Source organism: Triturus cristatus, chromosome 5_2 (assembly GCF_964204655.1).
Source record: "Triturus cristatus chromosome 5_2, aTriCri1.1, whole genome shotgun sequence".
Taxonomy (NCBI): domain Eukaryota; kingdom Metazoa; phylum Chordata; class Amphibia; order Caudata; family Salamandridae; genus Triturus; species Triturus cristatus.
This window is the reverse complement of record NC_140588.1, coordinates 1,049,694,421-1,049,766,509: the sequence shown is the minus strand read 5'-3', so window position 1 is coordinate 1,049,766,509 and position 72,089 is coordinate 1,049,694,421.

Here is a 72,089-nt window from a genome sequence, read left to right as displayed (position 1 = left end):
AAGAAATGTGAAGACAATAATACTGTGGGTCATAATGTCGTCGGTAAATATATGTATTTATTTACTTTGTTAAAAATATTAAAACATGTCATGTTGTTTAATGTAATATTGTTGCATATAATACCCTTTTCTGTTCTTTTGTAATTTTGCATGATACATCGCATTATTAATTTAATGTTATTTATTTGCTTATTTTTACTGAAGGTTTTTTGTGTATTTTGTTAACAGCTGAGGCATTTTTTATTTATTTTTTAGTTATTTTGGGGCTGGTGAAGATGGCGGCTCTTTGAGCTCTGAATACAGTGGCGGAGGAGCATCACCCCACTGCTTTTTGCAGTAAAAGACAGAGAACATAAAATGATAATAACTCGCGTTATTGTCATTCTATTTTCTCCTACTCCTGCCCACAGCTCTGCGTGAGGGGTGGGGGAAGGGAAGGAGTGGTAGCGACCTCCTAACGTGCGCAATGACTGCTTGGACGGCCCTTCGAGCCGCCCAAAACAGTCTTGCGCACTTCACATGTGCTCTGTGCAGGCTGCCCTGCACGGAGAACATGCCTAAGCCTCCAGTCAGCATCTGAGTGCTGAAAAACGGCGCTCAGACCAATCAGAACGCTGCTAAGGCAGCGCTGTGATTTGCTGACTGGGAGCCTGGGTGTGCTTCCTGTGGCCGAGCGAGGGAGGACCACAGAGGAGAGACTGGCGAGGAAGCGGTGAAAAGGTAAGTTTTTAATTTCTAATTCATTTTTTTCACAGCCACTTCCCCCCTCCTGCCTCACTCCCCCTCCCTCTGATCAGTGCCAGCCGTACCTGTCTGAATCAACTCTCTCCACCAAGGCTGTTTGCTGGCTTAATATGGTTGGGGTTCCCGAGGGACTCACAGATGCAAGATAAGATAAGATAAGCAGGGCCGGACTGGGAACCACAACCGGCCCTGGCAAAGTGCTCGGTCGCCCTCCCTCCCGCCCCGGGGGGACGGGGGGGGTGTTGCCGAGCTCTTTGCCAGGGACGGTTTTCAGCCGGTTTTAGCTGCTGCAAAAACGGCCCTATAACAAAAACGACCCCCAGGAGCCAAAAACCGGCCCCCACCCGTGCGGCGCGCCGGGGGATTGCCCAGTGCCCGCTACAGCCAGTCCGGCCCTGAAGATAAGTTGCCTAAATTAAGAGGCTCCCTATACAGTATCCGCACGATATCTTGGCCAAACCCGCACGATACCTTGGCCAAACACGAGACCCTGATTTCTTTATTGGTATTTTCTGTTTTTTTAACATGACTGTCAACGTTATCATGTATAGCATTTCCAAGTATTCACATACACAAAGATGTTTTTTTACACACGTTACTGCATTTTGTTATTGTTACTGAGGTTGTATTCCCTGGTGGAATGGTTTACATCTCATGTGAGTGTGCGCTCTGGGGTCCCTGCGTGCCATTGCTCACATTATTACAACAGCAAGGTTCAGAAATTATAATCATTTCTAATCACATCTGCCTTATGACACACTTAGCCAGAATTGCAATAACAGGATCTTATGTATATACGTCATGAACACATAAAAGCTGTCCTTCAGAACCAATCATCACATCATTACAGGAGGGAAGAAAGGATGTTGTGGCAGAATAGAGGGATGGAATAACTGAAGGTTACCAATAAGACTTATTTTCTAAAACTATACAAACCAAACTGAAACTTATATTATGAAAAGAAAATTTGCCATCTGCGGAATATAAACAAAATCGTTGTGGTATCGGCGCGCAGCGCAGTGAGTAGTGTGTCCCAGCCCTGTGCAATAGGCTATTTACAGAGCCCTGCTGTCTCCTCTCTATGCAGTGCCGTACCTTCCACTTGAGCCCATATTAAAATTGAACGTTTCCAGCTAATTATTACTGGAGGATTTGTGCTTTTCCATTTCTTAGCTATGAGACGTTTTGCAGTAATTAGACCTAGATCGCGAAATCTGGAGGCGGCCTTGTTTTTTTTAGATCTGGCGTAGAGCCCTAGAAGGCAGGCTTCCCATGACAATGGCAGCGCTGTGTCTGTGCAGGAATTTAGAGCTGTGACTATCTCTTGCCCTAAATGTTGAAGAGATGCGCACGCCCACAACATGTGAAGCAGATCTGCATCTAGATGGTGACTGCGTGGACACGCAGAGGTGACGGTGCAAAAATATCTGTTTATCAAGTCAGGCGAGATATATGCCCTCTCTATGATGTAGGTTTGTATGAGCTTAAACCTAGAGTTTCTTGGTATGTTCTTGCGCTTGCTAATATGACATCCCATTCCTTATCAGTCCAAGGTCGGCCCCTATCCGTCTCCCATCTAACTCAAAGGCGTTGCATCGGCTTCAATGTGTGTGCAAGCAACGCCTCCACTAGCCAGTGCACTACGTGCGATCCCACCCCCATGACATGCAGGTATTGTAATACTAAATGTGTTGGTGGCTCGGTTGTTAGATCCCCCCAGGCAGCTGACAAAGTCTTCAGAAGGGAGGTGTGTAAAAGGAATTGACCAGCTGGTAACTCAGTCTCTTCGACCAATGTCTCAAATATTAGTATTGCACCGTCTCTGTATAAGTCACCCAGAGTGTTTACGTCCGCCGCATGCCAAGTTGTCAAGGCTCTCTCCGATGTGCCCAATCTGCCTCTTGGCGTCCCCAACAGTGGCAAAATCGGGGCATATGGAAGTGTCGTGCGGGTAAGATATAAACACCGTTTGTAACGTTTGTGAGCCAGTCCTAAATGTATTTGCGGTGGCCGTGGGAGTTTAGCAACAGGGTGGAACAAATGGCAGATTTGAGAATGGGTCCAGGGCTGTTGCATAGTTGCTGTATCCTCCAAACACCTACCATCAAGCCATTTCGTCGCCCATTGGAGCTGTGCAGCTAAATAATACAGCTCCATGTTAGGGACGGCTAGTCCACCTTGGCTAGTGGGAGCATACATCTTCCACAAAGCAACTCACAGTCTTCCCTTGTTCCATATTAAGTCTTGAAATAACCGTTCCAGCTCTCGGAAGATCCTAGGTTGGAGATAGAGAGGGAGGTTTGAGAAATAATAGAGCAATTTGGGAAGTACGATCATTTTTAGCAGGGAAATGCGGCTCATGACGTTTAGTGGAAGCGTTTTCCAAAATTGCATCTGAGCTCGTATGGCTGAAATGGCTTTCAACAGATTGTCCTCTAATAAATTGTCTGGCGATCGATACACAAAAATGCCAAGGTATCTGAAGGTGGTGGGATACCACGTGAGGAGCGATCCTTTCAGGAATGTATCCCCCTCTTTTTGTGTCAGTGTTAAATAAATAGATCTCTGATTTGGCCCAGTTGACCCAGAGTCCTGATTTCTCCTCAAATGCTTGGAGTATATCTGCAATGGATGTCGGGATTACTGTAACATCCCGGAGATATAACAATAAATCATCTGCATATAGGGAAATAGCATGTAGCCCATCCCCCAGCTGTATACCCCATTGCTCGCCCGCTCTCCGGAGTAGCATTGCCAGCGACTCCATAGCTAAGGAGAACAGTAATGGAGACAACGGGCAGCCCTGACGTGTCCCGCGCCCCACTCTAATACAGTCCGAGACCAAATTTCCGGTGCGGACCAGGGACAGTGGGTCGCTGATGCAATAGTTGAACCATATTTAAATAATATTCCCCTAATTCATATTTGCCCAACACAGCTGCCAGATAGGGCCATTCCAAAGAGTCGAAGGCCTTTTCTAAATCCAATACCAGGCAGCCTGATCGGGGCCAACTATGCGCTGCATACTGTTGAGCTCTAAAAAACCTCCGTATATTAAGAGAGGTGCACCGTGTGGGAACAAAACTGTTCTGATCGGGGTGTACCAACGTTTTAACTAAGGGCGAAACGAGTCTGGCTAATAGCGATGCAAAGATCTTGTAATCTGTTTTAAGGAGCACAAGCGGCCGATAAGAGCCCAGGAGGTCGGGATTCTTATCAGGTTTAAGGAGGGACACCAGCAGGGCTTCATTCTGTGTGGCGGTGAGAGTGGAGTCAAACACGAGACCCTGATATCAAAGATATCGGCTTACTAATACACTCACCTACATGTGTTTTCAAGAAGCGAGTTCGTGTTGTAAAGGGGACTTCTTTTGGACACCTGAGGTCAGACCAGGACTCTGGAAATCAGAATCATCCCAGGCAAAAATACGCAAACCAGCCCCTCGCCTCTCGCTCCTCGCACAACTCCCTCCTTCCATCTAGTATATCTACCTTGGTAAGGTCTCGCCTTGCGATCTTTACAATTCAGATGGCAGATGACTTGGAACTTATTTTTAATCAGAAAATTACTTGTTTGACTGTCTTAGAGATAAATGAATTAAGTAGTCACCAGACATGTTCTAGAGTGGATGAACTTAAAACTTCCAGGACAATCTCCCAACAGAATAAAAATGCTTTAGGGGAGTTTGCCGATATAGGTGGCAATAGTTCTCATAAAGCTGCTGAGAAGGAAGTATTGTTTCAAGAAGCTAGACCCAAGGTTTTATGACCTTTGGACTTTCAAGCAGCGGAGGCACACACAATGGATGGTCATGCACTCCCAGCTCAAGCAGCCAAACATCCGAAGGGAAGTATCACTCGGAGTGATAAGCCACCTCACAATCGAGATCCTGCCAATAAATTTAATGAGTGGTCCATTCTTCCTAACACTGAGGAAGAGGATGAAGTAACATACCCGGATGACAAACATCACAAGTACGCAATAAGAGCACACTTTTATGATTGATATTTAAAAATACACAAGGATGTAGACAAGGACAATTTGGACATGGGTAAAGAAGTTAATTATATTTATGAGACATTCTTAGATATTGATAAACCATTTGAGGCTTTCTATAATCACCCTGATGAGGTGGAAGGGAAGGTAAATGAATCTATGAGAGCATGCAAGAATCAACATGACGCTTTTATTGGCTATTGCTGGACTTGGCCCTTTCTGCAGAGTCTTCCCCAAACATTTTGCCTTCACTCCTATTTCTGCCGAATTCGTTTTTGTTGGCTTTAGAAATCTGCACACTGTACCATTGCTAACCAGTGCTAAAGTGCTTTTGCTCTCTCCCTAAAATCTGGTAGAATGGGCGTATACCCTTTAAACTAAGGTGTCGAGGTCGGAGCACCTATTCATCAAAAGGGACAGGAAACCTTTATGTGAAACAAAGGATGCAGGGGTTACGTTCTCCTGGGTCCCAAGAGCTGGATACGAGCGGACCTCAGTAGGTATGCAGATGGTTAGGGACCATTGAAGAAAGTGTGACTACAGGGCCAAACTCCGTCCACTCCCCGTGGGGCCTGTAATAGTACCACCCTGTGTACCTCTAATTAGGCAAGTATTTACTGCCTTCTACTCACCTAATAATTGTACAGAGCATGCCTGATTGATTGTTTTAAGAAACACGTTGACTGGGGAGCATTAGAAAAGCAATCCCAACCTGACAAATGGCTTGGACCATGTTCAGCCAGTGGAGTATGCAGAAACGTATTGGCAGCACAATGGTCATAGGACCATTAAATCCCAATTGCCCATTAGCATAGGCTTTTTCAACCTTTGCCATCCACCCAGCATGTCTCCCCAACTATTTCTATACAAAGAGCTCCCTGGAATACGGTCGAGCCCAGCCTGACCTTTAGGAGTCAGGGCGAACCCGATGATGAAGCATGTCACTACTATAGTGAGTGAGTGTTGAAAATAAAAAAAGGATTATTTTTCCTTTTTCCCACTTTCCTTTGAAGTGGTGTATAGTTGTGACACGAACTTCACCATATCTTCTCTCGTGTGGCAGATGCATACTCAATTGGCATATTTAATTTACATATAGTCCCTAGTAGAGTGGCACTACCTGTGCCCAGGGCCTGTAAATTAAATGCTACTAGTAAGGATGCAGCACTGATTGTGCCACCCACTTATGTAGCCCTTTAAACATGTCTCAGGCATGCCATTGCAGTCTGTGTGTGCAGTTTTAAACTACCATGTCGACCTGGCAAAATTAAACTTTTGCCAGACCCAAACTTTACGTTTTAGTTCATGTAAGTCACCCCTAGGGTAGGCCCTGGACAGACCAGGGAAGGGCGCAGTGTGTTTTTTTAATTGGGACATGAACGTTTTAGTTTTACATGTCCTGGAAGGGAAAAACTACTAGCCTTACCACTCCCAAAGGTTAACATACCTTCCTAAATCTAATGAGTGATAATTTACAAATGGGAGTAGGTAGCCAGTTCATGTTTGGTGGCTTTGGAATTGTAATGAAAAGTCCTCTCTCAGTGTAAAGTCAGATTTTAAATTACATTTTTGAAAATGGCACTTTTATAAAGTTGGCATTTTCCTGCCTTAGTCATTTATTGCCTGTAGCCTGTCTCTGGGTCACATGACTGGGTGCAGCTGATAGTTGGACTTTGTGTATTCCTCCTTGACAGCCACACACAATAGAGAGCTTAGGTGTGCCTGTATGGGCCATTAGTGCCAGGATGGGAGGGTAAATCTAAGCACAGTCCTACTTGCACCTGAATAGGCTGTGTCCTGCCTCCACACTAAAGGCTGCATACGCCATGTAGTTAGTCTGGAGCTAGGAAAAGGGAAGGCACAATGCCTAGGGACTTCAAAGTTAGGCCTGGGTGTAGTTTGCAGAGTTTTGCTACGTGGAACTCCGCGAAGTTACAAAAAAACTCTGCGAAGTTCCGCAAGTGGCGGAGTGCAGTGCGAACTGCAGTTTGTGCTGGTATTCCTGCCACTTGGGTAGAAATTCTAACCGAGCGGCAGCTTGCGCTCACGAACTTACCGTTTGCGATCGCGAGCAGGGAAAAAACTCCACTGCACATCGCGAAGCGGAGTTTTCTGCACTCCGCGAGCTCCGCGGAGTGTGGAGGGCAGAACACTCCGCAAACTCCTCGAATGGTGCGAAGTTCATCACCCAGGCCTATTCAAAGTGAACCCTCTAGAAGCTCTTGAGTAATGTTCTGGAATTGTGGATACTCTGCCAAGAAGTAGGACAGTTGTGGTACTGAAAGGAGTGCCACTCTGCTGGACTGTTGCTATGAAGGTCTGCTGCCTGGCCGGGCTGACCTGCTGCCTGCTACCCTCTTGACCGGGGGAAAAGGAATGGACCTGCTTCTGTTGAAACCAGGACCTCAAAGTGAATCCAAGGGCTAGTTGGCTGGCCTCCTGACTAGAGGCTCAGAGACAGATGGCTACAACAACCTCGACCCCAGCACCTGGACTCTGCCACATGTGAGTCTATCCAGCCAAGTGGTGCCACCTCAGTCCTTGATCCTTGGAAGTGAGCCTATGGTGCTCTGCCAGCCCCTGCATATCCTCTATGCTATGTATGTGCGTCACAACCCCAAACAGGACCAATGTATGCCTGCATCTGCATGGATCACGCTTTCGCAAAACCCGCCATCACATCGCAGCCTCATCGGAACTGGAGCTGCACAACGTATCCTCAGCACATGCCCTCGTATCCTTCAATGACAGCAGCCTCTACAATAAGACCAGACTCTGCATTGCAGTCTCTCAGCTCCTCGGAAGCGATGCATCACCCTGCCGGTGCAATGCATCCTCGATGCAGGACTTTGGAACACAAGCCTCGTCACATGCATCCTCGATGCAGGACTTTGGATCACAAGCCTCGTCACATGTCGGAACCAACAAATCACTTCGGCAGCACGACTCATCTTTGACGTGGACCCTTGCAGCGCACGGCAAACCAGGATTTAAGTTTATTTTTTCAGCAGACCTAACTGGGTACCTGTAGCTGGCCCAAGTTCCATCTCAGTTGGCCTGAACGAGTGACTTTGTCCTGGTCCGACATGACCAGCTATCCACTGTTGGCACTGTGTGTTTTTTAGTGCTATTTTCACTAAAACTTTTAAAATTGCTCTCTCCAGTTCTGCTGGTTGTTTTTTTTGTCATTTTGGTCTTGTTTTATTTATCAAAAATCACTCAGTTTTTCTAATCTGATATAAGGTTCTTTTTGTGCTGTGTTTTCATTCACTTTATTACTGTTTGAAGTGTTGCCCAAATACTTTAAACATTGACTCTAATTTAAAATCTGACTGCTCTGTGACAAGTTTCCTGGGGTTAAGCACAGGTAAATTTTGGGTTCACTTGTGCCTCACCCTGACAAGAATTGAGATTGCTGCTTGACCAGGGCTCACACTTCAGTCTACCAACAACCCAATTTCTTACAGCTTTCAATAAATACAGAAGAAAAAATGAAGATTTTAAAAATAGATTCCACTGTAGCCATTTGAAATGTGTTGGCATACCAGAGGGCATTGAGGGTCAACTAATTTATTATAATCCTGAATGAGCTGGTCAATGAGACAGTTGTGGTAAATGAGAGCATGCAGGATTTAACAATAATCACAGCGTACCGGGTTCCCTTTCAGTTAAATCCCCAAAATGCCAAACCTTGCAAAACTTTAGCTTGCTTCTCTGATTATTTAATCAAGGAGATAATACTGAACATAGAAAGGAACAAATGCAGTTTCAGGGCCTTAACTGAATTTACTTTCAGTATAACCCGTACATGTAATTTGAAACTGTGCTGCGTAGTTGAAAAATGAGGGGCTTAATTCCTAAGATCAAGGTTTTGAGTGTTCAGGCCAAGATTGCATAAAAATCATAAAAGAAAATGTTATGGAGGGGAGAGTACTCATTAGCTCAGGAAGTCTAACAAGTGGTGGCACATATTACTAAAATGAGATAAGCTTCCAACCTTAAATAGTTTATTTATCACTGTTAGGTGAAGGGTATCGATACTCAGTAGAACGGCTGATTCCTATGCACACCATCTACCCGGATTTGCCTAATAGCACATCGTTTAAAGTAAGGGAGAGGTATGACAATACCCAAGCTCATTAGATGGAAGTTGTGAATAAAGGGGGAGTGGAACACAGGGGTGGGTGCTGAGTGAAGAGGAAAGGGGAAAGAGAGAGGAGGATGTCACACAAGGACTACAAGGGGGACAATTAGAATGTAGAGAAAACACATGATAATACGGGTAATATGAGAGCAATATGCACAAAGTTGTATGTGTGCATTTTCACATATTTTGTAAATTGTTGCTAAAGGTCTTAAGCTGGAATGTCAGTGGGTTGAACACAACCCAGATGGTGGTTAAGAAAGAGCTGAAAGCTTATCATTGCACTATTATATGTCTCCAAAAGATCAATATATCTTACGTAAAACATGCTTTTTTTAAACAGTTAGACTTGAACATAGTAAGCAACAGCTACACCTGAGACTGTATCCCAACCTGCAGTAATGCTTGGGGTATACACGAGGGATGCTAAAATGGTTAAGAAACTTGAAAACCTTCCGGATAAGTTTGGTAGATGTGCAATTGCACATATATAAATTAGTAGTCAGTCAGTATATGGCACTAATACTGATAATTGATCTCTGTTTACCTTTCTTGCATTAGAGCTTGCTTATTGGCAAGCACCATACATATTCTGCAACGATTTAAGTTGTCCAGTGAAATGAATGTCAGATGCTACCAATTATGCATGGAATGAAAGTCTACCTAAGGTTAGAACAGCCCTGAAGAACTTGATCAGAGTACTTGATCTTTCAGATATGTAGCTTACATGTACAGATTTACATACTACTCACACCCACATCATCAATATGCAATCACTGACTATTTTCTTGGCTCAGGGGAGTTAGTTGCACACAGCAGTATTGATAGGAGGGCCAGAATTAGCTCAGACCATACCCAGTAATCGTTGAATAGTTACTAGACAGGAGAACTAAGATAATAAGTGTACATTCCCCAGAACATGGATGAAGACTTTAGGGACTAATTAACACATACTATACAAGAATCCATTCACTGTAACAGGCATTTTACTACTGCCATTACTGTGTAGGATGCCATAAAGGCTACAATATGTGGTGCCAATACTAGCTATTCAGTCAAGAAAAAACAAGATCACTTTAATGAGTTTAGAGGCTTATCGCAAAAGATGACGCAATCAGAAAATAAACATGCATATGCCGTAAGGAATCATTTGCCTGTAAGCAACCATTCTCTATCTAGATATACTTCAGTCTAAGGTTCAGATTACTACATGGATGCAGAAACAAAATGTCCAGATATATTTACAGCATCACATTTCCACATATGAGTCTAATGAGTCAGCTGGATGGATTTTGGCATATACATTCAAGGAGGGGCAGACATATATGAATATTAAGACTATTATTGAGACAATGGCATGGTTATTGTAGAACTGGACCAGATTCTGGATCAATTTTGCCAGTTTCAATAAAAATCGCATTATTAGTAAAACGATCATATAGAAACTGATGCGTGTTTCCTGCATGGCTTGTTGTCATTTTCCTTATGTTAGCCTAATTGTGCATGAGGTAGGCGCATTTTGTTTTACACACGTTACTATATAAACACGCTCTCTTTTGTGCCACATTATATTTTCACACAGAACCTGCATATGTTTTCATGTTCTGCTCTTTTCCCAGGACTTCGTCTGGACACCATAGACAAAATTTCAAACAACAATGCCCCTTGTTATTCTCTCTGGTCAGGCACCAGCACCTAGACACAACACGAAAGTGCAGCTGCTGTTTATGACAAAACATGTCTTGTCATGTAATTGAGGACAGGAGTTCTAAAACACACACTGAGCGAAGGTCCTGAGGCAAGATCACTGCGTCAGCTGAGATGTAGAACACCCATATGTGTATGCTAAGGTACAGGGTCTGCCACTAATCCCAGAGATCTTTGTTATATAATCATCTAGCTTAAGTAAGAAGGTGGGGAGGCTTGGGTTAATCTGTCTTATAAAATGACAGGGCTTTTCATAGTACATGGTTTATTAACCATGCTAAGAATATTATTGGTATGCTTTTGTTTTCTAATTGTGGATCAAATCCTGCATCTTAGAGCATGATAGTTTAAATAAATATTCTAAACTTCCTTCGTGTCTCCTGTTTCTCTTATTGTGGACGAGTGAGAGAGCAAAAGGGTGTGTCCTGTTACCATGGTGCACTGAATGATTGTACCTATTAATAAACTCGGTTCCTCTCTATTCTTGAGGGAATCTACACTTAGTGTTTTTTAATATTTGTAACACTAGAAACCCCTGGTTAGGGTGGGCCTTAGCGCGCCCATATCGCTGGGTTTCACCACCACACCTTTGGTCCTGATGAAAGCCTGACTAACACTAAAAATAGGCAGAAACATGTTGACCACGCTCCCAGGGATAAAACTGAACTTTTAATTTAGTTCTTTATCCCACACTTTATATATTTTATTCATGTCTGATTGGCAAAACTAATAAAGTATTTTTTGACACAATCTAGACATTTTTAATCTCACAACTCACTTTTCACTGAACACCTATTACCAACTCCGCAGTAAACTGGTGTCACAGAACGCTAGGGTGGCATTCGGCCACTCTTGGTGGGGCCCAATGATGAAGCATGTCACCAACCAGGTTGGTGAGTGAGGGCTTTTCTAGAAACCTAGCGGGTTTTTTCCCCAGTAGATTCTTACTGTGACTGTTTACATGCTTGCTCTTCTCTCTTCGTTTTTGGCACACTGCTTCGTTGATTGTTTGATGCTAAAATATATCCTAAAATGTTAACCAGTCGACTCCCCACTGTAATAAAGAGGTAAGTTTATGGTGAACAGCACAGCTTTGTACCTAGACTAAAAAGCATGACACATACTAGTATGGCTATCACAGCTAATGCATTGTCTGAAATATCCGGTATGATCTTCCCCTATGCAAAAAAAGCATTCAATGATGTATCTTTGGGGTATTTGTGGAGATAATTGTCCCAGATGCAATCTGGGCCCAAATTTGTGGCAATGGTGAGGACGTGTTATCAGAATCCCATTGTAAGAGTTACAGCCAAGGACAAAGTGTCTTCCTGTGTTAAAGTACAAAAGAGCACAGGCCAGGGGTGCCCCCTATCAGCACTATTATTTTCTTTATATTTAAAGCCATATTTACTAAGACTAAAGGCAGTGTCTAATATATTTCTGATATTATTCAACATCAGTTAAAAATAGTAGCATATTCTGATGATGCAGCCATATTTTCAAATAAGGTGCTAAATGTATTTTAATGTCTTATTTATTTTTATCATGTTTATGTTAAATTGTTTGCTAAATTATCATTATCATTTAATATTTTAGCTTTGGTGGCTGATGGGTTTTAGGAAATTATGGGGCACATGTTTTTAAATATATTTTTAATGAATTTAATTGAATTAATTACTTAATAATTTGTAAATATAGTGCAATAATTTTCAATATTATGTAAATGAAGTGTTGAAATAAGTGATATTGATTGTATACACTGTTTATAATTTATATAAGTTGCATTTTAATTAGCATGTACATTTTTATGTGTTGCCTATTTAATTATAGTTTTTAGAAATATTTTAATATACATTTTATGTTACCAGTTTTTAATGCTGCAACTATAATATTTTTTATACATTGGCATTTATTTATTAAAATTTGGTATATATTTAACTTGTTATGTTTTAGTGGTAATAATCTTTTACCTTTCTATTTTAATATTAATTTATTATACATTTGTTTACTTTGATTTTATGTATTTTTTTAAAATTATGTTTGGGAGTAGTAAATGCGATTTTGTTGGATTGGGAATAGTAAATTTGACCTTTTCAAAATCCCCCCTTTTTCTACTGTTGTTTATATTGGAGTGGGAATAGTAAATCTTATCCCTCCAAAGTCCAGCACTTTTCCTACTACTGCTTATGTTGGAGTTGGCATAGTAAATTTAAGCCCTGAAAGTGAAATACTTTGCCTACTGTTGCCCAGGTTGGAGTTTGAAGTAATACATTTTATGTACCCAGCACACACACCACAATAATGTGACCACACTGAGGCATGGCATGAGCAAAGGTATGCAGAACAGGGCTCTGTGGTGGGATGCACCAAGTGTGCCCTTCTTACTACGTGGGACTACTACCCACACTTGTAGACCCTTGGTGGCGGTGGCAGCATATGGTATGTGAATCAGTAGTGCTAGGCAGGACTTTTTGCTCTGCTCCTGGTAACAAGCGAGTAGCCTACTGGCCTGTTACTTTAAAGTTCCACTGAAGCGCTATAACAGGGTCCTCATGGTGATGTCCTGTGTGTGTGGTATGTGATTGCTAGGAGAATAAGGTGATCAGTAACAATAAACTGCGTGGCAGATGAGTGAGCATTATACGACCAGTGGAATCCATTTTGGATTGCCACATGTAAAACCTGGCACCAGAGTGAAGCTGGGCCAGAGCCTCCTAGATAAGCAAAGTTTATTTGTGGTATTCCTGAGGCTGAGGCTCTTGAGGCACACTTAGGGCCAGACTTACTAACATTTTGGTTCATTGTTGCACCACTTTTGTGGAGTATTGAGGTTGCAAACTGGTAGTAGATATTTACAAAGCCACGCAAGGGGCGATTTGCACCGCCTCGCATGGCTTTGTGAAGAAAATGTAACGGAACGCAGTGCAAGCAATTACATTTCATTCTGAGAGGTCAGTGGAACATGGGCGTTCCCACGCATCCACCCATGGATTTCATGCAATCCCAGATTTACAAAGGTTTGTAAACCTGGGATTGCTTGAAATCTCTACTCCTCCCAGAGGATAGCGTAACAAGGAGAGAAAACACCTTTTCTCCTTGTCATTTACCCTTTCTATGTGTGCCTCAATCTACAACAGACATAGAAAGAGGACAATGCCTTGAGAGATTGTTTTTTGCAGGAAGGTATCTGTTCATGTTCAAAACAATTCTCCTTGTCATGCAGGCACCCTTCCACCGTGAGGCAAGGGTGCCTGTGTTGGCGCTAGGCTGCCTAAAGTGCACCAGCGCTTTGAGAGAGCATATCGTAGTAGATAATTTTATCTCTAGCCTTTTACGTTTGGCTAGGGCACATATATATTTACATTTGGCCTTTTGTGCTTGAGTGATGCAATAATACTGATGAGATAAGCTGCACCAAAGATATAGAAAGTGCACCTATGGTGTGTTCTGATAATAATCTTCTATAGGTTTAGATTGTAAGGTGGTGCACTAAAATGCATTTAATGCAGTGCATTCGACAGGGATTAGTGAAAAGGAATCCTTTGTATTTAATGCTGATTTAATAAATTGTGACCAGTTGTCACTTCTGTTTAACAATCCGTGTAAAAGTGTATTGTGCTGCATACAAGAGTACAGTATAATATAGTTGGTACCTTTAATAAAGATTTAATTCATTGGATTATATCTAGGTTGTAGAATTATTATGGGTTTAAATAAAACTGTTAAGTTAGCACAACGGTGGGCCATAAGCTTATGGTCGAGATATTTAATACTAATGTGAACTATGTTTTTCTTCATGTTTTTCTCCTCTGCAGGTGCAGACCAAAGGCATTCATTAGTTAATGAAAAGCACATTGTATTTCAGGGATAGTGAGGTGAGGAAGAACTGGCAAGGTTGAATAATTTTAAAGTAGAACAAAGGTAGTGTTACCAGTTAGTACTATCAGACGAAGGGAGGAAACCAAGGGCGCTTCGGAAAACGAGCCTGGAATATGGGAATAGTGTTCAAGGCGCCAAGGGGCATATTATCAAGGACGACGTTAAAATTTTCGCCGCTTTGGCGGCAGGAAACTGCCGCTAAAAGCGATGATAATGGGCTTGATAATATGCTGCAGAGAATTCCAATAGAAGCCCATGTTCTGGTGTGAACATGGGCTTCTATTGGAATTCTCTGCGGCATATTATCAAGTCGATTTTCGCCGCTTTAGCGGCAGTTTCCTGCCGCTAAAGCGGCAATAATTTTAACGCCGTCCTTGATAATATGCCCCCAAGTTCTTTCTTAGGAACTGTAAAAATACTCTGATATGAATGAGGTCCTATTTCTCTAATGTTCTTTGTGCATTTTAATTAGTGAACCCACCTTGGGTTTAGTCGGATTCCCTTTAGACTTGGAGATGCAAGTTGTTCAAAACACTGCAGCGCGGCTGGCTCTAAACAAACCGGTTCGCATCCCATCACTACCTCTCTTGCAACAGTTGCACTGGCTGCCCATCAGGAAGAGAGCAGTGTTTGAACTCTTGACTATGGTGTTTAAAGTACTGCAAGGGACGGGCCCGGCGTACCTAAGGAAGAAGTTAATTCCTTATGTTCCTGTATGCCAACTTAGATCGAGTAATCGGAAACTTCTCTGTCCCTGTAAAATCAGTAAAATTAAAATGGGTGGGCGTGCATTCTCTCATCTTGCCCCCTTCCACTGGAACAGACTACCAGATGTGATCCGAGCCTTCACAACTCTGGTGCAGTTTAAGAAGCAGCTTAAAACATGGATGTTCTAACCGCCATTTTGTCATGTTACCGGTAGTGTGCCGCCAAGCCACCGAGTGATCCCTTTGGGGATGATTTGTTGCGCAATTTAAGTTCTAATAATAATAATAATAATAATGTGCAGACCTCTCTTGTCATCTCTGATTGTATTGCTTCATGCTATACATGACTTCTTACTTATTGAACATCTATAGAGTTTCTGCTGACAATCCTTGATTCAATAGGGTTTCCCCTATCCTTAGGTTTTAGTACATGCTGCAAATCTTTTCCATGTATAGGGAGAAGGATTGAAACCATTCTTCTAGTCATCAAATCCATTTTCTTACTTTTTGTATCACTGCCACTGCCAATTTCTCCTATATGCTCTTTGCTATTGAGGACAAATATTGTACTCTGCTTTGGTCTTGTTTATTAATTTTTTACCTTTACAGTATGTTCTTGAGATTGATTTATATTAGTCTAGCTATGAGCCTGAAAGAAACCTTTTAACTTCAATTTACTGACTTGGACTTTTATTGTGTGGTCGTAATGATCACAATGCGTTTTACGATTTGAATTGTTGTTAACCCCATTTCCTCTCAGGCTACTATAATGGTCTATTGACCAGAGCTGCTGTGGAAGGAATAGCCCAGAGTGTTCTCAATATGGTGCATTTCTGCTCTCTCCCTTTCACGCAACGCAGCACAGCAAGATGCCTTTCTTGCTACACTGCATTGCATGAAAAGTTAGTAAATCCGGCCCTGGATATTTAGGCTTAGAAGAGTGGAGACAAGGCTGCCTTTAGAAAATAAACAGTGAGCTTTTAGCAGTGATCTGCTTGATTACTGCCTCCTAAGCAATCTTATTAGAGTAGATGGAGTGAGGAGGCAGAGACAGCAGAGACAGAGGGCCCCTGAATATTCAATAATGGGGAGAGGAGGACAGGGGAAATTACCGAACACAAACAACAAACCTCCCCCTATTCAATCATTTATAGGTAATATATCCAAAGATAATTAAAAACATCATTGTCCCACAGAAAATATTTTCATCTTGATTTATTTTATCAAAAATAGTATTAAGAAAAAGTTATATTTATGTATATTCAATTTAAACAATTCCTAGAATTTCTAAACATAAATATCACAAGAGCAACCCCATCAAAACAAAATATACAATAGGCACAAAAATGACAGCCTCAAAATACACACACACAACATGCATACCAACAGTACTTACATAAAAAAAGAAGAAGAAAAAAGAGAAAATGCCTCTAATGTACAATAATGACAATAATCACAATTAAAGTTTTTTCACAAACATGAAACTAAAGATGGCAAATAGGAACCGTCTTTTCAAAATGATCAAACTGTGAATAATTGACACAGGGGACGGTTTGTTGTTTGTGTCCAGAGACAGCAGTCCCCTCCTTTGTAGCGCAGGATGGATTGTTCTGTCAGGACCTATCTTTTGTCTCTCCCACAGGTGCAACTTGAAAAAGATGGATGCAGGTCAGGTGCCACCTCTCCCCTCCTGCATCGCGCTCCTATTTTGGGTGCTGCACATCGACACACATTTCATCACTCCCTTCTGTGGAACCATCACCTGGAAAGAGAGGCTGAGTCTGCTCTGGGGAAGAGGGACACACTCTGAGGAAACCACCTTCAGCTGGTCCCTCAAGAGTGGCCATGGAATCAACATTCTATGTCTGGAGACTGACTGTGAGAAAGGTACTGAAACCTTCCAAAGGTATTTCGGAACTTCTCGGTGACTGAAAAGGTGGCACTCCGCACAGTGTCAGTAAATTATTGTGGCCCATGGTTGGTGTCACTGACTACAGGCTAGGGAGGTCTCTATGCACCACTGGACAAGAGCTGTAGGTCTACCTTCGTGGGAAGTCTGCCTGGTCTGTTGAAAACAGAGAGCAGTGAGCACCCCTACAAGAGGAAGATTGTTTAGATGAAAAGCGCAGCTGTGGCGCCCGGGAGGAGGGACCTGCCCAGGAGTATGGGCTGCCAAGGGGATGAGGCAGGAGCTGTCTGGAATTCTAGTGTAGTCATCAGTGCATCCCTGTCATTGCAGCAGGCACATTGCACCATAGAGCAGCGAGGGAGTTTCTGCCGGGACTCACCTAGACCAGGGAGACATTGACGGAACAAAATTGTGTTTTCTTTCACTTAATATCCCTACTAATCCACATTCCTCTCCCTTTCCACTGCCCCTTAAACTCCTCTCTTGCATCCTGCTCGTCCTATATGTATTTTCTTAATTGTTGGAAAATATGAAGCTCACACCCCCCCTCCCCAACCTTACCGTCCGAGCTACGCCCCTGGGCAGAGCCTCATTACAACACGATTGTTGAGTGCAGACTCTCGCCCCCCACAGCGTCTCCATGGGAAGCCTTGGAGTGCCCACCCTGCTACTCGAGAGTCAAGTGCTGAAAGGGTGGACTGCGTGCTCAGTTTTCAGTGCCCTACTAGGTCAAGTCACTGGACAGCAGTGGTATATGGCCCGACCGCAACTCTTTGTGATCCAGTAGCACCTACGTGCCCTATAATTTGGTACCCACTTCCTTGGAATGTGTGACTTGAAACTGGCATCCTCCTGCACTGGCATGACACTGGTGGGAAAATCAAAGGACCATGAGCATCACTCTTCCCTCCCCCTTCATGACAGCCTAGAACCCTCCACTGGTGAGATGAACCTTTACTCAGCAGCTCACCATCACTCATACACCGCAGGTTCAGCTTGGTGATATTTCTCAGAAGTGGACACCTGGATTGCTTTGGGCTTACAAATGTATTTCCCATCTTCATTGCCACTTGTAGTATTCTTTGTAATAACCCGGACATAAGGAGTAGAATCTTCGTTAATAACCCAGGATCAAGCAGTATTATTTTCTGTAATAAACCAGACAAAAATAGTATTGTCTTCTGAAATAACACAGATATAAGTAATAGTATCTTCTGTAATAACCTCGACTCAAGGAGTATTATCTTCCGTAATAACCGCGACACAAGGAGTATTATCTTCCGTAATAACCGCGACACAGGGAGTGCAGAGAGACAGTGACTCTTCATGACCCCTTTATTTCCATGGCTTGATTTCCATTGTCTACGGCCAGTCAAAAGAGTTCCATTCCTTCTCAATTTCTCTTCCCGGGCCATCCTTTGGGACAGGAAGTCAGATGCATTGTCTCACCTGGAGGAAAAGGAAATCCCTGCACACCAAGGGGCAGATCTATGTCGGAGATGCGCCACTTTTACGCCGCCGTTGCGTCACTTTTGTGACGCAGCGGCGGTGTAAACCCTGCGCCACGTTGCGCCATATTTACATCGTGACGCATCTATGGAGATGCGTCACGATGTAAAGCCCTGCGCCACGTAAAACCTGCGTCAGGTTTCACGTGGGCGTGTCGACATAGGGGGGGGGCGTTCCGTCGCAGGAACGCCCCTGAAAAGTGACTCAGTCAAATCTATAAGATTTGACTGAGTCACTTTCCCAACGCTGATGCGCCAAAACCCTGCGCCTGCTTGAAGCAGGCGTAAGGCTTGACGCACCATGTTAGGGATCGGGTTGGTTGGAACAGTGCTGGAGTTGCGTCGCGCTTGCGACGCAACTGAAGCACTGCGCCAACCTTACGCCATTGGATGCGTCACGCATCTGTTTATTCCTGCGCCATGATGCGCCGCATTATAAATGCGGCGCATCATGTGTGGCGCAAGGGTAAACTTGCGTGACGCATCATTCCTGGCGCATCCTTGCTGATTTGCAGGGATGCGCCAGGCAACATAAATCTGCCCCCAAGGTTTTAAGATCCCTACCCTAGCCATGTCAAGGGCCTACATTTTGAGGAAGGGGTTTTGAGTTGGGACCCCGACTTAGGCCAGTTTAAAATGGCAATTTACACTCTGGTGTAACTTGTAGTTTGAGCATACAGGAGTTATTGACATATCGCTGCAATATGGTACATCTCTTTCTGAAACATTGCAGCACAGTCCTTGCGGTTGGTAAATCCTGAAAAGTTGTAGGAGGTGAGAACTGGCCCCAGATAATGTGTGTATAGACAGACCTGCATTGCCAACTAAAGGCCTTCTGCACAGATAATGTGTGTATAGACAGCCCTGCATTGCCTCTGTGCACAGCTTGTGCTGTGGAGAGGCTTAATATACACTCATGAAGATGGAATCACCCCTTTAACACACAGCGCGCGACCTTGCTATGAAAATAAAATGCACCAATGGAATGCGTGTCATTTTCTCCTCTGGTCACTGGAGGCTGGGGCAGAAAAGGCCTTTGTGATTGTGTGCTTTCAATCCGTATCCCTCGCAATGCATGCCGGGATCGTGCCGTTTTCATTTTCATGATAAGGAGCAAATGTCTACCCTGAGCTGTCATTATTGAATGTACATGCGGGCTCCAGGGTTAAATTAGATCCCAAAATCTGGCCTCAATATAGTCATTTCTATAGTTCACCGAAGCCTCTTGACTTCCTCTGCTTGCAGTGTGCCACTGGGTTGCTTTGAGCCACCACCCACGGACCATTCCAGTGCGGCTGCCTCGGACAGACACAGACTCACTCACTCACTCACCTGTGTCTGAACCTGTTTCAAATTGTGTGATCTTGTGTGAATATTTTGATTTCCCTATGCCTAGATCCCGTAACTGACAAAAATGTAGAGCTTCTTTAAACAATCCACTTTGCAAACTGTGCCATGCATAAAATTGCATTGCAAACCAATCATTTATTCATTATGGATCACAGCAAGAACCGCTAGGAAGCACACCTCTCCTTCGAGTGCTTGAAGGGCCATGTCTCTTAGAAATAACGATTGTTGCTGCAGCATGTTGCAAGGATGTTCTGGAAACTCACGGGGCTGCAGGTGCCTTCAGCTAGAAGTCCAAAGACATATGGACAGATGAAAGGTCCTGCTTTGTGCTGACTAGGATAGAGCTACGGAACCAGACACCGCATAATGTCTCACCAACAGAACCATGTTTGCTGCTGACATCTGCTGGGATCTGCAGGCCATGAGTTTGAAAGGTGACTAGGCCTCTGCATGCTTCTGAGGTCAGCGAATTGAGTATCAATAAATTGGGAAAAAACAACAGTGCCTAGAAATGCCAGATTGTGGTATGAAGCGCTTTTTTATAAAAATGCTATTATGCCGCACTGTGATTGTAGTGGCTGGTGGCGGTGCACTGTTTCGTCGAGTGTCAAAAGTTGTGTCGAAAGAACCCAACAAAAATGTTGAAAAAGTGCCTCACCGCAGCCTTGAAACACCTCTATGTTCACCTTCCACAGCATGAAGCTACTTAAGACGAAGATAGGAGGTTGCTGTTGGCTTCACATTTAGGGAGTATTTGATATGTTACACATGACCTGACAATTTCCAGGCGAGTCTCTGCTCCGAGCACATGCCTGTTGTGTCTTCTGAAACAACAAGATGCAGTTAAACACTCAGAGCTTTGTTTTTGGGCTAATCTTGGAGACAGCTTTTGGTGCTATCTCCCCAGAGTACTCTTCTTACAAATAATTGATACATGATATACATATGTAGAGGGATTTTGGTTGCTAGGCTTCATCCATTGGTATGTTTGACATTCACATTTTGTGCCCACACACCACACACAACATACAGCATGGGACGGTGGGGCAGCCCACTTCACGAGGCGACTCGCTTTGAGTGCTTGTACAAAGTCTATGCATATTGTTCAGTTAATCCTAAACAGAGGTCCTTTCTCTTCTGTGACAAAGCTGATTCAAAGGAAACTTTTATATTATTTTGTAAGAAAACTTTAATTATTAACTATATTGCTTGCACTGCAGGTCCCATATTGTCTGGTGATTTATTCCGCCCCCTCCCCCGATTTAGGTCAAGCCTGCAACAGCGCAGGCACTGCATGCGCTCTCACTTGTGAGACACTATTGTTTACAATGAGGGGCTTGGAGCACGTCCATTGCTTACCATTTACTGACTTCAGTGTCACTATTCTTTGCAGCCTCATAAACGGCCAGCGCAGGCCAAGCTTCACTTCCATTTCTTTCTGTGGAGCACAGACCAAGCACAGATTGATTCAGCTTAATTAGTGCCCATCCGCTGCTCCCAACGGGAATGACGTACTATTGTTCTTCCATCCTCCAACTCTCCCTGCCCCCGTCTGGTTCTCCCTCCCTCCACGTTTTGTTTTCCTTATAGTCCCATCTCCTGCTATCCGTTATTTCTGCACCCTCCCCCCTTGTGTTTCTCCCCCCACATATTTTTTAACAAATAGCACAGCAGTGTGTGTGCTGTGCAGCATGGCTTTAAAAAGCGATATGATGAGGTCAACAATGGACGCATTATAACGCTTTTTTTTCTTGACTTTAAGCCATGTTGCACAGCAGCATGAGCTGCTGTGCAAAATGTCTTATAATCATTGACAAAGCCAATAGATCGTGCATAGGCGAGACCTATTGGCTTTGCCATTGCTTGTTAAAGTTGCCGTTATAAAGTGACATTGTAGCTGCCTGCGATTTGAGTGCTTTGCTGGGTGGTGATTTATTACTGTCTACTTCTCAAATATTAACAAAATGCATGGTGCAACTGAAACGCTTTTTATTTAAACCACTGAATCTGTTTTTACATTTAAAATCTGAATTGCAAGCATATGTAGGCCACATTAAGGTGTTGACCTTTGGGCATATGTTTAAGATTGAAAAAAACCCCAGAGATAATCATATTGGCCAATGGTTCTCTGACGGTGGTGGAGTTAGCCCATTGATCTGAGATGCCACTATGTCTTTGTTTCACAAACCAAATAAGAACCCAAAGCTATGTTCTTTATAGCAGCCCATATTGTTCCTCAATCTAGATGCCAAGATGAAGGTCCAGGATCCAGGCAAATGAGCTGGTTGAGGAGGCTTCTGTTGCCGATACATGTGGATGGAGCTGGTTTTAATCCGGGCTGTAGGTGCAGGGATAATACGAAGAAGGGAGTATATCTCATTGATCTAATGTGAAGGAGCGGGAAGGACACTATATTGTTATCCCTCGATACTATAAAAGTATTTAACCTCTGCAAGTGTTCGGGTTTGGCCCACGCTATACGAGATGGGTGTTCGTCAGTTATTAAGGGACAAAATTATAGTATGTGGGCATCATAAAGAGTATATGGTAAGCCGTAGGGGTACACACTAGGGCTAAAAGCCTCCTTACCTTGCTTTTCACTCACACAATAAAGAGATCTGAGGTCCCACCTGTCCATATGTACCCCTTTCTTTAGCAATGCACACTTTAAACCAGGGCTAGATAGGGGTACATTTAAGATGTGGTAAGAGGGCGGTGTTACAGGCTACAAGTCTTCTTTACTGGCAAAACCATTAAATCATTTGAGGATCTGAGGAGGAACCATGAATCCCAGAATCAGAAAGATTCCACTACTTGCAAAGGCGGCACTGGGTCCTACCTGAGGTCAGAAAAGGACCTATATGGGCGTGGGCATGGTTTGGAATCTCCCCCGTACTCCAACATCTGCAAGACATTTAGTGTCACTTTCTTAATTCACAGACCCAGGGTACAGTGTTCCTTCCAACTGCAGTCGGAGGATGAATTGGGTAGTACTTGGAGGGTAAAGCAATGGGAGGAGATATATATCAGCGCAGATAACTTCGCTAGACAGCCAGGGGAAGGAAAGAAGATGGCACTAAACACACAGCAAACTACACACCATAGACAGCGGGAGGTCTGAGTGGTTCTGTAGGGGTTGCAAGGAAAGGGTGGGATCACACACATGGTGGTGCTGCCCATGACAATCCACATTTCGGGATGGGATCCTAGAGGGCATCAGGCTGGTAAGAGGTAAGAGGCTGGATTGTGCGGTCCTTGGGGAGCTAACGCATCCCACCTGTGAGAAGGAAGAAAACATCTGCACTGTTAGTACCGGCCAGGCCAACAATAGAAGCGTAGTAGGGAAAGACCAGATCCCAAGGTTAGAACTGTGGTTATAGTGGATATGGCGACTCTTGAGTCATGGACCGCCTGTGTACAGCGCCAAAGATGTGGATGTGGAATTCTGTAAAATATGGAGCCTGTTGGTCGAGCTCCTCAACAAGGACCACAGGGTAATAACAAGTCCGAAAACACCAAGGGCAGAGGGTCTTCTGGACAAGGGCGTAGCTCCAGAGATGGATCTGGGGAGGAACCAGTCCTGAGTACTGCACTTTGACGAGAGATGATGCCCGGTCAGTGGGCACGAGTTATGGGATAGAGTCGGAAGACAAGGCTGTGCAATCCTGAAATTATTTTTAAGGTGTCTGTGTTTTTTGCTAACATAGATATTGTTGTAAATCAGATAAAAACTTGATTTGCTGGTATGAACACCATAATCCAATGCTTTCATTTCATGATGCCTTCCGAAATCCTCAGAGCTAGAGAGGAGGAGTTGTTTGAAGCAGCAATGACCCTGGCAGCTCATTATGAAAAAGACTTGTCCCTAGAGTTTCCACAACAACTCCTCGCTTTCAAAGCCGTGTTGAAAGGACAAATACAACTTATCTTAGGTGGCACAATAAAGGATCTGGCTAACCTTTTATTTTTGAGAAACCATGCAATTCTGCCCAGTGTTTTGGATGTTGCAACAGCACTGGAACTTTTTCTTACAATTCCAGTTACTGTAGCCAGTGCAGAAAGGTCATTTTCAAAGTTAAAATTAATCAAGAACTATCTCCGAAGCACAATGACGCAGGAAAGGCTGTCGGGGCTTGCAACTTTAAGCATTGAGAGTTTGCACGAAGAAAGGCAAAGAGGCAAACAATCTTTCAGTCAAGTACATCTCTCCAATTCAGTGAACCAAGCAGTAGTAGCCTTCAGCCACCAGTCTAATTTGCCAGTCACTCTTCCTGGTGTAAGCAGTCTTCAGCCTTGTGTCCACTCTTTAAGTATTGTTTTTCTGCTGTAGCAGCCTTTAAACTCTGCAATTAATTTAATCAGGATCCTGCAAGTACTGTCCCTACTCATAGTCTGTTTTTCTAAATGTATCTGTCCTTTGAATCACAAGAGGAAGCAGTAATTAATATGATATTCTGCCAGTATACCATACTTTAAATATTGTTCGCTTATATATAGGCTACCTCAATATTCTGGACATACGTTTATAGAGGCAAGAAGAAATGTATTCAGTTTAACCTGACTATATGCACCCCCTTGACACTTTATTTTGCACAGACAAATGGGGCATCATTTGAGCAAACAGCTTTGTTTATTTTGCTGCTGAGCTTGTTATTGTTTTGCCGGTCACTTAAATATTTGCGCCTTTATGCACAAACTAAAGGGGCATTCTTTGTCGACTTGTTTGCTGTTCATGCTGTTAAACTTTTTTGTTTTTGTTTTTACCACTCGTGTTGAAATATTTGCACCTTTATGCACAAATAAAAGGGGCATTGTTTGACTGGACCTGTATGATGTTTATGCTGCTAAATTGTTATTACTTTACCAGGCACTTTGAAATATTTATGCCTTCATCCACAAACAAAGGGGGAATTAGTCTGACTAAATAGGTTTGATGTATGTATGCTGGTGCTTGCTGTACTTGTTACTGTTTTGCCAGTCACTTTGAAATATTTGAGCCTTCAAAAAGGGAATTGTTAGTTTAAACTGGTTTGATTATTGTATGGTGCTGCAGTTGTTGTTGTTTACCAGATGCTTTGACATAGATGTGCCTTTATGCACACACCAAACTGGGAGTTGTTTGACTAACCTGGCTTCATTTTTGCATACTGCTGGACTTGTTTTTACCATGCACTTTGAAAGTATTTTCACCTTGATGCAAGAAGAAAGTCGATTGTTTTACAAAACATGCTTGATTTTTGTATTTTTGTATATTGCTGGACTGTTGATTGCTTTATTCTGCACTTTGAAAGTATTTGCACTTTTTCTTTTGCTTTACTAACTACAGTTTGCATAGATTGTCATTAGGTACTTGCTGATATGGTTTGTTTTTATTCTACATGCATTGTTATTTATGGTGTTGCTTGCACTTGTCTGTAATACGTGTGCCTTACATCTTGTATTTAGCATTGTTTACACTACAGGCATGATAAATTCAGACAAACATCTGCATCAATGTTCTGAAGCATTGAAACAGTTTTCATCCTCAGCCTCGTTTGCCTGCCTGTTTTGTAATGCTTACTAATAAAGACATTAGGTAGAAATTGAAATTGCTTCCTCAGTTCACGTTATTATCATGCACAACCCTTGACAGTCGCTAGTGTGTGGCATGCAGATAATTCACCAGTCTATTTCTATTGCCTTTCGCAGGATACTGAGTTATATCTTGTGTACTTCTCATGTATATTGTCAGTCGAGTTTTTATGGAATTGCAGGTTTGGGTTTGTCTTTTAAAGTTTCAAGTTATTGTCCATTAATGTCAATTCTATTTCAGACCCTTCATAGTTGTTCTTTGTTCTTCAGCCATAGGCAGTTCCTGAGCCAATAGGATCACTCCTTGGCATTGTTCTGATTGCTGCCTCAGTTAAATAATCTGGTTTTGACATTGTTACAAATGGCGTAGCTTGTATGCTCATTAGAACTTAGAGAAAGACAATATAGAGGCATTTCATTTAAATGTTGGATGTTTCAAATCAAAATATACTAGATTTCTGGGTGGTAGGGCAAAGTGGTAGGTAGGTGGTGGGCTGAGTCGCTGAGGGGGGCCCCTCCATGTTCTTTGCAGGGGGCCCCCTCAAGTTTCGTTACACCACTGCCTGCCATGCCGGTGAATGTGTGATGAATGTTGTGGCTCTGGAGGCAGGAGTGTCCTCTTGCTCCGGGGGCTGAATGCTATGGGCACAGTCTGCTCAAGGGCTCCAGTCATGTGGAAGGGTCCATTCCCAATGCAACATCGCCATCTGGTCAATACCAGGTTACTGCAGCTGAGCACTGGAGCACCTACCCTATCTCTACCTACGCTGCTGACCAGGAAGAGCTGTGGAACTGCCTAGCAAGGGTAGGTCACACCAGTGGAGACCCTCAGTCTGCCAGTCACTCTACCCCTGCCCTGCACTACGCAAGTTCAGCCTATCCAAGACCATTCTGTACTCCACGGCAGAGAGTGGCCCCGAGAGTGTATCAGAAGTGGCGACAACAGGGGCACCCTGTGTCGGGAGGGACTCCCAGATCACCGAACAGGTCCCTGCACATCGCCCCTGTGAGAAGTTGGCCTGGTATATGATGTTCACTAGTTAAAGTGACCACCTTGTACCATGCCAAGCAACCCTTATGGTGTGGTTGTAAGTCAACCTTTTCGGACTAGCTGCCCTAGTGGTAACGTAGGCTAAGCAGTCTTTGAGGCTAAACTCGTTAAAGCGTGTTAAGCAGGCTGTTTTACCATATGCAACCCCCTTTTATACCAATGAAAGGACACCACACAGATATATATTCAAAATATATATGTATTTATTACTCAAAGTATCCCCTAGACTCTTTATGAGCACAGGAGCACAAATCGTTAAACAAGAAAGTATTACAATATACAGAAGTTGCACTTTATATGGATGGGCCCTGGTGGCCACTCAAACAATATATAATAATATAGTGGTATAAGTACCACGAACAGGAAAGGGAAAAGGCCTAGGGCCTCTAGAATCGCTGGGCCTACAAGGAGCTAACTTCAGTTAGTGAGCAGGAGGTCCACGGGTCGCGTGTGCAGTGAGGAAAGTTACACGCGGGCTCCCATAGGTTTTCAATGGGTGCGTAAAAGTTCAAAAGTTACTGCTAGAAGGGTCTTCTGGATGGACTACGAACTTAAGACTTAAAACACAGACACTAGAGATGTTTCTCTACACTTGGGCACCGGAGTGCCAGCTTTACCTCACCCACAGGAAGCGGGTGCATAGGTCACGAAGTGCGTCGGGTTTCGTTCATCGATTCAATGGAGCCTGATGACAAAGATGCTGCAGGCGGTCGGTCCAGAAGAGATGCGGTGGATCCAAGAGTGGATCGGAGTTGTAGAAGACCTGAAAGCAGAGGGGACAGTGTTCACAGTCACTAGCCAGTGACCGGCGTGGCACCAGGTAGGTACCAGGAGATGTCGGGTGCAAACAGGTGATGAGGTGTAGCTTGTCTCCGCAGCCACGTGGTCCCTGAAGGTCGACGACGTCCAGGAGTCGGTTCACGAGCTGTCCCATGCAGGCTCTCGCGGTCGGCGGTGTCGGCGACTCGAAAGAAGCAAACAAGCCTTGGCAAAGGCAGGAGTCGTGGAAAGTAAAGAAAGCTGATTGTTCTGACCAGCAAGGTCAGAGGGGCTGCTCCTTTGGAGAGCAGCTGGGGCCAGTCTGGAGCAACCAGACCAGCATCATAGATTTCAAGGTTCATCGCCAAAATGGCCACTGGCCAACAGGCCAGGGACCGGGCAGGCGCATCAAGATGCAAAGTGCAGAGGGGCCCCACGCAGATCGTGGAGATGCTGGAGGGCTCACCTTTGGTGCAGATGTTGCTCGGATGTTGGGCTTCTCAGGACCCAAAGCACAACTTGGAGGGAGCCTCTGTTGTCGCGCTTGCAGCTTGTCGTGGGTCTTTCAAGATGGCTGGCTCCACATGTCGCGGTGCCTCCACGGGTTCCTTCTTTTCAGGGACTGTGGATCGGGCGGTGAGAGCTCTGGAGGTCCAGGTCTTGTCGGGCTCTGGGCTCGGGCTCCGGCGGGAGGCGGCGGCAAAGCAGACGTCGAGTAGCTGGTTGGTGCTTGCGTTAGCAAGATGGTCACTCCCTGACCATAGGGGAGATTTCCTTCTGTCCTCTGTGCAGCAGAGCGTCGAAGTTCCCGTCTTCTTCTTGTAGTTAAGTTGATTCCAGGATGTCTGAAGTCTTAGGACACAGCTCCTACCTTTAAGCGGATTCTAGGGGCCGGACTACCTGCTAGGTCCCTCCCTAAGGGTGGGACCAGGAAGGGGGGTGGTTACACCCCCAATCCTTTGTCCAGCTCGCCCCAGGTCCGGGGCTGGTGTGCCCCAGGACCGGTTTGAACTGGCATATGCACCGAGGCTCCTTGTGAGCCTCAGGCATGTCTGATTCCATTCAAGCCCTACCTGACCAATACACAAAATCCTGTTTGGGGTGGTGCACGCACCTCCCCTGGCAGGAAACCCTTTGTCCACGTCTCCGAAGCTGGAAGGACTCCCAGCAGCAGGAGGGCAGACTTGTGTCTGTGGTGGCAGCATCCATTTTGTGGAGCTGAGGCTATGTCTGATTTTACCCGGGTTTCAGGTACTGTACATGTCGTGTCCCTCTAGAAGGGTGGAATGCAAACCCCGTCGCCAGAATTGGCAAGGGGTTAGTATTCCAATTCGTATGACACCTTACTCGACATGTTTTGATAAAGCCAAACCAAAGATAGCATTTAACCGCGAGGTTCATAATGCACTTAAGAGTATATGGTATGACGATATCTGGAAACGGTGGAAGGAAGTTGTTCCGACCACTGCAGACAGGCTCAGCTCATGCCAGAGCACCATCTCACATGGAACCAAGCACTCTGCCTTCAGGATTGTCAAGGCCTGCCATAGGAGTGACTTATAGGTTACCAGTTGTCCCATTTAAGGTTAGGTATAGGTATACTACACCTAAGTAAGAGGTGGTTACACCAACTTACCCCAGCTGAGTGATCAGCCAGTTGTGTCAAATTGCTAGACCAGGCCAGGGGTGGCATAATACATGCTTCAGCCCCTGGTAGGCCTTAGATACACCAATGCCCTGGGTACCTAGTGTACACTGGTACAGGGGCTCACAGGGTGATCCAATTCCAATTGGTTATGCACCTAGGGTGCATAGTGTCAATTTTAAAGAGAGAGCAGATAGGCTGAGATCCTGAATGGCAGGATCTCAGGCCAACTAAGTCGAAAAACCAGCTAGACACTAGGCAAAAAGTTGGGGGTAACCATAGTCAGATATCCACCTTCCTACACAACCCCCCCCCCCCCCCAAACGAAGGGAGATAAGGCTGTCCTTGACCAGGTAACCCTATATTGCCCAAGGGGCCATATAAGGAAGAACCAGCACTGGCATGGTTACCCCCTGTCTCATGGAGCACTAAGCAATCACTTACCCTAAAGGTATCATAGGGTCTCCACCATAGGGAATCCCTACCTTTGGTGTGTCTTTGCAAAGTAAAAGGCTGGTGTTGAGATGGAGTACTGAAGTGAGTGTCCTCAAAGTGAGGCCTCAGCTTCCTCCAATCATCCTCCACCATGGATGCCTTTCTTTCCTTAGCTGAGTTGCACTGTGCTCTCAGGGTCAGCCTCTGGCTACCTAAAGCTGGAGGCTGGGTCCCTTTTGTGGGCTTACTGGAGGGACAGGTCAGGTTTGGGGCCCTAAGGTCCCATGTTTGCCTGTGCCCAACAGAATCCCCCTGGGGGAGGTCCCTAACTACCTGTAAAGGGGATCCCTCAGGAATGTGTTTAACCATCACCTGGCTAGGGCTACTAGCCAGGCAATCCTCATTCTTTTGATGGGGGGTTCTTGTGGACAGGGGCCCTCTTGGGGGTCACTGGCCTCCCTGACCTCTGCAGCCCTGGGCTGACTGAGGCAGGGTAGAGAGAGGCAGGCTACCTGCACCAGACTGGGTCCCACCTTGGAAAGGTCCACTGACATCAGAGGCTCTGCCAGGCCAGGCCTGGCTACCTCTGGGGCAGTTCCTTCACAAGGGGTGGGGTCAGATCCCTGAGGAGGCTGACCTTTTCCTAATGTCTGGGGAGAGGGAGACTTTTCTTCCTCCCCACTACTCTCTGTTTGTGTGGAGTGATCCATAGTTTCAGGCTTCACTACACCTATGTCAGTCTGAGTATGGACTGAGACCATTACAGTCCTGCCAACCTTTTCAGGGGGCCACTCAGTTTTGGTTTGAGCTGTGACTGTCACAGCTCTGCCAGTCTCTACAGGGAAGTCTGTCTTTGCCTGGGCTGTGGCTACCACTGCCCTTCCAACCTTTTCAGGGAGGAAATCTATTTGGACAGGGGTTGTGAATGGCACAACCCCACCACCCTTTTGTGAATGGCCTACCATTTTAGAATGGGTGTCTTGTTCAACTCCAGCCCAAGCTGAGAGTTCTAAGTCATTCCCCAGTAAGCAGTCTACAGGCAAGGTTGGGGACACTGCCACCCTTTTAGGGCCAGTGACACCTCCCCAGCTGAGACATACCTCTGCCATGGGATGACTGTTCTGTTTGCCATCAATGTTTGTTACCTGGTAGGAGAAACCAGGCAAAAGCTGCTCAGAGGGAACTAGCCAATGAGCCACCATAGTGATGCTAGCTCCAGTGTCTCTGTAGGCCTCAGCTTTTGTACCATTGATGTAGGGTTCCTGTCTGTACCTACCCAAAGTTTTGGGACAGGCAGTGAAGTTGGCAAACCCCATGCCACCATCACAGACAAGAGTAGTTGCTGTAGGGGAATTGGCTAAGCCAGGGTCCCCCTGTGTTCCCCAAGTAAACCCACCCAAATTTCTGGGGGCACTCCCACCACCTGGGGGATTACTGCTGACAGTAATAGGTGGTGTGACAGGAGTAATTGGAGGAACAGTTTTGTTTTCAGCCTTTGGGCAACTGCTGACAGTTTTCCAATGCCCAGGAATTTTACATTCATGCCAGTAAGGCTTTTTAGCTGTGGTAGAGGAGGGAGTTTGGGACCCACCACCCTGCGTGGAGTTTTGGGGCCCTGAGGAAGATTTCTCTTTTGCTTTATCCCCACCCTTCTCTTGAGGCTTGGTGGAATCTTTCTTTTGGTCACCACCCTGGTTTTTAGGCCTAATCCTGGTCCTGACCCATATATCTGCCCTCTTTCCCAATTCTTGGGGAGAGGTCAAATCTGAGTCTACCAGGTGTTGATGGAGAAGCTGGTTTTGACAGTTACTTAAAATCTGCTCTCTCATCATCAAATTGTACAATCCTGTATAATCTGAAACCTTACTTCCCAGCAACCAACCCTCCAAAGCCTTAGTGGCACATTCAATGTATTCAGACCAGTCCTGCGTCTGTGTCTTCTGGGTGTCTCTGAACATTAACCTGTACTGTTCAGTGGTTAAGCCTAACCCATCAACTAGGACACTCTTCAGGGCTCTGTAGTTTCCGACATCCTCCTCCCTAACAGTGAGGAGTCTATCTCTGCCTCTCCCTTCAAAGGAGAGCCATAAGATTGCTGCCCACTAGTCTTCAGGAACCTGCTGCACTTTGCAGGCTCTCTCAAGAGCAGTCATCCATTTGTGGATATCATCCCCACTTTTGTAGGGGGGCACAACCTTGGACAGGTTCCTATTGTCAAAGACCCTATCTTTGTCCTTAGGGACAATGCTGTCACCAGTGGGTATAGACCCACTCTCTCTAGGTTGCCTAGCCTTACTCAGTTTCTCTTCCATGAGAGCTACTTCTAGCTCCTGTCTCCTGATTCTCAGCTGAGCTTCCTTCATTCTGGCCTCATGCTCCCTCCTCTGAGGGCTGGTCATCCCCCTTCTGGAGCGACCTGGAGAGCCTCTAGAGGCATGAGAAGCATTAGAGTCACCTGACTGATTCCTCTGCCTCCCAAGCCCCTGGTTAAGTCCACTAGGGAGATCCAATGGGGTGAACCCATTATCAGTCCCCAGTAGCCTTAAGTTAGCTGAGCCAGGTCTGGCACCTGGCACTGGGCTATCTCTCCCATCTGAACTGCTACTACTGTCAGATTCACCCCCTTTGTCATCCCTGTCCCTATGCTGATTCTCATCATCTGTAGTCAGATTCTCAACTAAGGGGCGACTATGGGAAAGGGGTACTTCAGTGGCATCTTCAGAAGGAGGGCCTCCTGTTCCTGTCCCTAAGGGGTCTAACTGGGAGGCTTTCTTGAGAGCTCTCTGATCTTCATCAGCCTGTAAGAGTTCTCTGAGTTCAGCAGAGGTAGGGTTCCTGGGCTGTTTAAGGCCCCTGATATTTGCCAATTGCCTGAGCTCATTTTGATTTAGGGTAGCAAAGATGGTTGGTGCCCTCTGGGGGTCACTCTCAACAGAGATGGGTACATTGGACCCCTGTGCCCCAGCCATTGCTCTTAAGTGTGGGTGGATGTGTTGCAACTACCTACACTTGGGTTTTCCTACTAAACCTATCTAGTTGTTGTAGTCAGGGTGTGCTACTCCCTTTGCTCTACAACAACTAAGTTCAGTAGAACTTAAGTATATCTAATCTTGTTTTATATGTTCCTAAAGGTACCTGTATGATCTTTCAATTGATAATAAAGAGATTACAGAGGTAAAACACAGCAAGCTCAAATCCAACCGCTGCTTACCAATGTGAGAAGTTGGCCTGGTATATGATGTTCACTAGTTAAAGTGACCACCTTGTACCATGCCAAGCAACCCTTATGGTGTGGTTGTAAGTCAACCTTTTCGGACTAGCTGCCCTAGTAGTAGCGTAGGCTAAGCAGTCTTTGAGGCTAAACTCGTTAAAGCGTGTTAAGCAGGCTGTTTTACCATATGCAACCCCCTTTTATACCAATGAAAGGACACCACACAGATATATATTCAAAATATATATGTATTTATTACTCAAAGTATCCCCTAGACTCTTTATGAGCACAGGAGCACAAATCGTTAAACAAGAAAGTATTACAATATACAGAAGTTGCACTTTATATGGATGGGCCCTGGTGGCCACTCAAACCATATACTAATATAGTGGTATAAGTACCACGAACAGGAAAGGGAAAAGGCCTAGGGCCTCTAGAATCGCTGGGCCTACAAGGAGCTAACTTCAGTTAGTGACCAGGAGGTCCACGGGTCGCGTGTGCAGTGAGGAAAGTTACACGCGGGCTCCCATGGGTTTTCAATGGGTGCGTAAAAGTTCAAAAGTTACTGCTAGAAGGGTCTTCTGGATGGACTACGAACTTAAGACTTAAAACACAGACACTAGAGATGTTTCTCTACACTTGGGCACTGGAGTGCCAGCTTTACCTCACCCACAGGAAGCGGGTGCATAGGTCTCGAAGTTCCCGTCTTCTTCTTGTAGTTAAGTTGATTCCAGGATGTCTGAAGTCTTAGGACACAGCTCCTACCTTTAAGCGGATTCTAGGGGCCGGACTACCTGCTAGGTCCCTCCCTAAGGGTGGGACCAGGAAGGGGGGTGGTTACACCCCCAATCCTTTGTCCAGCTCGCCCCAGGTCCGGGGCTGGTGTGCCCCAGGACCGGTTTGAACTGGCATATGCACCGAGGCTCCTTGTGAGCCTCAGGCATGTCTGATTCCATTCAAGCCCTACCTGACCAATACACAAAATCCTGTTTGGGGTGGTGCACGCACCTCCCCTGGCAGGAAACCCTTTGTCCACGTCTCCGAAGCTGGAAGGACTCCCAGCAGCAGGAGGGCAGACTTGTGTCTGTGGTGGCAGCATCCATTTTGTGGAGCTGAGGCTATGTCTGATTTTACCCGGGTTTCAGGTACTGTACATGTCGTGTCCCTCTAGAAGGGTGGAATGCAAACCCCGTCGCCAGAATTGGCAAGGGGTTAGTATTCAAATTCGTATGACACCTTACTCGACATGTTTTGATAAAGCCAAACCAAAGATAGCATTTAACCGCGAGGTTCATAATGCACTTAAGAGTATATGGTATGACGATATCTGGAAACGGTGGAAGGAAGTTTTTCCGACCACTGCAGACAGGCTCAGCTCATGCCAGAGCACCATCTCACATGGAACCAAGCACTCTGCCTTCAGGATTGTCAAGGCCTGCCATAGGAGTGACTTATAGGTTACCAGGTGTCCCATTTAAGGTTAGGTATAGGTATACTACACCTAAGTAAGAGGTGGTTACACCAACTTACCCCAGCTGAGTGATCAGCCAGTTGTGTCAAATTGCTAGACCAGGCCAGGGGTGGCATAATACATGCTTCAGCCCCTGGTAGGCCTTAGATACACCAATGCCCTGGGTACCTAGTGTACACTGGTACAGGGGCTCACAGGGTGATCCAATTCCAATTGGTTATGCACCTAGGGTGCATAGTGTCAATTTTAAAGAGAGAGCAGATAGGCTGAGATCCTGAATGGCAGGATCTCAGGCCAACTAAGTCGAAAAACCAGCTAGACACTAGGCAAAAAGTTGGGGGTAACCATAGTCAGATATCCACCTTCCTACACAACCCCCCCCCCCAAACGAAGGGAGATAAGGCTGTCCTTGACCAGGTAACCCTATATTGCCCAAGGGGTCATATAAGGAAGAACCAGCACTGGCATGGTTACCCCCTGTCTCATGGAGCACTAAGCAATCACTTACCCTAAAGGTATCATAGGGTCTCCACCATAGGGAATCCCTACCTTTGGTGTGTCTTTGCAAAGTAAAAGGCTGGTGTTGAGATGGAGTACTGAAGTGAGTGTCCTCAAAGTGAGGCCTCAGCTTCCTCCAATCATCCTCCACCATGGATGCCTTTCTTTCCTTAGCTGAGTTGCACTGTGCTCTCAGGGTCAGCCTCTGGCTACCTAAAGCTGGAGGCTGGGTCCCTTTTGTGGGCTTACTGGAGGGACAGGTCAGGTTTGGGGCCCTAAGGTCCCATGTTTGCCTGTGCCCAACAGAATCCCCCTGGGGGAGGTCCCTAACTACCTGTAAAGGGGATCCCTCAGGAATGTGTTTAACCATCACCTGGCTAGGGCTACTAGCCAGGCAATCCTCATTCTTTTGATGGGGGGTTCTTGTGGACAGGGGCCCTCTTGGGGGTCACTGGCCTCCCTGACCTCTGCAGCCCTGGGCTGACTGAGGCAGGGTAGAGAGAGGCAGGCTACCTGCACCAGACTGGGTCCCACCTTGGAAAGGTCCACTGACATCAGAGGCTCTGCCAGGCCAGGCCTGGCTACCTCTGGGGCAGTTCCTTCACAAGGGGTGGGGTCAGATCCCTGAGGAGGCTGACCTTTTCCTAATGTCTGGGGAGAGGGAGACTTTTCTTCCTCCCCACTACTCTCTGTTTGTGTGGAGTGATCCATAGTTTCAGGCTTCACTACACCTATGTCAGTCTGAGTATGGACTGAGACCATTACAGTCCTGCCAACCTTTTCAGGGGGCCACTCAGTTTTGGTTTGAGCTGTGACTGTCACAGCTCTGCCAGTCTCTACAGGGAAGTCTGTCTTTGCCTGGGCTGTGGCTACCACTGCCCTTCCAACCTTTTCAGGGAGGAAATCTATTTGGACAGGGGTTGTGAATGGCACAACCCCACCACCCTTTTGTGAATGGCCTACCATTTTAGAATGGGTGTCTTGTTCAACTCCAGCCCAAGCTGAGAGTTCTAAGTCATTCCCCAGTAAGCAGTCTACAGGCAAGGTTGGGGACACTGCCACCCTTTTAGGGCCAGTGACACCTCCCCAGCTGAGACATACCTCTGCCATGGGATGACTGTTCTGTTTGCCATCAATGTTTGTTACCTGGTAGGAGAAACCAGGCAAAAGCTGCTCAGAGGGAACTAGCCAATGAGCCACCATAGTGATGCTAGCTCCAGTGTCTCTGTAGGCCTCAGCTTTTGTACCATTGATGTAGGGTTCCTGTCTGTACCTACCCAAAGTTTTGGGACAGGCAGTGAAGTTGGCAAACCCCATGCCACCATCACAGACAAGAGTAGTTGCTGTAGGGGAATTGGCTAAGCCAGGGTCCCCCTGTGTTCCCCAAGTAAACCCACCCAAATTTCTGGGGGCACTCCCACCACCTGGGGGATTACTGCTGACAGTAATAGGTGGTGTGACAGGAGTAATTGGAGGAACAGTTTTGTTTTCAGCCTTTGGGCAACTGCTGACAGTTTTCCAATGCCCAGGAATTTTACATTCATGCCAGTAAGGCTTTTTAGCTGTGGTAGAGGAGGGAGTTTGGGACCCACCACCCTGCGTGGAGTTTTGGGGCCCTGAGGAAGATTTCTCTTTTGCTTTATCCCCACCCTTCTCTTGAGGCTTGGTGGAATCTTTCTTTTGGTCACCACCCTGGTTTTTAGGCCTAATCCTGGTCCTGACCCATATATCTGCCCTCTTTCCCAATTCTTGGGGAGAGGTCAAATCTGAGTCTACCAGGTGTTGATGGAGAAGCTGGTTTTGACAGTTACTTAAAATCTGCTCTCTCATCATCAAATTGTACAATCCTGTATAATCTGAAACCTTACTTCCCAGCAACCAACCCTCCAAAGCCTTAGTGGCACATTCAATGTATTCAGACCAGTCCTGCGTCTGTGTCTTCTGGGTGTCTCTGAACATTAACCTGTACTGTTCAGTGGTTAAGCCTAACCCATCAACTAGGACACTCTTCAGGGCTCTGTAGTTTCCGACATCCTCCTCCCTAACAGTGAGGAGTCTATCTCTGCCTCTCCCTTCAAAGGAGAGCCATAAGATTGCTGCCCACTAGTCTTCAGGAACCTGCTGCACTTTGCAGGCTCTCTCAAGAGCAGTCATCCATTTGTGGATATCATCCCCACTTTTGTAGGGGGGCACAACCTTGGACAGGTTCCTATTGTCAAAGACCCTATCTTTGTCCTTAGGGACAATGCTGTCACCAGTGGGTATAGACCCACTCTCTCTAGGTTGCCTAGCCTTACTCAGTTTCTCTTCCATGAGAGCTACTTCTAGCTCCTGTCTCCTGATTCTCAGCTGAGCTTCCTTCATTCTGGCCTCATGCTCCCTCCTCTGAGGGCTGGTCATCCTTCTTCTGGAGTGACCCTGAGAGCCTCTAGAGGCATGAGAGCCATTAGAGTCACCTGAGTGATTCCTCTGTCTCCCAAACCCCTGGTTAAGTCCACTAGGGAGATCCAATGGGGTGAACCCATTATCAGTCCCCAGTAGCCTTAAGTTAGCTGAGCCAGGTCTGGCACCTGGCACTGGGCTATCTCTCCCATCTGAACTGCTACTACTGTCAGATTCACCCCCTTTGTCATCCCTGTCCCTATGCTGATTCTCATCATCTGTAGTCAGATTCTCAACTAAGGGGCGACTATGGGAAAGGGGTACTTCAGTGGCATCTTCAGAAGGAGGGCCTCCTGTTCCTGTCCCTAAGGGGTCTAACTGGGAGGCTTTCTTGAGAGCTCTCTGATCTTCATCAGCCTGTAAGAGTTCTCTGAGTTCAGCAGAGGTAGGGTTCCTGGGCTGTTTAAGGCCCCTGATATTTGCCAATTGCCTGAGCTCATTTTGATTTAGGGTAGCAAAGATGGTTGGTGCCCTCTGGGGGTCACTCTCAACAGAGATGGGTACATTGGACCCCTGTGCCCCAGCCATTGCTCTTAAGTGTGGGTGGATGTGTTGCAACTACCTACACTTGGGTTTTCCTACTAAACCTATCTAGTTGTTGTAGTCAGGGTGTGCTACTCCCTTTGCTCTACAACAACTAAGTTCAGTAGAACTTAAGTATATCTAATCTTGTTTTATATGTTCCTAAAGGTACCTGTATGATCTTTCAATTGATAATAAAGAGATTACAGAGGTAAAACACAGCAAGCTCAAATCCAACCGCTGCTTACCAATGTGAGAAGTTGGCCTGGTATATGATGTTCACTAGTTAAAGTGACCACCTTGTACCATGCCAAGCAACCCTTATGGTGTGGTTGTAAGTCAACCTTTTCGGACTAGCTGCCCTAGTAGTAGCGTAGGCTAAGCAGTCTTTGAGGCTAAACTCGTTAAAGCGTGTTAAGCAGGCTGTTTTACCATATGCAACCCCCTTTTATACCAATGAAAGGACACCACACAGATATATATTCAAAATATATATGTATTTATTACTCAAAGTATCCCCTAGACTCTTTATGAGCACAGGAGCACAAATCGTTAAACAAGAAAGTATTACAATATACAGAAGTTGCACTTTATATGGATGGGCCCTGGTGGCCACTCAAACCATATACTAATATAGTGGTATAAGTACCACGAACAGGAAAGGGAAAAGGCCTAGGGCCTCTAGAATCGCTGGGCCTACAAGGAGCTAACTTCAGTTAGTGACCAGGAGGTCCACGGGTCGCGTGTGCAGTGAGGAAAGTTACACGCGGGCTCCCATGGGTTTTCAATGGGTGCGTAAAAGTTCAAAAGTTACTGCTAGAAGGGTCTTCTGGATGGACTACGAACTTAAGACTTAAAACACAGACACTAGAGATGTTTCTCTACACTTGGGCACTGGAGTGCCAGCTTTACCTCACCCACAGGAAGCGGGTGCATAGGTCTCGAAGTGCGTCGGGTTTCGTGTATCGATTCAATGGAGCCTGATGACAAAGATGCTGCAGGCGGTCGGTCTAGAAGAGATGCGGTGGATCCAAGAGTGGATCGGAGTTGTAGAAGACCTGAAAGCAGAGGGGACAGGATTCACAGTCACTAGCCAGTGACCGGCGTGGCACCAGGTAGGTACCAGGCGATGTCGGGTGCAAACAGGTGATGAGGTGTAGCTTGTCTCCGCAGCCACGTGGTCCCTGAAGGTCGACGACATCCAGGAGTCGGTTCACGAGCTGTCCCACGCAGGCTCTCGCTGTCGGCAGTGTCGGCGACTCGAAAGAAGCAAACAAGCCTTGGCAAAGGCAGGAGTCGTGGAAATTAAAGAAAGCTGATTGTTCTGACCAGCAAGGTCAGAGGGGCTGCTCCTTTGGAGAGCAGCTGGGTCCAGTCTGGAGCAACCAGACCAGCATTGTATATTTCAAGGTTCATTGCCAAAATGGCCACTAGCCAACGGGCCAGGGACCGGGCAGGCGCGTCAAGATGCAAAGTGCAGAGGGGCCCCACGCAGATCGTGGAGATGCTGGAGGGCTCACCTTTGGTGCAGATGCTGCTCGGATGTTGGGCTTCTCAGGACCCAAAGCACAACTTGGAGGGAGCCTCTGTTGTCACGCTTGCAGCTTGTCGTGGGTCTTTCAAGATGGCTGGCTCCACGTGTCTCGGTGCCTCCACGGGTTCCTTCTTTTCAGGGACTGTGGATCGGGCGGTGAGAGGTCTGGAGGTCCAGGTCTTGTTGGGCTCTGGGCTCGGGCTCCGGCGGGAGGCGGCGGCAAAGCAGACGTCAAGTATCTGGTTGGTGCTTGCGTTAGCAAGATGGTCACTCCCTGACCATAGGGGAGATTTCCTTCTGTCCTCTGTGCAGCAGAGCGTCGAAGTTCCCGTCTTCTTCTTGTAGTTAAGTTGATTCCAGGATGTCTGAAGTCTTAGGACACAGCTCCTACCTTTAAGCGGATTCTAGGGGCCGGACTACCTGCTAGGTCCCTCCCTAAGGGTGGGACCAGGAAGGGGGGTGGTTACACCCCCAATCCTTTGTCCAGCTCGCCCCAGGTCCGGGGCTGGTGTGCCCCAGGACCGGTTTGAACTGGCATATGCACCGAGGCTCCTTGTGAGCCTCAGGCATGTCTGATTCCATTCAAGCCCTACCTGACCAATACACAAAATCCTGTCTAGGGTGGTGCACGCACCTCCCCTGGCAGGAAACCCTTTGTCCACGTCTCCGAAGCTGGAAGGACTCCCAGCAGCAGGAGGGCAGACTTGTGTCTGTGGTGGCAGCATCCATTTTCTGGAGCTGAGGCTATGTCTGATTTTACCCGGGTTTCAGGTACTGTACATGTCGTGTCCCTCTAGAAGGGTGGAATGCTAACCCCGTCGCCAGAATTGCCGAGGGGTTAGTATTCCAATTCGTATGACACCTTACTCGACATGTTTTGATAAAGCCAAACCAAAGATAGCATTTAACCGCGAGGTTCATAATGCACTTAAGAGTATATGGTATGACGATATCTGGAAACGGTGGAAGGAAGTTGTTCCGACCACTGCAGACAGGCTCAGCTCATGCCTTCAGGATTGTCAAGGCCTGCCATAGGAGTGACTTATAGGTTACCAGGTGTCCCATTTAAGGTTAGGTATAGGTATACTACACCTAAGTAAGAGGTGGTTACACCAACTTACCCCAGCTGAGTGATCAGCCAGTTGTGTCAATTTGCTAGGCCAGGCCAGGGGTGGCATAATACATGCTTCAGCCCCTGGTAGGCCTTAGATACACCAATGCCCTGGGTACCTAGTGTACACTGGTACAGGGGCTCACAGGGTGATCCAATTCCAATTGGTTATGCACCTAGGGTGCATAGTGTCAATTTTAAAGAGAGAGCAGATAGGCTGAGATCCTGAATGGCAGGGTCTGAGGCCAACTAAGTCGAAAAACCAGCTAGACACTAGGCAAAAAAGTTGGGGGTAACCATAGTCAGATATCCACCTTCCTACAGCCCCCACAAAGCGTGTGGCATGGCTGATGATCAACAGCATGTGCTGTAGCGGCTCAAACACCTCAGATGGGCCCCAGCTCCCACGCATCCTTAACTGCGTTGCTCCCTTTCAGCTCCTTGACTCACCCTGTCACTGCATCACATGTATCAGGAGGCTCAAGTCAACAACTATTTTCACACAACGTGGAAGGCGGATGGCACAGTGAAAAGGTCAATCCATCTCCACTTCAGGGATGAAGCAGCCTACTAGCTATTTGAGACCCTGCCTTACAGAGGAGCAGACCACCACAATGACACAGCAGTGCAGGCTTAAGGGCTACTTTGATCCTCAGGTAAACGCTTACTTTGAAAGTTGCAAAGTGCACAAAGCCCGCCAACGTGAGGATGAAAACATTGATGCCTTTCGCGCCCAGTTACGCCATTTTGTCAACTCATGCAAGGATGAGGATCAAGCAAAGGACGTCCGTGCCCAGCTGATCCAGGGGTGTATGTCACCAGTCTGTGGCGCCTGATTCTGCGCCAACCGCGCCCGACCCTGCATACGATTCTCATACTCAAACTCTCCAACAGTCGGGCAGATGAGATTGAGCTGGCTTTGTTCTGGGCCCCAAAGCATCCAGGCGCATCTGAAAAGGGTACTGTCAGAGTCAAGGAGTAAAGAGCAGACATCATCTGCAAGAGAACTGGGTGCCCGCAAAATACCATCCAAACATGACCAGCTCCTGTGAGATTTGGTAACGGCGGCCTGGAATCACACTGTGGAGACATCTGCCTAGGAAAAGGTGAAGCATGCTCCAAATGCAGCAAAGTAAACCACTTTGCCCATGCCTGTTGGAGTGCAAAAATAATTCCAGAGCAAACCAAAGGAGCGTGCATCACTGAAAAACTTCATGCTGGATGAAACCCCCCCTTATGACAGGCCCATGAATCAACACCCGATCAGAGGTACCGTAGACAGTGATGAAGAAGACATATTCACCATCTTCGCAGTGCTATTAGCGACTAACAGCAGGAAGCTGTCCCCCCATGTGTACAGTAGCAATAGGTGCTGTCCCAGTACCGGCCCTGATAGATACTGGGGCATCAGTCAATGTAATGGACATTTCTCAGTTTCTCAAACGACAGGCCTGTCCTCGGCTAGAAACAATGACAGCCCAGATCTTCAGTCATGTCAGCCAGCACCCACGTCCTTTAGCAGGGACCATTGATCAAGTGGTAACCCACAGGGACCGGAAGTTTCAGGCCCATGTTGATATCACCAAAGAGGGGACTCAGACATTCATAAGCTGCGATACTGCTGAAGACCTCCGAGAACCACGGAGCCGAGGCTTTTGATCTGGTATTTGTCTTGTTTTAATATGGACCACCTGATCGATGGCTGTCTTCACCCATTTGTTAAAGTCCTCTGCTGTCAGTGCCTGACAACAGTGGAGATTTTACTCCACTTTCAATATGTAATGGTTTTCCCCTGTTCAGACACCTCGGCCTTCTGCCTATGTATTTTAAACAGCACCATGAGGTGGTCTGGCCAGTTCAAAGGAAGCCCTCAACCACCAGCGCCAAATGATTAGAAAAAAGTACCATCCAGTTTGTCGCCCGCTGTGTGGGTAGAGGAGTCAACCAGTTGGAGGAATCCACAGCTGTTCATAAGTTCTAGCAAAGATTAAGTATCATTGCAGCCTGTATCTTCCAAATGGAAGTTTAAATTTACCAAAATAATAAAATTAGGGCATGAAATATAAGGTTCAAAGACTTGGTCCCATTTCATAAAAACACTGCGTTCTCGAGCCCAGCCAAAAAAGATGTATTGTCACTTTTGATTGTAAATATTGCTACCTCACAACCATCAAGTTAAGTTGCACTTATAGGCTCTAGAGAACAGTTAATAGGATCCTTGGCAATAATGGCCAAGCCACCTCCTTTCCGAGAGGATCAATCCAACCTGACCATGGTATAGCCCAAAGGGGGGGTTGCAACCAAGTCAGGCCCTGAATCTTCCCTTGCCCAGGTTTCCATGATAAACAGAAAATCTAATTGTGAGCTCAGAACCAGCTCCCAGATTTCCGTACTGAGTTTTATCATGAAGCGAGCCTTCACCAGAGCGCAGTAAAATGACCCCCCCCAGACATAACCCCTACATCAGCTCTTTCCCCAGATTGGCAGTAAATCCTCGATTTCCAGGATCCCACCTACAGTGAATGCATCTCCACCTGGTAGTGTTCATAGGATCCATACTGCCACACCCCTCTCTCCTCACCTTAGGGCAAAGATTGATGAGGTCAAACCTGGAATAGGAGAGGCACTCCCTGCCCTTACTTAGACAGTGTCCCTGGGGCCACCCAGGTGCAGAAAGGCACAGACGGGCTTGCCTTAGGCATGCCTTTGGCGCACCAACAGCTCATCCGGGGTGCTTTTGTAACATCGAGGTGCGCGTGATCAGTGCTAGAAATCTGATCTCGCCCTCTCGGTGGAATTAGCAAGATAGCCACCGGGTGGTAAAATAAACCCTCCCATGCCAGAGATCAAAACCAGGCAGGCATGGGTTCTAACAGGCCCTTCAGAATCGGGAGAGCAGTGGGAAGAAGCGTTCTTCAAGGGCTCTAAGTGAGAGTCATTCTGGGCCATTAGTAAGATTCTATACAAAGGGAAATGCCTGGCCTTCGACATATGGATAGAGAAAGGTATTTACCACCCATACCAACTAGAAGATGGGGCATACCCCGCCACGTTCGCAGAACTGAAGTCTAGACATAACCTAACAGACATTGATCTCTACAACTTTCTGAAAATTAAAACGGCCCTGTCCAAAATCAAACTATCGCCTGCACAACCGCCAATCTCCCAGTACATGCAAACATCAATAAACTAGGACACCAGGTCTCACACCTCTACAAACTCCTACGCCCGAAAACCACCAAACTCAACGATAAGATAATTAACTACTCGGAAAAAACAATCCAAAAACACACTTAAGGAACAAGAACTGGCAATGCTATGGGCCTCTGCCTCATGCAATAAAATCTCCCCGGTGATCTCACAAAGAAAATTCTGGCTACTCCATAAGGCTTTCTGGACCCCTGCACGCTTATGCTCACTAGCTCTCAGGGACGATGCACTATGCTGGAACTGTAGCAAGGAAAAGGGGGATCTAGCACACCTTATCTACCAATGCCCAACACTCAAAACATTCTGGGAGAAAATCTTTGGTTTTATAAATAGGGTACTGGGTTGTACGCTAACAACTGAATTCTCCTCCCTCGCCACCGCATTTATGACCGCAGAACTAAGATGAGAGCACGATAAATACCTACTGGACCTGTTGCTGACCGCGACGGTGAAAATTTTCCTAGCCATTTGGAAAGATACAAGTAAGACCTCATACAAAGGCTGGTTCAACTGGGTTACGCACCTCAGAGGTGCGGACAACATTGTACTACAGAACTCACCCTGGAGACCAGCAACCAGGGGGATGTGGAAATCACTCGACACATACCTAGACTTTTATGAACCCCCATGAAGCCAATTCGTCCCGGCGACACACCCCCTGATCCCCTTTATGTGCGATAAAGTGAACGTAACTGAGCCCAGCTACTATGGCTATATGAGTCTGTAGGTGGACTAACTTGTCTACCAATCTCGCCTCAAGCAAGCCAGTGGTGTAGCGGCTTTGTCAGGCATTTATAAGTCTCATAACTACAGAGCCTTTCCTGTGTCCTTCTTTCACCCCTTTCTCTCCTGCTTTTTTCTATCACTATTTTTCTTATTTTCAGCAAGTCACCTCATTCGGGGTTAGCTAAGCATATGTTTCGAAGTGCCTGTAAACACTGCTGTACAAACTACGAATGGCTAAACCTGTAACAGAAATGCTAATGTCTTTGCTTATAATTTTTTTTTTAATAAAATACTTAGAAATAAAAACAAAACAAAAAAAAACCCCAGAAAATGATAGACACTCACAGGTAAAATGCGGCACACGAACAGTAAAAAAGTAAGTATGAATACCCATTTACTAACAAAGCAGTAAAAAACAAAAATGTTCCTTGCTAATAGTACAAATCCCCCAGCAGCACCTTTCCAAAGCGGCAGACAGCGCATCGGGCCGCTTTTGTGTAACATCGAGGTTCACGTGTCATCAGGGTTAGAACGCGGACCTCGCCCTCTCGGTGGAATTAGCAAACGGCCACCAGGTGGTAAAGCAAACCCATGCGCACCCGATATTGAAACCAGGAAGGCACGGGCTCTAACAAACCCTTCAGAATTGGGAGAGCAGTGGGGACAAGTGTCCTCTCTTAATACAACAGAAAACGAGCGAGACACTCACAGGTAAATGCGGCTCATGATCAGTAAAAACGTAAGTATGAATATCCAAATACCCATAACAGCAGTTAAAAACAACAGAGCTCCTTGCTAATAGTACAGATCCCCTAGCAGCTTCTTTCCAAGTGGCAGTCCGTGCATCGGGCTGCTTTTGTAGCATCGAGGTGCACATGTGACCGGAGCTAGAGCACTGTCCTCGCCCTCTCAGTGGAATTAGCAAGATGGCAACAGGACGGTAAAGCAAACCCTCTTCCACCAGAGATCAAAACCAAGAACCCACGGGCTCTAACATTCCCTTTAGAATCGTGAGAGCGGTGGGGGCAAGTGTCCTCTCTTAATACAACAGAAAACAAGAATAAACACTCACAGGTAAAATGCGGCAGATGAACATTAAAAAAGTAAGTACGATTATCCATATACTAAAAAAAGCAGTTAAAATTGAAAGAGCACATTGAATAGTACAGATCCTCTAGCAGCTTTTTTCCAAGGCCAAAGCCCACATTGACTAAGCGATCCACCCCGTAGCTTTGCAACACAGAAGGTTCTCCTTCCAACTGAGGCCACTGGTACAGGAAGAATTGCAGAAACTGGCAAAACTAGATGTGATTGAAAAAGTTGAGGGTCTAACCCATGGGAATCCTCCCTTGTCGTAGCGCCTAAGCGCAAACAGCCAGGGGCAGTCCGCCTTTGGGTGGATATGCGCATACCAAGTGCTGCGATTCGCTGAGAACGTAACTTAACACCTACCGTAGATGACATCATCTCTGATTTGAATGGCGTGCAGTGATTCTCTAAACTGGACCTCAACGCAGGGTTCCACCAGCTGAAACTGGACCCTTCTTGTTGATACATGACGACATTCGCCACTCACATTGAGCTGACATGATTCAAGTGCCTCAAATTTAGCTTCTCGTTGGCCGTGGAGGTCTTCTAAAACACCATTCGAGAGGTGCTGTCTGGCCTGGCGGGAATACTTAACATAAGTGACAATATCCTAATCCATTCCACCATCGTGGAAGAACACCACAGGCCACTCCGGGCCACACTGGCATGTCTAGCAGAACATGGCCTCACGCTGCACCGACAGAAGTGTTTTTTTCTGGTACAGTCCAATTAATTCTTTGGATACATATTCTCCAAAGTTGGGGTACAAAGTTTCTTGGGCATGGCTACGTATTGTGGAAGGTTCATCCTTGCTCTCGCCATGCTGTCTGAACCCCTGCGAACACTCACCAAAATGGAAACAATGTGGAACTGGAACACCAAGACAGATGACACATTCTGCAAGATGAAAGACGCCCTGTTGAGAGATGCAACAGTGGCATACTATGGCCCACACCACAACACCAAACTGATTGTGAATGCCAGACCGGTGGGGCTACGGGCTGTATTGCTGCAAGAACGAGGCCACAAGACATGGGTCTCCGTCGCCTATGCCAGTCGAGCCCTCATAGAAAGAGAAGTCACACATGTCCAGATAGAGGGAAGCCCTTGCATCCCAGTGGGGCTGCTGGCAATTTCACCTCTATTTATGCATGGATCCATTTAATGTTATGACGGACAACAAACTGCTAGTTCCCCTTTTCGCGGGCACCTCACACAACCCCCTGCCAAGGATTAAGAGGTGGGCAGTGCAGCTAAAGACTTATGACTTTGAGGCCATTTACTGGCCATTCGCCCACAGTCCTGCTGACGTTTTGTCCCGTCATCCTCAAAAGGAAGGCCCGTCTGTCCAGGAGGAAGATGAGTGGGCCGAGGACTTAATCGACCTCGTGGCGCTGAACGCTTGCCCGGTGGCAATGTCACTGGAGGAAATTCAAACTGCAACAGGAGCTGATGCTTGCCAGCAAAAGGTAGTAGACACCCTGCGTGACCACTCCTGGCATCATTTTCAGGTGGGGTAAGGTGTAAGGAGGGGTAAGGTGACTGAAGTCTGAGGACAAGCACACTCTTACTCAGCTACAGCTCATTCTGCATGAGCTCAGCCACACTACGGATGGACTGCTACTTAGAGGTCTCTGCATAGTAGTCCCACATGCCCTGTGATGGGTGAATGATTGACCTCACCCACCGAGGACATCAGGGGAAAGAGAAGACCGAAGTCTGTTGGAAAGAGAACCTTGGCAGGTCACTGCTATCAGAGAAATCATGATCACGGCCACCCAGCGATGTGACACCATTACCTGGAATGTAGCCTGGTTCAAGAAAGTGCTAGGAACAGACAGGCACACGCATCAAAGCTTTTTGCGATCGCAAACGGAGCGAATCGCAAAAATCGGCCGTTTGCGATCGCAAAAATAGCTTTTGCGATGCATGAAACAACTTGCCACTCGCAATTTAAGAAATCGCAAATTTTTGTGATTTCTTAAATTGCAATTGCATTTAAGTAATCGCAAATTGCGATTCCTTAACTGCAATGCGAGATGCCTTTAAAAATAGAGATTTCGCTATTTGGGCCCGCTATTTACCGTGGAATCATACCACATGGTAAATAGCGAAAACTTTGAAAAATGCACTAAAGTGCATTTTTCAAAGTCGTAGGTTACACACACACATGTCCTTTGGACATGTGTGTGCGCAACATTTGTGCACAGATCGATTTCAGGGGTGCAACGGGGTGTCGTCTTGAGACCCTTGCAGCCTTGAAAATGCATTCTCAATTTGCGATTCTCTAATTGAGAATCGCAAATTGAGAATGTCTTCCCATTGATTCCTATGGGCCTCTTGGCCCATAGGAATGAATGGGGAGGTATTCCTTAATTGCGACTCGCAATTTGGGGGTCGCAATTAAGGAATGTTTAGAAATCGCTATTTTTCCAGCGATTTCTACATGCATAGGCTTTTGCGATTCCTTAATTGCGATTCCTTAAAAATCGCAATTAAGGAATCGCAACAGCCAATATTGATGCATGTGCCTGAGAGTCCATATGCCACAAAGAGAGCCCAGATAAACTTGAAGGGGACAAATCCACAGCCGACACCCCGACTCCAGCAGCGTCCCCACCCAGAGAAATGCTTGAGAGAGCGAGAGCCCTGCCAGCACTACTCCTCATTGCCAAGTCTCTCGCAACACTTCCGAATTGGGGCAGCTGAATGGACTTGTTTGCACACCGGAGTTGAGTTCAAGGGCAGCTCACCCGTACAACCTGTACCCAATTCGTAACCCAGCCAGGTCCTAAAGGATTTTACATATAACTTGAAAAGAGTTGGCGCATGTGCTGGAAGTGATGGTGTGTTTGTGAACTGACGTGGAGAGGGATGTAGAGTGCCCCCCGACCTCGACATAATTGCATTAGCACGCATCACTCACCTGGAGACTATAAATAAAAGTGTTGTGTGTCACTCAGGACCACACCCATACCAAGTACACTGAATACTATGCTGTATCTGTGCTGAGGAGATAGGCCTTGTGCATCCAGGCCTACACACCCTTCTAAACCATGGAAAATCCCCTTGAATCAGAGTATCTTTCAGGCACCTTTCCAGTGCAAACACGTTTTGCTCTAGAACATAAATTTAAAAAAATGTTGAGCAAGTTTGTGCCACTTTTGTGATGCAAACCCATAGCAAAATGTTTTTAACCTGCCTCCTAATGTAAAATTTAAAATGGGTTGCACAGTATCTGGCTTGTGATGACATCAAAGATGATTTTATAATGTTTTTTAAGTTATCAGCAGAGTAAATTGCAATAGACATTAATTAAACCATGCTGCAGCCCCTGCTCTCTCTCATTTGTGCTGCCCAGCTCCAACATAAGCAGTCTTGCACGAAAGTACAAGGGTGCCTGCGGTATGGGCAGGATTCTTTGTGTGCACCAATACACCAGAGAATTACATTTAAGATCTGCTTTAATGTAAATAAGGTGCTGAACGGCAAAGGACCTAGTTACTTAACAGAAAAACTCTTGCATTATCGGCCAAGTAGATCCTTACACTCAGGGGAAAAAAATCCCTCCTCATCATTCCCCATTTTAGGAAGTCCCGCACTAGGGGCAAGACATTTTCCTATCTTGCTGCCCTATATTGGAATCGCATGCTTCTTTACCTCCATGCACTGCTTTTCCTACTTTTAGGAAACTTCTGGAAACTGAACTGCTCCGCAACTGGGCTGTTGCCCTTTAGTGCGGAGATTCTCCTTCAGGGGTGATTCAAGCGTTTTACAAATCATTCATTCATTCATTCATTCAGGAAGAGTGACCCTCCTGCACGAAAACAATTTGTAGTAAAGGCTTTGTGTGGTTTAGTAAAAGCAAAAAAAATGCAACGTAGCACAAAGCCCTGCCTCGCGTTGATTTGTGTCAGTTAGTTATTACATGGTTGGAGCATGGGCGTTTCCATGCATCCACCCTTTTATTTCGATGCAAACCCAGATTTACAAAACTTGTAAATGTGAGTTTACTCCAAAATGGTGTGCCTACCCAACAGAGTTGTAATGAGGAGAAATATTTTTCTTTCTCCTTGCTACTTCCTCTTTCCATTTGTGCTGCATTTTGCAGCCCACATAGAAAGAGGAATATTCCTCTGCAGAACAATCCTGCCCATAACACAGTCTCCCTTGTACTTTTGTGCAAGACAGCTTATGTTGGCACTAGGCAGTACACAGTGCACCAACCCAAATCAACTTTGATTGAATTATTCAATACCAAAAAGGATTTTGTGTTGGGGTTACGCAACAAAAGTGACTGAACCTCAATGCAAATTCTTAGTAAATCTAGGCAAGAGTGTTCATCTTATAGGGTTGGGTTGTAGGGGAAGTCCTCTGACCCATTTGGCATAGTGAAAGGGGCGAGGCAGAAAGTTTTGCTCATCCACCATTCTCAGCGGTTTCATAATTTTTTGGCAAGAGCTTTGAAAAGCGATAGCCTGGGCGTTCGCATAATTGTCTAGATTCAATTTCCATTGCTTCTGCTTCTTTTGGAAGATGAGAATGTTCTGTTTACGTGGGTAGTGAATGCCTTTTTCAATGCCTCATCCATTTGAACTGCAACATGACACTAAATCCATCCTTTCAGACCTCTGGGATACTCATCCCATGGGCAATATATATGGGATGGCACTGACCGGTGCAAAAGCAGGTTCTCATCTTGATCCAGTACGTAGAAAAGTATTTACCAGAATGCAGTTTTTATAAAGTGTTTATAGCATCATGAAGGCTCAGTTTTCTTATAGAACTACTAGTAGTGAATGCCTTTTTTTAAACTGGTTTATGCAGAGCGGCGTTGGGCCAAGGCGATTACTGTTCTTAACATGAGAACCGAGGGTGGGCGTACTGTTGCATTCCAACTGTGGAGCTGGTGGAATTTGGTGACTCCACGTCATTCTTGTAACACGAAGTTCCTGCCAAATTCCAACAATCACCGTGTGGTGGGATTTTTTTCCACGAGAGTCCAGAATTGCGAGCTGGCGAGTGAGATTTGGCATCCCCTAGCGCAGGTTTCTAGTGCGGAGAGTCACAGCCGGTCATGGGTGGTTGCGGACAGAGGGCTGCTTCTCGAGTAGATTTTCTACTTGAGCAGCAGAAAAATCGACTTGAATGGCCACGCGCTCTAGCTCAATGCATTGTACTGTTCGCGCTGATTTTTCAGAGCTGCTCGCGCTATTGACGCTAAATTGCAGCACGAGTAGCTTGTCATGAATATTTTCTGCCCATTGGAGAAACCACGTAATCTTGCTGAGTTTTTATGGAACTATGTGGAATTCCACGAGTTCCACACCCCACCAATGAGACCCAGACGTTACATTGTTTTTTATTTTTTTATTTTGGTCATGGGAGTTCAGAAGCCCTTTCCTAAACACAACTGGTCAATAACTATACACACTCACACACCTGTTTGCTATATTCTGAGACTGAGACATAGTGGATAATCCAGACTAGCTGGGTCACTCTCATGTGACTCGGTCATTTGGGTACGAATAAAATACCCGTACAGTAGATCTCAGTGACTCACTCACACTCAGAAGCCAAAGAAATATCTTGTTAGATCATAGTCTATCTCGCTAAGGCTGTGTCACCTCCACCCACGCTAGCAAGAAGCGTTTTACGCGTTCTCTGTGGGTTGCAGATCATCTTCAGTAAGGTGGAGTGGAAACCATGACTCATTGCAAAGGTCCATGACGTCTAAATTCCGTACGTGTCCACCTGGTATAATTTTATACTCTGCATTCCAGGCCAGGAAACTCCCATGTATCTAGTTGAGGGCTACGCTTGGGGTGAAGCCCAACCCCACATCACAAGTGTTGTGTTCTCACCTACTGTTTCTCATCTCCCAGAATAAGTAGCCATAACAGTACTGACCTGCAGCGCATTGCCCACTTACAGTCCATATAGACGTCTCATGATCTGGATTCCTCCATTTTCTATTTCATATTCTGTGCCTGGCCTCTCTCTGAAAGTGGTCAGGGTTTAAGAGGTTGTTTTGAAGACCCAGACCGTCCTTCAAGAAATGCTTTTTCAGGATCAGGATCCTTCCCAAGGAATATCTTTCCCCTCACCTGTGCCAGGGGTGAGGGCCAAAGTCCCTCAGGTTGCATGCAGTCTCCTTGCTCCACACTGATTGCTCCTTGAAACTCATGCGCTCTGTGTCATGTTAACTTTGCATATCAAGGTGGGTAGGCCTCCCGACATGCAGTCGTGATATCTGAGTTTTCTTGTTGCCACCTTTTGAAGATCCTACTGGGAAAAATTGCATGATACAGATGGCCAATGGGCCTGTCCCCTGAGTATGTCGTCTGCTGGTCCGTCAACTACAGATGCCTTATTGCAGGGAATCACATGGTCCCTGGTCATTGAGCCTCTTCTATTTTGAGATGCAGCAGTTCATTTAGCACTTCTCTCTGGTGCTTCTCCTGCAGTGTGGCCTGGACAGCAGCAGGTAACAGGTGCTGGTTCTTTCCCTTCAGTGATACCAGTGCTACCAGCATCCAGGCTTCTCTCAAGGTCTTGAGGCACTACCTCTAGCTACATACACAATCTCAGCAGTGCCTCCAATAAATAACACAGGTGTGCAATGTCTGTGACATGCGCCTCTATAGGCAGAGTAACTGGGTTAGTGCTGACCTGTTCAGGAGCAGACTTAGATCCTGAACCATTGTGTGAAAATGTATGAGCATGCATGCACTATCCATAGACATTCTAATAAACAACCATCACTCATGTGGTTTACAATGCCTTCATGTGTTTGTTTGGGTTCTGGAATCCTTCCATAGACACCAGTGAGCAATAAAGACATCTGCTTTATACATACCATATTCATAGCGGTGTCAACAATGTGCATTACCATACCAATCCAGAATCGATTGAGTACGCATAGGTCACTCATTCATGGGGCAACATAAATCACACAGGCACACTTAGTGAGGCCCAAATGGCTTACTCACTCCAGTAATGACGTATCTCATTGGATATTGTCCTTCCTTATTTCTATGGTGGTAGCAGAAAGCCAGCAGGGGGTGGCTTGGGGCTGGTGAGAGAACACACCTCTCTAGTATTTTGGATAGGAAGGGATGTTGGAAGCGGGTCTGAAGTTGTTGGGGTTGTTCGGGTCCGAGCCCGATTTGTTTTTAGTAGTGGTGTGACTTGACCGAGTTTGAGACAGTTAAGTTGTGGTTATAATTTTTTGCCAGGGAAGCTGGGAGAGGATTGGCAAGGTGGGATGATTGCTTGAACGAGTTGGAAATCCTTCCAGACATTGTTGTTGGGCCTTTAGTCTGACAGAAAGTACTCTCTCATGAATTCTTAAATGCAGTTATTCTAGTGAGCAGGCTGGGAAACAACATTATTAAAAATGTATCTTTTTGGACTCACTGGTGACAGGAGAGTTTACTGGGATGGTCACAAATCTTATGCTGCCATTGGTTGTTTCGCTATTCTTTTATATTCTGTAATTCACCTGATTTCGTTTCTTTCTCTATGTGTTTTATGTATTTATTTTATATATTTTGCGTAGAAGTACAAATGTATTGTGGTCAATTCTGTAGATACTGGTTGATGTATGCTCACAACCAGAGATCTTTTAGTTAAGGTTTACAGTTGCAGATAATTATATAATAATTCATTTATAACAAATAGATAATATTGCTCCATCCAGCAAATCTTCTTGCCTGAAACATTATAGATTTAGGAAATTGCAGTAATAAGGCATGTTATACATTATGTCAGCGTTTACTCCAATCCGTCTCATGGTTAAGAGACCTTTGCCAGCTTTATCTTTATCAAAGCTCTATAATAGTGTCCTCTTACTGTTACCTTGGGAGAATCCCAGATTAAAAGTGACACTTTTGGAAACACTCTCAATTAAGTACATGCTCATAACAGCATTCTATAGGGAAGGCTTGTGGTAATCCTATCTATCATGAGACTTTTGACAATTTACATTTTAAGTGTGGATGGTTTGAGAAATCCTGCTCCTCCAAAGAAACGAGGCAAAGGAAGGATTTTAGTGCCCAATGCACAGTGGTGAACACCACTGGAGTGGTTATACTTACTGGATTTAGGTTTAAGGGGAGTAGAGAATAAGTAGTCAATTTGAATCTAGAATGATTACAAACAAAGCAAATAATGCAATCTCCAAATTGATAGCATCAGTTAAAAGAAAGTACAGAATATATGAACCACTGCAAAAGGAGATAAGCATTAATATTTTGTATTGGATCTATACAAGTAAGGGGAACCTGCACAAATTAAGTCATTCACACGGTCAATGGCCATTTAGAGAACATGTCATTGTCTGAACGAATCACTGGAGGAGCCAGGGACAGCGGATCAATCTAAACAAACCACACTCTGGGGAGCCTTAGTAAAAGGTAACCAACATATACATCAGCATACAGTGCTGCTCCAAAACAGGATGGTTTTGCAAACCTATTTAATCCTACTTTTATGTGTTTCCAGGTTTGGGATTGCAATGCAAACCTTTAATACAACTTTGTGGCCTTCTTTAGTATTTGTATGGCTATGCCCAATCCACACCAGTTCTATTGTTCGGCAGTTCCTAGCTCTATCTGTGTTTAATGCAGCCATCACTGAAGGAGCCAGGACTCTGGAGCAAAGGTAAACAGGTCAAAAGGAATATGGGAGGAGAAAATGTGAGGAGGTGGGGGGGATAAGAGGCTGTAAATATGGGGGAGGAGAAAAATGAAGTGAAGGTGAAGGAGATTGAAGAATAGCACCGTGGATAGAATAAGAGGGATGGTGAGAAGAAAGAAAGAGCATGCATTAGTGTATCTTCACTAATAAGCAAGACACGAAAGGGGCATATGTACAAGGAGTTAACGCTGCCCTAGAGTCAAGTTTTTGATGTTACGACAGCTTTTTCTTTATCGCTGAATTTACAAGTTGCCTCTAACTGCAGTTAGCAGCACTCTTCTGGAGTAAACGTGAATTTTGAAGATCGCCACTTCTGTTAGCGGGACTTAACGAATATGAGATGCAAGGTGGGCATTCCTGTGCAAAAACTGTTGCTAGAGGGGCGTGTCTTGGTGGGCCAGCATGGCAGACATGAGCTGAGCGCGCTCCGTCCAGCCTCACCTTAATCCTCTATCTATCCTGCCTCTCCGGTCTCCTATTTGGTTCCTGGGCTGTTCCGCCATTATCGCTTGCTGAGAGCTATCCCCGGAGCCGGTTTGGGTGCCGCGGATGATTCAGGGGAGGAGGTGCGGCGATCGGCGGCGGCTGCGGCCTACCTGCACCGCGGTTTCATCCTGAGCCGCGGTGTTGCCTGGGCTTCCCTTTTTAATTCACCATAGAGCTGTGTATACACATGTTAAAACCTGGGGGGCCCTCCAGGGCAGATATGTGTTTGTGCAGGCCACTGTCGGTGGTAAGACCTTGGTTCTGGGGAGTGTCTATGCCCCCCGCCTTTTTCCTGAGGGCTGGCGGAGAAAATTATGACCCTGTGGGCCGATACACCCGAGGGCCTAGCAGTGGTTGGAGGGGATTGGAACGATGTGATGGATGGGGCCAGAGACAGATGGAGTACCGGGGGTTTCGCTGAGGCCCGCCACCCTACTAAATTATACTCCTTGGTGATGAGCTTGGATTGGGTCGACCCCTGGCGTAGGATGCATGGTAATACACAGGGCTACACGTATCTCTCGGCAGTCCATGGTTCCTTTTCCCGCCTTGATTATTTGTTTATTCCACAGATCTTCAACAATAGGGTGATGGCGGTGGACATTCTCACACGGGGACTTTCCAATCACTATCCGGTGGCACTTACTATACGAGCCGGGAGAGCCTGTGGGCCTTTCCGATGGCGCCTGTCAGTCTGGAACCTTCAAAAGGAGGATTACAGGGACCGAATGGCTGATGCCATTGATCAATATTTGGCCGTTAATTTGGGTTCGGTCTCGGGGGCTGGGACTCTTTGGGAGGCCTTGAAGCCCACCATTTGGGGTGGCCATTTCATTTTGCGCTGCAGCCCGACGACTGCCTAGAGAGGCCCTGGTTCATGCGGAAGCTACTATTCTCGAGTTGGAGGCATGCGGCGGGGCAGAGGTAGGGTGGCTGACTTGACATCAGCTACTGCTAGTGCAGCAGAAATATTCTCATATCCTCTTGGATGAGGCTCGCCAGGCTTGGCTCGCTACTCGTAGTAGGATCTACGAATGGGCTGACAAATCTGGTAAAATGCTGCATCGACTATGTCAGGGTTCGCTTTGCCCCCAGGCCCTTCCGGGTGTCGTGGGATCGTATGGTCTACCTGTGTCGGGCGCGTCGGCTATTGCACATAGTTTTGCAGAGTATTATGCTCAGTTATATGCCCCTACGGAATGCCTCTCAGCAGAAATCGATGATCGTTTCTTGGACGATCTCCCGCCGAAAGCACTCCCAGATGAAGTTAGGGAAGAATTGGAAGGCCCGCTTACTGAAGAAGAACTGGGGGCTGCCCTGGGAGATCTTAACTCTGCCAGGGCCCCAGGCCCTAATGGCTTATCATGCAAATTAAAAAAAAATTACTTTCTGCAGCTGGGGCCCCACTACCGCAGGGTGGTGGAGGAGGCCAGGGACCGGGGGTGTCTGCCCAGTGACTGGAGACATGCGGAGATAGTAGTTTTTCATAAGCCCGGTAGACCACCGGAACACCACGCCTAGTATCACCCTATCTCCCTCCTGAACATCGAGGCTAAGGTATTAGCTAAGGCATTGGCGAACCGCCTCCACCCCCACATAGCCTCGCTGGCACATCAGGACTAGGCTGGGTTCATGCCCCAGGGTGCAATCCGCCATAATATTAGGCGGGCACATGTGGCGGTCGCGACGATCCAGGGACTGGGGGAACGGCTGCGCTTATGCTGGCGGATATGGACAGGGCGTTCGATTCCTTGAGTTGGGTCTATTTGTTTGCGCTCCTGCGGTGGCTGAATTTCAGACCGCATTTCCTGTCCTCCCTCACCCTGTTAGATACGGACTTAACAGCCTTGGTGCTAGTGGCGGGCTTAGTTCCTTCTGCATTCTCTATTGGGTGGGGCACCAGGCAGGGGTGTCCGCTATCCCCATATCTTTTCTTTCTAGCAATGGAACCCTTGGCTGCTTGGGTGCGGATAGACGCTCAGGTGTCTGGTTTTGAATGGGCATATGGACTGTCCGATCGCATCGCCCTTTATGCTGACGATGTCTTGTTCTTCCTTACCAACCTGGAACGAATGTGCCCCCGGTTGCTGCGTATCATGCAGATCTTCGGGGAAACGTCGGGTTTATATATGAACCCTCGGAAGTCCACCCTGTGGGTGTTTGGGAGGTCGGGGTGAGCTCGGTTCTTGGGCATCATCGGTACAGGTGGTACAAGGGGGCATGAAATATTTGGGGGTGTACATGTCCGATTCTCCCACCACGGCCTGGGAGTGGAATCTTGCACCTGTATGGGACCGGGTGCGTGAGGATATTAAGACCTGGTCCCACATGCCCCTGTCCATCTATGGCCGGTCAGCCATTTTTAAAGATGGTGCCGCTCCCGCGACTACTGTAGCAGTTGCAAAATCATCCCTATCCGATTCCCCCACTGTGATTCCGGCAGGTGAACTCTGTTCTGGGACAGTTCCTTTGGGATGGTGGGTGGTGAGGGTGGAGGTCCGGATGTGTTTCCTATCTACGTACTGCGGGGGGCTGGCAACCTCCGATATTTGGTCTTCTTATGTTGCATCGCATCTCCTTGTCTTAAATGAGTGGTGGTATGGAGACAGGGCAGACCCAGCATACGCCGAGGAGCGGCGCTGCATGGGTGACCAGTCTCTACACACTATTCTTTATTCTGCTCCTTTGAGGCGTCTCCTTCTGCCTGTCACGTGGATTGTTTTTCAGCTGTGGAGGCAGGTATTGCGGAGGATGGGCTGGTGGAATAGATTGACCCGGGAGCCCCAGTATGGCACAATGGCCGCTTTCCGCAGTTGCTGAGTCCCTCCGGGTTTCGCGACTGGGACAACATTGGGATATCTACTCTGGGGGACGTTATGCGGGGCACAATTTTGAAATCCTTTCAAAACATCCAGACGGCCTTCCAGATGCCAAAGACTCAGTTCTTTAAATATTTGCAATTTCGGTATGCTATTACTCCCAGCCTGGAGGGTCTGGACTCGCTGCCGGAGTTTAGCCCAGTAGAAGCTAAGGTATTTATGGGGGACCTCCTAGATCATAAGATATCCAAAATCTATCAGTCCCTGGTTACGCACTATTCCCCCCTCCTTGCAGCATTTGAGGGAGGCCTGGGAGGGCGATGTGTGTCAGATGGAAGATGAGGACTGAACAGAAGCTTTGGCTTCCCTGCGAGGGGCCGCTATTGCGGTGAGCCTGCGGATTATCCAATTTAAATATTTCCACTGGGTTTATTTTACCAGGGTTAGGCTCTGGAGGGCAGGCTTGGTGGCTTCCCCGGTGTGTCTCCGTTGCAGGCATGAAGAGGGGACCCTGATACACACTGTATGGCACTGCACAGTGCTAGCAAGATTCTGGAGGGGGGTTCTGGTCTGTCTCTCTGAAGTCCTGGGGTGGGAGCTCCCTCATTCACCGAAGCTTGTTCTCCTTCATGTGATGGAAGGGATCGGGGGCAACATCTATAAGCGACATCTCATGCTCCGAGGCTTTACTTTAGCGAAGAGAGATATAGCTAGAGCCTGGAAGGCGGTGGTTGCCCCCTCGATCTCGATATGGAAAAATGGTCTGGACTTTTGTATGGGCCTTGAGATCTCCATTTTTGAAGCTAGAGGGTGCCCTCGGAAGCATTATAAGATCTAGAGGCGCTGGGCGGATCATCGAGGCCTGGAGCTCGAGCCGCCACGGGAGTCCGAGACCGAGACCTAGAGTAACCTGTTGGCCTCCCCCGTTCCTTGCACTTCCATATGTATGGCTCGCAATTCCTCAGCAGAAAATGGTATTGTGGATGTTGAGCTCTTGTGTAGATCAATGGCAGTCTGGGTCAGTGATTTGTTGTTCCGAAATAAGAAGACGGTGCACTGGGGGTTGGAGGAGGGGCGGGGAAGTTGATTGTTTGCAGGTATTGATTTTATTTGTATTGCCTTTCATATTCTTCTGTCTTTCAATATGTAAAATGGTCAAAGTCAATTTTTGTATCTTACATGCGGCAGTAGTCTCTGGGATTCAGAGATACGCGTCATATGTGCTATTTTGACAAATAAAATCTGTTTAAAAAACTGTTGCTAGCCCCCTTTGCGAGATTTACAAGGAATTCCATGTGTTTTGCAAAACCCAAAAACTGCCCCTAACTCCAGTTAGAGGCAGTTTCTTAAGACCAGAAAATAGCTGGTCTTAAAATTGGTGCAAATACTTGGGGCCTAATTTCCGAAGGTTTTGGTGCTAGACAGCGCTACAAGGAATGTTGCTGCGCTGACCTGCGACAAAACAAAAAGGCAGGAATGTGCACTATCAATAAGATAGGGCGCATTCCTGGGCCTCATCCATGAAAAGTGTTGCAGCACTGCGACAAAACAGCTTTGCAGCACTTTTCACTGCTCCCTTCTTGCGACACCATGGATGCGCTGTATTCGCTGTACGGTGCATCCATGTCGCAATTAATGACAGATGCGTCTGGAATCCTGACGTATCTGTTAGCGCTAAAGTCACGCATTGCTTCAGTTGTGTCACAAGCATGACGTAACTCCAGCAATGCATGGGGCCAGCCTATCCCTGTGGCACTGCGTCAGTCTTACGTTTGCCATGAGGCAGGTGTAAGGTCCTGATGCAGTGGCGTCATAGAATTGTCGCAGGGAAATCTGATGGATTACACTGCACCACTCCGATGAGACTTGGTTGCGTGGGAATGCCCACCCTGCAAACATCATGCCTGACTCAGGTATAATGTGTTACAGGGCTTCACAAGGTCACGTATATGTCTAGATGCGTCACTTTGTAAATACGGTGCAATGTTCTGCAAAATTAATGCTGCAAGTACGTCAAGAAAATGACGCACCAATGGCTTTAAACTGTCAGAAGGGGCTCATGAATGAGCCCCCCTGTATTTCTCCCCTACATTGACACACAATGGCTGCCATGCGCCGACACAGGCACCCTTGCGCCATGGTGTTGGGGAGTTGATTGATGTTGTGCAGGAAGGGACACCTACCTGCACAAAACCTATCAATCCAGGGGATTTTCCTCTTTCTATGTGTGGTGTCGGTTGACAGCGGATTTAAAGGGTGTGTGAGTTTCAGGGGTATTGTTGTGGCTCCATCTCTTCTCAAGATGTCTGCAGGTGCTTCTGGACTAGTGGAGTTGTCCAGATGGACCTTGAGGTCTCGGAGTAGGATGTAGTCTGTGGATGGGAGAGCCTGGGGTACATTGAGGCCTACAATGGCATTGGTGAAAGGGGGTTCATGGCCAGGGAGGCCTGTAGACGAGGGTGGTGTTGGGGTTGGTCCAAATCTGAAAGTGGAGGTGTTCCATGGTCACCATTGGGTCATTAGAGTGCATGGTCAGTCAGAGTGTTCTTTTGTAGACAATGGCAATACCTCCTCCTGGACGGTCGGGATGGTCCTTGCGGGTGAATTTGTAGCCATCAGGGGCAGCGATGGCGATGTCCTGTCCAGAGCAGAGTTTGGTTTAGGTTGCTGTGAAGATGGCAATGTCTGAAGAGGTGGTGTCAAGGAGGTCCCAGATGTAGGTGGCGTATTTGTGGAGGGACCGCACGTTGAGGAGGATGCAGTAAAGCCAGTTGGGTGAGCTGTTGGTCGCTGTGCGGCCAGAGGCGCTGGTGTGTTAATGTGGCAGGAGGTGCGTTTGCAATTTCAGCAGGCGAAGGGTGCAAGGGTATTCTTTGGTGAGGCTAGGTGGCAGGCAGTGTGGCGTCCAGGGTTGAGGACGAGGAGGGTGCTGGCATTGTAGCGGTGGAGGGTCCAAGAGGCAGGGTCCCTGGTGCTGGGCATGGTACAGGGGCAGATGGAAGCAGACGGGCTTGCCTTTGGCCTCCCTTTGGCACGCCCGCTGCTCATGGTTGCACAGCGTCTGCCATTAAGTCATGCTGCAGGGGGGCTGGACAGCTGGGAGTCGTGAAACACGAGAAAGAACACTGGAGGGGGCGGGGATGCGGGGGATCGCAGCAGCAACGAGGGAGAGGATAGGGAAGGTGGAACTGCAAAAAAGCATAGGAAAAACAAAGCCAAAAAGAAAGCAAAGATAAAAAGAAATGGTAGGAAAGCAACAGAGAAGAGCAGTAAGATGAACAGGAACAGCAGAAAAGAGGGACAGGAGGGCAGTCAAGCTGCAGAGCAGTGACGCTCTACCACTTGATAAACAGGGATGGGAAAACGCCCACTAAAACGCGGCCGTTTCCACGCATAACCTTAACCACGCATGCATTACAACACATGTGTGATTACCACGTATAGCCTTTACCACGCATTCCTTTACTATGAGATACGTAGTAAAGGAATGTGTGATAAAGGCTATACGTAAAAAAGAGCGCATGGGGAGGTCTCCCCCCGAAAAAAATAAAGCGCGTGTTACAAAAAGGGGGCTTGGGGAGGTCAACCCCCGAAAAAAATAATACAACAACAAAAACGCACCTGTTTCTGTTTCTGGAGGCAATCTACATCATTAGAGGAAACGGAAAGACACCTACGCTTCCTCTTTACGACATGCGATGTACCACCGAAGAGCCTGAAGAAAAGAGGACGTGAAGAGGTAAGGGGGATTAAATTCAAAAGAAATAAATAAAGGAATGAGGGAGTGATGTAGCGCAGGGGTAGTTATTTAATAGAAGGGTTTGTGGGTGGGGCAGAGGGTCGCACAAGGGTACAGGGAAGGGGTAATATATTTTAAAAAAGAGCAGGAGGGGGAAGGGCACAGGGGAGCAGTGAAAGGAGTTAGGGCAGGGATCGGAGATAACCTATACCAAGAAAATGCCATTACCATGCATGGTTTTACAACGTAAAGGTATGCGTGGTGAAGACATTTTCGTGGTAAAGGTTATGCGTAGCAATGGCATTCACGTTGTAACGCATGCATTGTAAAGGCATGCGTTGCAATGGAATGCGTTGTAACGTCATACAAACCCAGGGATGAGGCACAGGCAGGAGGAACCAGCAGCAGCAGAAGGGGACAGCAGCAACCAGACGGTGCAGCACTGTTGGAAGAGGAAGTCCACTAAGGGTTAGTCCCCCATACACCCAAAAGCAAACTAGCAGGGGGCAAGGAAAGGTAGCACCACCCGGGTGCCTCTTCCGATCTGACAGTGGCAACCAGATTCCGTGTTCCCCAGCGAGTACCGGCGGATCAAGCTGCATACCCAAGGACATGGGCCAGAACTGGCCCATGTGCCCCTGGCACCCACTGCCACCAATGGCCGATCTCAGCGACTTGAGCCAGTTAGTAGAGTCCCCCACCAGTCTTGTGGGTGCCCTCGGTGATGTAGGTCAGCCGCAGCGCACAGATTGCTCAGGGCACGGTGTGCGTCACTCACAGGCGCTAAGCCTGGGCCCGAATTGCCCCCGGGCCTCCTCCACTACGCGTCCCACATTCTCCTCACCTGGACATTGACACCGGGGCTCAATGCGCTGCACTCTCTCTAAATTTGTGACTCAACCAGCAGGAGCCGAAGCCAGCTGGATTTTCACAGGCCTGGGTACAGCAGTCAGCGCCAAGTCTGCTGGGGAACCTCCTGTTGCAGGTGATGCAACAGGGCCCACTTAGGCGTGAAGTTGCAGCGCTCCCACCACACAAGTTCGGCGCAGCTCAGGGGCCTCACCCTCCATAGCGTCCGGCCACCGCCACATCCTCCAGCCTGTGATGCAGAGATGCGCGGCCCACCATTGGTAATCTCCCCGTGCACCCCGGTGTGGTGGTGGCGTGTGGTATGCAATGCAGACCTCCCTACATTGGTGTGCAGGAGTGCCTCTACCATTCACAGCTCCAAGGGGCGCCAGGTGGTCTTCTCACACAGTTCAGCAACGTGTCTCCATGCGAACTGCCTGACTTCACAACCAGGTAAAGACAATCACCAATGGCTCAATGTCTACCACCAGGGCCCAGCAACTCCACAGCACCTCTGCCTCCCACTCCGGGTCACAGACGCAGGCCCAACGAGGCCTCCGGGCCCTGGGGACTACCAGAGTTTTTCTAGGTTTAGGACGCCATTGTGTTGCAAGGACTGCCTCTGGAGGCAAAAAAAGTCACGTTGGGCTGAATAACGTGACTTTTTTGTCCGTAAATTGGCCTTTCGTCAGTTTTTGCCCGCTTACGCCAGAATTTGAACCGCCTTCACGCTAGTGTTAGCTGCCGTTTTCACCGCGGCTACCTGAAACAATCTGCAATTTAGCGACGTATTGTAAATACATCGCTAACAGGGCGATAGTTTTTGGCATTAGGAAACCTGCCGCTAACTAACGGTTAGCGGCAGTTCTTGTACGTGTATCTCAAAGTTAGTTGAGATGGAGAATGAACAGGAGAGCATCAAGGGCTCCTCTGTTAGTGCACCAAAGAATAATAGTGATTTTCAAAACAAAGGACTGATTCGAATTGCTTCGAAATTAAATGCATTTACCAGATTTCAATTGAGAACCTGAGGATGACATTCAGTTTTGAAAAATTCCAGGAAGCAGGTTTATAGAGAAAATGTCTCCAGAACAGGTTTCATCCTGTTCTGATTTCTCAAGGAGCTCATATAATTGTTCAATTTCTGTAGATAATTTCAATTATGAGCCATAGAAAATGCAGCATAAAGATGAACAAGAAAGGGCGCAAATCCCTTGTAACTTCAATATCTGGTATTTTTTAATATTCTCATGGCATGCCAGTTCAGGAAGATGACCGCCCACCCGCTCTGCCTCCCTCAGTCCTTGGAGATTCATAATTAGGCTGAGCACAGACTGAGACACCTGAAATGAATAGACATTTCCGCTTCTTTATTATGGCAAAGATAAGTGCTCAAATGAAAGCTGTTCATCACTTTATAAAATACCTGAATGTATAAAATACATGAATGCATTTTAATTCCTAGGCAGGAGCAGGACACTGCAGGTGCAGCTGAGAAAAATAGCACTTTATTCTCACTCACAGATAAAGCACTTAACACGTGGTAATCCTGAGTAACGATCAGTGAATTTCCTTGAGTCTCTAAACTTTTTGTCACGTTATCAATAGTGCATGAAACAGGTACAGGCTCTCAGTACTGGAAAGCATGGTAAAGTCATGGGTGCGTGTAAAAATGATTCATTTTTAAATGGCCTCTATATACACCCTTCTTTATCTGTAATGGTCCCACTTTTAGAAATGCCTGACTTTCTATTTAGCTGCCAGATATTGCAAAGTTTGAGGGCTTGCAACTTTGCACATTTTTCTAAATGTTAGCCAAGTTCACTAAAGCAAAACGAATTAAGCTTTTTTTTTTTAAAAAAAAGAAAGGAAGCTGAAAGGGGGAGCCTAGAGCAGGAGCTTCCACATTGCCATTTGGGGCCAGGAGAAGCAGTCACACATTAATTCTCCTTTCTCTGCTGCTGGAATTGCTAGAATGGAGTGGGACTTCCGGGAGCCACAAAAAGACATGCCTACGTAAGCTGAGTGATTTCCCCGCAGTGACTCATATAATAGTACAGAAACAGAAATCGCTGTAGTCTGATGCGCCGTGCTTACGTAGGTGTGGACCATATAGCATTAATAAGCCGTACACTAGCACTTACTTGATGCCACCCAAGAGTACTTGTAGAAAATCCCTGTCAATCAATTTGGAAAAAACAAAAAGCATGACAAGAACTACTCGAAAAGGAGAACACTAAATTGGCATTTGGGCAAATACCATTTGGAACCAGTGACAGAATATAAATACTTGGAAGTCATCATATATAATAAGGGATACTTCAAGTCGGAGAGAGAAGCCCTGAGACGGCAAAGTACCACACTGGCATTAGCGATGAGGCCCTTGAAGAAGAAAGTGGCTTTCCCCATCTCAATCCCTCTAGTCCAGGTAATCCAAGCAAAACTCCTACTAACAATATCATAAAGGAGTGAGCCACTGTGAGGGAGAGACACTACTATATTGGATATCATTGTCATCGGGGCACACAGAATGGTCATTGGTCTTCCAAAATACTCCTCTCCTCCACAAATGAGATAAGAATTTGCCCTGCAGATACAAACTATGGCCAGAAGGGGGCGTATATTAAATGCTGGCACAAGATCAGAAGCGCCGAACAGAACACACTAAACCCGCATCTCTGGGTGGAGTTGATGTCCCGAGATAGTTCCGCAGCCAGAGCGGACCTTCTCGACTCCTTATCACAGTTTAGCTTACTGGCCTCTGGGAAACATCGGCAACCCACGCCAGCTTCAAAAAATGAGTCAACAAAACCATCGAACTCACCTCACTAATAGAGGACAAGTCGTTGTTGGCAGACAGTGCACATGGCTGGTTTGTACTGAATAACTAAGTCACTGCAAAGTCGCAACCATACCTTTGCATGGGTTTCAAAATGGCAGTGAAAGAGAAATTTCTGAGATACCGCTTGGGCATGCTACCCTCACTCCTACATCAACCACCATGGAAGCGAAAGCCAACAATGACCTACTGGCGCCTGTGCGGAATCGGGCGTGAAGACCTTTTGCACTTAATATGTATATGCACAAAGCTACTGGAGGAACGGCAACCAATGCTCCGCCCTCTCTTTAATCAAAGAGGTTCTCGAACCTGCAGACAGGCGGTATTGGTTTTGAACCGATTGATCCACAACGAAACTGCCACTTCGTGAGATTCCTTAACATAGCTGAAAAGAGACTGGCAGCATTGCCAATCCATGACAAAAAACCAGACCAATAAAAGATGTCCCAAAGAAACAACTGACAAAACTGACTATCTACAAATCTGCAGTAACAGGACACAAACTCTATGGCACTGTGATGGGATCATTTGATGCTGATCTGCCCTCCTCCGTGGTCACAAATAATGAGGGGTTATAGTTGTCCAGCACTTTGCAATCTGTTTACACACTGTGGGGCAGATTTACAAGCCCCTTGCGAGACATTTACGCCACCGTTGCGTCACTTCTGTGACGCAGCGGCGGCGTAAACCATGCACCATGATGCGCCTTATTTACAACGTGACGCATCTAGGGAGATGCGTCACATTGTAAAGTCCTGCACTACATTAACCCTGCGTCAGATTTAATGTATGCAGGGTGGGCGTTCCATCGGAAAAAGCCTCGGAAAAGTGATGCAGTGAAATCTACAAGATTTCACTGAGTCACTTTTCCGATGCTGCTGCGTCAAAACCCTGCACGTGCTTGAAGCAGGCGTAAGGCACGACGCAGCATGTTCGGTATGGGCAGCCCCTGAGCATTGCTGGAGTTGCGCCGTGCTTGCGACACGACTCCAGCAATGCGCTGCCCTTATGCCATCAGATGCGTCACGCATCTGTTTATCCTTGCGCCATGATGCGCTGCATTGTAAATGCGGCGCATCTGTGGTGGCGCAAGGGTAAACTTGTGTGACGCATCTTTCCTGGCGCATCCCTGCTGATTTGCAGGGATGCGCCAGGAAACATAAATCTGCCCCTAAGCGCTTTAACTAAGTAAGTCGTAAAGTGTATATCTATTTGGCAAATTTGTACTGGTCATGTTTACATCTTGAGGCACCGGCACTTTAACTTGGCATATTCTTCTGCTTCTAATACCTCCAAGTTGGTACCTTCTGAGCATGCTGCAACTGGTTAACGCACTAAGCACTTTTTTGTGTGAACTCCCTGTTTATGAACTATACATTTTGGCACATCTGCACATGGTGCAAAAATCAAAAAGATGGATGGATTTTATGTGGTTTTAATTCAATGTTTCTCTCAAAAGGAGGGACAGGGGCTAGGTAGGTCCAGCGTACAGGCCCCAGACAACTAGGAAAAAGCAAGGGTATGCAGTTCCCAAGGGGTAAGAGGGATTTATTCGTTAATACCAGGTGTTTGTAAGGAAAAGAAAAGGTGGAGATGGAATAGCTCCAATTAGGAACAAGAGCACTCACACACCCCGAAGGGTGTCATTCTTCATCTTCGGGCAGCTCCTCGTTAGGCCGGTGTTGCAATTCCCAACGGGCCCCGCAGGGGGGCTCTTTGCCGGAGGTCTTCTCTGGTTGCCGACGTGAAGCTAAAAAGTAGCGGTGGGGCCTATGTGTAGTGAGTAGAGATGGGAAAAGATGAGCGTGGTTTAACAATAGCAAACATAATCCCCAAAAATAATGTTATTCGCTGAGTTCCGATGCTATGAGTAAAAAACAACTGAATAAAGATTTGTGGCTGAAGAGGGGAAATTATACCCGCTTGTGCTCAGGGTGATGTACGTGGTGTGAAGGTGGTCGACATGTTTCATGCCCTATATTGTCTGGAGTGATCTAGGCATTTCATCAGGACTGGGGGATCCTTATCGACTCTAAAGGGTACGGTATGGGTATATGTAATAAAGGTCCCGTCCCCTACAGGCTGGACTCGTGCAGTAGTCCTGTGTGGAAGTGAAAAAATTAAAACGAGGCAAAGTGATGTATACCTTCTGGAAAACACCCAGAAGGGGAGGGTCTATTGGCCTCTACCGTGACATCCAGGGTACTCGCAATATGGCAAGAAAAGAAGAACTCAACTAGAGGTTCTCCGAAGCACGGGACCTACCTGCATCTGGCCATCACCGGGAACTGCATACCCTTGCTTTTTTCCTTTTTAATTCAATGTTCTCATTTTAATTTTTAAGTTTTAATTAACTAAACAATAAACTTTACTTACCATGCTTATGGGTGTCATTTTGTTGGTGTGTACCAACAAGGATGTGCATGCCTACAAAATGAGGTTAGCATTTTTCTGAGGCTGAAATGTGCTTTTTGATAGGGCGCTGATGATCTATTTTCATATGGAGCTATGGGCTTTTTTTTTTAAACCAACATGAGAGTGGACAGGGGGTGGGGAGTGGGCAGGGGATGAGTCAGTGGTGAGGAGGGAAGATGGGTGAGGATGCAAGTGATGTGTGAGAAGGACAAGCAAGAAGGGGACAACATTAGGGAAGCACTCAAACATGGAGAGTGGAAAAGCAGGAAAGCACTCAGAAAACAGAGGGTTAGAACATTCTGCATCCGTTTTTTGCGGTCGCAAACGGGTCAAATGCCCCTTTGCCACAGCATAACGCAGTTGTACATCTGGCCGTAAATCCCTGTCCAAGAATATGCTTTAAGAAGTCTACAGCAAATATTTATGCACACAAATGTTTGCATCTTGTGAAAAAAACTTTGGATTAATCTTTTTTGTCACAAGCTTAGTCCCATCTTTCAAATCTGCAAAGTGAAGAGATGCATCGATTCAATTTCTTATTACATCAACATAGAAAAAATAGTGTGAATCAGTTTGATCAATGTCTTGTCCTATTAGAATATTTTCATTTGGGGCACATACTGCCTGCCCATTTGCTCTTACATAAACCTCATCATACATCAATCAGACCCTTGTCGCAGGCATGAAATCTTTGTGAAATATCGGTCCTCGGTTGCTGAAAATAGTTTGCACTTTTCGGATGTCTTTAATCAACCATTGCTTTGAAAAACTTGATTTTTAGCTTGCGTTAAAGGAGGAATCATCGAATGAAAAGCAGCAGACTGGGTCTAGACTTCAACATATTTCCCAGCAAAAGCACTCTCATTGGCTTAAATTCAATGTATAAGAAAAGAAGAAAGGTGAATTAATTAACCTCCCCCAAAAAGTTTTCTGTATTACAAAAATAATTGAAAGATATGTACCAGATTTAAATATGACAAATACCTAAGGTGATCCAAAAAGACGATGTTATCTGCACATCCAGGAAATATTCTGCAGGTGCAGAAAATGCCCAGAGAACAAGATGTGTTATATGGCCCCGCTTGACCAGGTAATCCCTTGCCTGTCTTCCTCCCCCTTGTGTTTTTTCGCTCCCCTGCCTCCACGGACCACTGATCCCTTGTCCCTTTTCCCACAGAGCACTACCCCCAAACTAATGACCATTGTCCTGATGATGACCTGGAATCATTCAGGTTGAAACGCCGTCGACTACCCAGCTCAGAACTTAGGCGCTATTGTGGTCAATCTAATTATCTGACTAACTTGTATATAAACACTGTATATAAATTGCATTTTTTTGACCTTCTTAATCTTATCTACTCTCGCCGTTTACGCTGTTTTTCGCACCCTTATGTCACTGCGCCGTTCACCCGCACCAGCACGCCCAGTGCCTACCCTGTGTGTTATGGTCATTGTATACTCATGTACTGTAGTGCTTCTTAACTACTGACGGATATTATAATTTGATTTACTTCACCTTACCCACTCGTTGTGATTTCTCCCCTTTTACCCTTCCCTTTGTGATTTATTTCACCATTTTGAATTGTCCTTGTTTACATTTTCTCCAGTTGAGAGAATGTTTTTGTTGCAGATAAAGGAATAGCTCAAATAAATATCCAGTTTGATGTCCATCAATAAAAAAAAGAATTAAGCTTCCATAGGGCATCTACGTCGGCTAACTCCAACTAAACTAACCCTAACAACTAATACCTAAAATCAAGTAGAAATTCTGAAGAAACTCCTTCAGGCTTGCTCAGCAGTAATTACAAATTCTTTCCTCAGCAGATGAAACAGAAAATCCTTGAAATACAGTGGAAACTCCATGAACCCAGAATGATCCAGTGATTCACAGTTCCTTCTAAATACTGCTGCTACTTTTCCATAAGGTGTTTTCTTCCCTAATCATCTGGTTTAGTGCTGAAAGACTCAGCATGCTGGGAATTGTAGTTCCAGATGCTACCAAGCTATAACACATCAGCAGAGAACACAGTCTGCTGAGTGCTGTAGTTTTGGGTATTACAAACCTTGCACCAGCACCTGCATCTGTGAATAGGCCAGACAACCAAGCAACCAACAAGGCCTACAAGATGTCCTATAAATTGAGGTAGGTGCCTGACAGTGTATAAGAAAATAAAGATTCAGGATACTCACACGTCATTTGTGGGCACAGTGCTATTGCCAATAGGTGGAGATACTACAGACATCACCCCTCATATGTTACTCGCATAGATTGGTGGTACTTAAATTAATAATTGTTGGGATTTCAAAGTTATTAAAATCACAGTGAGTTTAAAGGATAGATGTGTCTCGGGCAGGCCTTAACATAGTATTGATCAACCTAGACAACTATTAATTACGTGAAAAATTTGTGATCACATTCTATGAAATTTACTTTTTCCCTGAACTGTAGGTCTGATTACGCTTCTAAATCTGGGGATGGCTTGGCCTAGTAGCGGAACTGGACTTTGCTCTAAATACAGAAGTTCCAACCAGTCACTTCTTGATTTGACATGATAGACAATTGTTGCTGTGATGATAGAGGTGAGCTTACTGGTTCAGATTTGACAAGACCTCATTTTAAGGGCAGTGGGCTCTTACCAGAGTGCAGGAAGAGTTTTACAAGGAGAGTTGCACCAATTGTGTCACCCCCACTGGAGTGAACTACAGTCTCTAGAATGTAATTGCCCCCCTTGCGCTGTGATGCAGGTCACTGTATTTTATCTCAACAGTCCTCGTTGGCAATGCAAGATCAAAGCAGACTATTGAACTGGCACAGCAGACACTGCTGAAATGCTGCTTAGTGAGTGCCTGTTGGATGGTCAATAGTTGCAAGGGAGCTGTTCCCTCTGCAAGTCTCTGACAGACACCAGTGGAGCAGGAGGGATAGAGGTTGTCTTCCCTTCTGACACAATCACTGGGTCAGGAATTGAGGAGGAAGCCGCCCTCAGTTGATGGAAATCATCAGCCACAGACAGGTGAATAACCCGCTTACCTTGAGGCCACCAGGGGATCCAATCTTACTTCCCGAAAGCTGCTTAGTGATGGCGCTAGTACTGTGGGAGTGATTGGTGCTTTGAGAGGTGTGGTCTCAATGTACGGGGTGCAGCCCTCTCTGTGCATCATTTACTATTTGGTCAAATTGTACCAATAGTGCCAGAGAGCCTCAGAATGTGTCCATCGTGGTGCCAAGCACTCTAGCAACCCACCTGAGTTATATCCTAATAGTGTAAACCCCAAACTGTCAATGCAGACAGAATTGTGAAGGACCCAACTGGGATTGCCCCTCCCTCCTCTATGCCTTTGTTCTCATGCCCTGTCCAGGCACACACAACTTCCACTCTTCCAGCTCATTCTGCAGATCAATGTGATGGCCCTGTTTGCCTGTGTGGATCCCACATACACCACAAAACCACAAACCTGATGTAACCCAAAACAGAAGAGGGCATTAGAATCTACATGTATCTCTGGAGCCAGATATATATACTCAGCGTGAACCTAGGACTTTTGTTCCATGGCACTGCTTAGCACAAGAAAGGCACACATGAGTGCACCTGAGTTATCTCTTGACCTGCGCAGCTGAGTTTTAAGACTACCAGATAGGAAGAGACCTGGTAATCCATGAACTTTGCTAGAAGTACTGTTTGAATCTGTGCTAGTATGAGGAAGCCCAGCATCTCTGAGGAGGAGCAATTGAGATACCCTACATAAGGAGAACACTGTTCGGATGTGAGGATCACAGCCTAGCGACCTTTCAACTGAGTAACCTGTGCAGAGGGATGTACAAAATCAACCTGCAAATTTGCTGTGAGTCCAAGTGAGAGAAGTTGCACTATAACAAATGTGGTGAGGTCACTTCGGCACACCAAAGGTCTCCCACCAGATTTCAGACTCCCTGGTGTTATAGGGCCATTAGGGCAATTGTCAACGCTGCTAAGTTAGCGTGAGCCCTGCTGCCATGATGCTGCTTTTGCGCACATTACTACATGACTTTATTTTGCAAGACTCTGTTTATGCCTTACACATGAGAACTGTCTGCTTTTCGCGTTCTCTGCTAGTTCCTGGAGTTTAGTCTGAACACGATGTGCAAGGTCGATAAACAATGCCACTTGTTATTCTGTTCTGGTCAGTCCCTAGCATCTAGACAAAACATGCTTACACAGCTGCACTGCTGGAAACTCGTGCTTTGATATTATGGGGAGGCATGTTGTCCTAGACACACACTTGGAGAGGGACCTTTCCAGGGAGGAGAGCTGTGCTGTTCCTATGATGTAAAACTTCCATCTAGGCAATAAGGTATGGAGTCTGCTGACAAAGGCCAGCGATCTTCCTTTATATAATAAACTTCACCGTACCAAGGGGAGGGTAGTTAGGACTTATAGTCCTTTTTCCACTGTCTGTATTTGATGACATCCCCCTTTATATTCTATGGAATTGTAACAATAATAACTGTATTAGGTTTATGCATTTGGCTGCTGGTAGTGGCTCGTATACTGCATTATAGAGCACAATAGTTAAAATAAACATTTTGAAATATAACCGTGACTCTGACAATTCTTATTGTGGACAAGTACGAGTGAGTGAGCGAAAGGGTATGTCTTGCTATCGCGATTCCTGAGAGAGTCAGGAGTGTTGTGTTCTGGGTTGTCTAATCATTTGTAGCTTCATGCTTATGTAGGAGAATGAATGAGACACTATAGCTAGTCGGTTTTGGGATTTTGGGCACTAATGTGGTAGAAAGGTACAACTCCTATACACTAGGTCCTGTTTTCCTGTGCATAGTTCTGTGTATGTGCAGAATCCCCACAACACTGGTCTGGCCTGGGGTTCCTGTGTAAAAGGTTAGTAAATCTGGACCTATAAATGCAGGGTAGATTATGCTGGGGTCTGCAGGGGTCAGTGTCATGAGCAAGTATCTGCTCTCCACCAGTGAGCCTCCCTGCTGTCCAGCATCACCCTATGCTCTCTCACCTCACCACTGCTTGA